Source organism: Dromiciops gliroides, chromosome 3 (genome assembly GCF_019393635.1).
Source record: "Dromiciops gliroides isolate mDroGli1 chromosome 3, mDroGli1.pri, whole genome shotgun sequence".
In the NCBI taxonomy this organism is placed as follows: domain Eukaryota; kingdom Metazoa; phylum Chordata; class Mammalia; order Microbiotheria; family Microbiotheriidae; genus Dromiciops; species Dromiciops gliroides.
The window spans coordinates 585,572,504-585,644,036 of NC_057863.1; the positions used below are offsets into that span (position 1 = coordinate 585,572,504).

At 44.2% G+C, this 71,533-nt stretch overlaps 2 protein-coding genes across 9 annotated transcripts; one reads left to right on the forward strand and one right to left on the reverse strand.

The window, feature by feature from the left end:
• The first annotated feature begins 9,523 nt into the window (after window positions 1-9,523).
• Window positions 9,524-16,911, forward strand: SMPD1 (sphingomyelin phosphodiesterase 1). Its single transcript, XM_043996547.1, has 6 exons — window positions 9,524-10,248; window positions 11,433-12,205; window positions 14,027-14,198; window positions 14,575-14,651; window positions 15,666-15,811; window positions 15,968-16,911. The coding sequence occupies exons 1-6, from the start codon at window positions 9,949-9,951 to the stop codon at window positions 16,375-16,377; spliced, it is 1,878 nt and encodes a 625-aa protein (XP_043852482.1). The 5' UTR covers window positions 9,524-9,948; the 3' UTR covers window positions 16,378-16,911.
• A 374-nt stretch (window positions 16,912-17,285) lies between these two features.
• Window positions 17,286-38,327, reverse strand: APBB1 (amyloid beta precursor protein binding family B member 1). Of its 8 annotated transcripts, none has more exons than XM_043996538.1 (15): window positions 38,128-38,326; window positions 31,293-32,043; window positions 26,211-26,386; window positions 25,662-25,718; window positions 25,464-25,549; window positions 25,168-25,228; window positions 24,777-24,926; window positions 24,291-24,418; window positions 24,155-24,160; window positions 23,764-23,878; window positions 23,459-23,543; window positions 22,897-22,980; window positions 20,139-20,254; window positions 18,135-18,311; window positions 17,286-17,970 (listed from the first exon to the last, which is right to left on the reverse strand). In XM_043996538.1, the coding sequence occupies exons 2-15, from the start codon at window positions 32,023-32,025 to the stop codon at window positions 17,803-17,805; spliced, it is 2,142 nt and encodes a 713-aa protein (XP_043852473.1). In that variant the 5' UTR covers window positions 32,026-32,043; window positions 38,128-38,326; the 3' UTR covers window positions 17,286-17,802. The 8 variants fall into 8 exon arrangements, with proteins under 8 accessions (XP_043852473.1, XP_043852478.1, XP_043852476.1 ...); XM_043996543.1 differs by lacking the exons at window positions 31,293-32,043; window positions 38,128-38,326 and adding exons at window positions 27,518-27,530; window positions 28,418-28,487; XM_043996541.1 differs by lacking the exons at window positions 31,293-32,043; window positions 38,128-38,326 and adding exons at window positions 27,518-27,530; window positions 27,863-28,005.
• Between the last annotated feature and the right edge of the window lie 33,206 nt (window positions 38,328-71,533).

Sequence of the window (71,533 nt, forward strand, 5' to 3'; positions counted from 1 at the left end):
GAACTCAGATGGCTTTGGAGGAAAGAGTGAGGTTGGTGACCTTGCACAGCCCTCCCTCGCTTAAATCCAATTCAGTGCAAGTCATGACATCACCCTTTTGTCATGGTTCTCTTCAAGAATGAAGGATAGGGGCAGCTAGGTGGCGCAGTCGATAGGGCACCGGCCCTGGATTCAGGAGGACCTGAGTTCAAATCCAGCCTCAGACACTTAACACTTACTAGCTGTGTGACCCTGGGCAAGTCACTTAACCCCAATTGCCTCACTAAAAAAATAAAAAATAAGAATGAAGGACAAATAACAACATTCATGTATCTGCAGTGGGATTCAAACAAACCCAGGTCTTCTTGAGTCAAGTTGAGGATTCAGTCTACCATTATGCCACAATGCCTCAATAAGAGGCCATTGTAATAATACTGGCAAGATGTGATGAGAAACAGAACAAGGATAGTAACTGTGTGAATAGAAATAAAAGGATGAATACAAGATATGCTGTAGAAGTACCCAAAAAGTTGTCTCCCCAAGCTCACTGTGGTTTGTCCAAATGGCAGGCAAGTTCTTTAGCATGAAGCCAAAAGATGGATTCCCAGAGTCAGTCAGCAGCTCTGTATGATGAGCAGAGAACCTAAGGTACATGATTACCTGTGATGATTAAAAATTTGAGAAACAGTTTCTTGGTAATTTAGTCATTTTATTAATAAGGCCAGTAGGTTATTAATAAAAAGGATGATCATTTGGTCATCTCTCTCAGACCAAAGACCCCTAATGGTAGTCACAGCCCTTTGAAGAGTTATTCATGAGGGATGCCTAATAACTTCTGATTGGTTAATCAAATGGGAGATGGGCTATCTTGGGGTGTGTGATTTAGGTCACTCAAATCTTGGCCAGAGAAACATCAATTTCCATATCACCTGTCTTGATAATAGGATGAATCAACATTTTCCCAGGACATGTCAGGGGAAATAAAATGAACAGTTAACTCCCAGAGAATTTATTTTACTGTCTGATTAGATCTTGGCCTGAGTAAATCTCTAAGAGAAATTTCCCACACTGGTTGGTTTCTGGATGAGGAAGTAGAAAAGTGGAAAAAACCCTGGTCCTAATATAATAATTACTTATTAAATATAAGAGAGAAATATTCATTTTTCACATACCGCAGCTAACTACCCTCTTGTTTTCAGTATCTGAATGGACATAGTTTCTCCCAAGAGCAAAGCGGAGAAAAAGCTAAAGAAGTAAAGCAAATTTCAACATTGTAATAACAGCTAGCATTTATATACAAGATTTATAATGCACTTAATAAATATTATCTTATTTTTATCTTCACAACAACCCTGGGAGGTAGATGCTGTTGTTATCCCTATTTACAGTTGAGGAAACTGAGGCAATTGGAGGTTAAATTACTTTCCCAGAGTTACACAGCTAGTAACTGTCTAATTTAGGATTCGAATTCACCAAATTCAGCACTCTATCCACTGTACCTCCGAGATGCCTAGCATTTGTTTGTTTTACAAATGCTGTGCACAGATCTTATCCTAGGTGTGTCCTCTTACTAGACTTCTTCCTTGAGTGTTCTCTCTATAAGGCCTCTGTAAGGGGAGAGATGCCTTCTAAAGATAATGTAATGGGGGCAGCTAGGTGGTGCAGTGGATAAAGCACCGACCCCAGATTCAGGAGAACCTGAGTTCAAATCCAGTCTCAGACACTTGACATTTACTAGCTGTGTGGCCTTGGGCAAGTCACTTAACCCTCATTGCCCCACAAAACAAACAAACAAAAGATAATGTAATCACCAGAAGCTACTATCCCTACCTCTGTTTCTGAATAGCACTTGTATAAATGACAATCCAGAACTGATAAAAGGATGTGCAGAGGTCACTGTGGAATAGATATCAGGTACATTTTGAAGGCATGAGATTGGATTACTGGAATTATGACATTTTTACCACCCAAACTAAACCACAGTGGCATGCTCTGTCAGTAGACCTGGAGGGGAAAAAAACCCATTTGGGGGCTTAAAGAGCTTATCTGCTCTAAAATTCAAAATGGAATTTAGAATGCTGGTGTCACGGGAAATAGGTGGTGGGGGTCCTTAGCTATTCCTCTGTAAAGAATTACACTCTCAAATTCCAATTAGAATAAAATGGTCTTTTATTTGGGTGCTGTGAGAAAATTAGAATCCTGTGTCACGTATTTCAGAGAGAAAGCAAAGCAACATCTGTTCTAGCCCCTCCTCAAACATTCCTAAAGGGTCTTAAAGTAGGAAAAAAAACTGGCTGAATCTTGTTGGTGCTGGTTGAGGTGAGCTAAGTGAACTTTAGTAAAGCCAACTTCTTTCTGCCCATGCTTAATAAGTATTAATGAGTTAATGAATATTAATTTCTCCATGTCTGGGTGGGATTTGATAGCTATTTTCCGAACATGTGATGTATGAAAATGTATGAAAGGGAGAGAGCATACTAAGGGGTTACATAGGTAGACCTCCAGGAAGACTATGAACCTTCCATCCAACTGGATAAAAGGGGAGGGACCTTAAGGGATATAAACTTGTCTGTGGCTTTGTTCAAACACACTCCTCTGAGCATAGGCACGGTGAGAAACCCCATTTAAAAATTGCTGGGCAGCAAAAAACTGCAGAAAAAAAAAAAGATTTCTGGGACTCAGTGTTGGAGAAGTTTCAAAGGTCTTTATTTACATTCTCTTGAGAATGGGCCAGCTCCCTAATGGAAATGGTGTGGAATGGGGCCCCTGAGCTCTTTTATCCTTTAACATGGCTGGCCCCTCCCTTCTTCCCCAGTTACAATCTGCCGGCCAAGACACTGGTGCCAAAAACTAGCCAATCAGAATGCAGTGTAATCAAGGGGGGGAGGGACATTGAGACAGCCTTCTAAACTGCCCCCCCATGTGACCAGTCTTGGGTCTCCCTCATCATGTGATTCTGTTCACTGGGGAGGGGGAAGGGAAGCAGCCCTTTATTAGACTAGGAGGACATTAGCATTTTCAACTTTTGGGGGGACCCCACATTTTCCCACAGGCAGGGGTGCCCATTCTCTCAAGAATGCAATAAAAAGCCTTCATTCATGCTCTGCTGAAAGTCTGATTATTTGTAAATACTTTACTTCCAACAACCACTAATGGGAAAATTTGGTAAACAATCTCACCATTATTTTATGTTGTTAAGAACCAATCAAATTAATTGGTTCAAAAAGAAAAAGAAAATTAGATTGTCAACAACCAAAAATAATTTGTATATAACCAGCTAACAGCCATAACTAGAACTCTAAGAAACCCTACCACCTTCCCCTCTCTAGCATCCAGACTGACCAGGTTGTGACACCTGCATTCCCATACTTTCCATTTGGGACTTAATTATAACCCAGACCCCAAAGTTCATTGGTATGGGACCATCTCTTCATTGGTGGAAATAAAAAGCCCCTTGTTTGTATAGAGTTAGCAAGAGCATGAAATTCCAACTTTGAGAGAGAAGATGGCCTTTCCAAATTCTCTTCAGATCACTTAAGGGAGAGAATGATTCTAGGAAGAAGTCAACCTGTAGGATTTCAATCATGTGCCCATTCACACCTTGCTACATTGGAGACTTCAGGAAATTTTCCCCTGTGGGTGATGTCATGGGGAAAATGTAGGGGTCCTAAGGTATACCTCTATAAAGAATTACACTCTCACACACAATCCAATTAGAATTAAAATCATGTTTTATTTGGCACTGCACAAAGTGACCTAGAAGTCAAAGATTCATCCCCAGGGAGAAGGTGGTTTAGAAACATCCTCCTCCCAGAACAGAAGGAAGGCAAAAGCTTTTATAGAGGATAGATGGGGTGACCACTTAAAAATGGAAAGTTGCTTTGTGTGTGTGTGGGGGGGGGGGTGCTTGGATGCTTGTCATATTCCTGAGAGTTAGGGGATGTGTGTGTGTGTGTGTGTGTGTGTGTGTGTGTGTGTGTGTTGAAATGATGGTCCTGACCTCTGGGGTTATCTCTGTCTCCTAGCTCTAGTCAAGTAGTAGCCATGCCTAAATGACTTTTCTGCTATAGAATTTTATCTCCCCTTACTTCTTAGGTGTGTCTGTCCTGATATCTAATTGGCCAATCTAAACTTTAATAGTTCCCCGATTCCACAATATGTCTGTTATCTGGTCATTTTTGGTTTTGCTTCTCACAGGAGAAATATTTTCTGATTTATCCTAAACCCATGTCAGGTGAGATCCAGGACTCTCTCTTTTGAGGATTCCTTCAATGTGTTTTGCTTGGTATATGTTCTCATATGTATACTTTTTTTGATTTCTGTTTTGCTAGCAACTTGGATAAATGGGTTTCTTTGCTACTAGCTATGTACACACTCACTTTGAAACTGGTATTTTAGTGGGAAGGAAGTCAAGCCTTGGATATGAAGCTTGGGGTTCCTTTTCCCTCACTAAGAAATAGTGGTAAAGAGTTTAGTGGTGGATAAAGCACGAGTCCTGAATTCAGAAAGACCTGAGTTCAAATCTGACCTCAGACACTTGACATTTACTAGCTATGTGACCCTAGGCGAGTCACTTAACCTTCATTGCCCCACAAAAAAAAAAGAAAGAAAAGGAAAAAAAAGTTTAGTTTGAACCTCAAAATTATATCCCCATGATTAACAATATTTAAAGGACCAGAAAATATCTCTCACTTGGTATCCCCTCTCTCAGAAGAGAGGAGAGTGACCAGCCTCTGCCCTCAACCTCTGGATTCCCTTCTCTTTTTCTTTTTCTTTTTTTTTTTGCGGGTCAATGGGGGTTAAGTGACTTGTTCAGGGTCACACAGCTAGTAAGTGTCAAGTGTCTGAGGCCAGATTTGAACTCAGGTCCTCCTGAATCCAGGGCTGGTACTTTATCCACTGCACCACCTAGCTGCCCCTGGATTCCCTTCTCACCAGGAATTGAGGTCTCCCTTGAAAAAGGGTTGGGGAGGGGACACTAACAAGATCCTATTCTTACCTGACATTTAGACAAACATACATACAACACAGCATCCCTTGCTACACAAGCATCCTGCATGTTCACTTGAGGGCAGTGCTGACTAATTAAGATTGTTGACATCCCAGGCAACCACCTTGGGGAGTGACACATGGCTTCTGGCTGGGCAGAGAATGAAACTTGTTGAGTACCAGCATGAGACATGCTTATTGGGAAATTCTAGGGAATCAGGTTGGTGGTTTGTTCCTAATGGGATTGATATGGTATGGCTTAATAGATACTATAAACTAATGTTTGCATGAATTTGATGAATAAAGTTTGCTAGCATTGAGAAGTCTAAGTCTAATTAATGTTTCCATTTCACTAGTTACCATAAATAATGGTAAGTTGAGGAGGGTGATGCCACAGGATCTCATCCTACATGGGCTTTGGCCCCTTGAACACAGCTGTGACTCCTATGGGATCAGCCTGAAATTCTTCTTGGGGCCAAGAGGGAGGGATACTTTAGTAAAAGTCTTCTTATCTTTTCGGTACTTGCCTTTCTTTTGTTTCTATTTGCCTCTTGCAACATTTAGACTAAGCTTTTGGAGATAGCCAGTATTATATATTACAAAGTATCTATCTTGCTTTAGGTTCCTTGAAACAACAAAACATGTTATTCTCAGTTGAGTTTAAACCTGATTGCCCAGCAAGGCTAAGGCTCTTAAATAAGTTCTCATTCTGATTCTAGATAGCTGACATGCTCCTAGTGTCAGAACCCCTCAGGGTCACTTTCTGGGGCTTTCCAGTATAGTGATCCAAAGCTCCTGTGGACTTCCTACCCTTCTCTCAAATCCCTAATTTTGTCTCTCCCAGACTCTGCTGTCACTATTTCCCATTACCCAATCTTGGTTGATAGAGGCAGGTCTGGACAAATGACAAAAATATAGTAGGGAGCATGTACACAAGTAACTATGACATGAAGTAACATCATGAGTACAAGAAAGAGGTCTACATGAAATCTAAGGAGAAATGTACATAGGCTTTAGGAGCCAACTCCTCTCCTGAAGGAATATAGGCTGGGAAAATTCGAGCTGAAATGGAACTTAAAGACCATCAAGCCCATTCCTGGAAACTGAGGTGCCAACCGGTTGAGTGTGTTGCTCAAAGTCACAAAATTGGTAGGAGCCGGCTTTGAATATAGGTCCTCTGATTCCAAATCTTGCCCACTCTTTACTGAAGTGCCCTACTTCCACATTCAGCATCTCTTTGGAAGTTGTCTTCCTCCATTTGAATGTAAACTTCTAGAGTGCCCAGCCTTGCTTACTTGTATTTATGTCCCTAGAGCTTAGCAAAGTGCAGGGAACACAACAAGTGTTTAGTAAATACTCTGTTATCTGTCTGTCTGTCTATATCTACCTAACTACTTAACTACCTTTTTTTTTTTTTAGTGAGGCAATTGGGGGTTAAGTGACTTGCCCAGGGTCACACAGCTAGTAAGTGTTAAGTGTCTGAGGCTGAATTTGAATTCAGGTACTCCTGACTCCAGGGCCGGTGCTCTATCCACTGCACCACCTAGCTGCCCCCCTTAACTACCTTTGAAGAGTGCTTCCTTCTGCAATCCAGATGCTCCCACCCTGCTCCAACTCCCTTGGCAAAGTTCAGGCTTGGGGCAATAGAATCAGACCCTGACTCTATCTTCACATTGTCCCCAGAAGCCCCAGGTGAGGATCCCAATTTCCCTTGTCCTCAAGAGGATTTTGCCTTCATTCTTTGTACACTGATTGCCGGTCCCTTCCCCTCCTTGTCCTACCTAGTTGCTTTCAGGAACAGCTTTTGTTGTTTTCCCCGCCCAGTGGGGTGCAGCTCTTCCTGATCACATTTGGGGTTTTCTTGACAAAGATACTGGAGTGTTTTACCATTTCCTTCTCCTGTACCCTTCTCTCCCCTCCCCCCACAGTTGCTTTCAGGAACAGCTTTTGTTCAGTTGTTTTTCAGTCTTGTGACCCTATTTAGGATTTTCTTGGCAAAGATACTGAAGTGCTTTTGTCATAGCTAATAAATATCTGAGGTCAGATTTGAAGTCAGGAAGATGAGTCTTCCTAACTTCAGGCCTGGCACTCTATCCACGGGCCCACCTAGTTGTCTCTACTTCCCCTACAGCAACAGCTACTTATATACAAAGCTTCATACAAAAAACACTGTTACATTTATGTGATTGCCTAAGACACCTTTGAAACACAAGTAACCAAGATGGGGAAAGGAGGGATTTTTTATTACCCAAAGAAAGATGAGAAATAAGGTTCAACTACAAAGAAGGGGCAGAGCTGACTAGTGACAGTTCAGAGGAAGGAGCAAACACTGAGGCTCAAACTTAGAATGATTTATAAGTATGCTGGTAAATTTTTAATAACCAGCCCTCCCCAAACACCACAATTTTAAAGTTTAATCTGCATTATTTATAATTTTTCCATTATTCTCGTAAATTTAGACAATTAAGAAAACAATAACTCAAGCCTTGATTTGTAGCACTTGCTGATTTCCAAAGTGTAAATGCTCATATTGAACAATTTAACAGAGCTAGCTCCAGCACACCTTTTTAAGGGTCCCAGAAAAAAAAATCAATGTTGGCAATATTTCCTTCTCTAAAATATTTTTTAAAAGCACTGATGTATATTTCAGTTCTTAAAGTAGCAGCCTCTCAATTGATCTACAGGGAGGCTAGATCCAACCAAATTATTCTGGAAAAATTCAATCAATCATCTTCCTTGAATAGTGAATGAATGGTGGTAGTCACCTAGTTCTGAGGCCTGAGGTACTCAGCCATTAAGGGATCATCAGTCATCAGACACACTATACTGTTCCCATGCCTTTTTTTTTTTTTAGTGAGGCAGTTGGGGTTAAGTGACTTGCCCAGGGTCATACAGCTAGTAAGTGTTAAATGTCTGAGGCTGGATTTGAACTCAGGTACTCCTGACTCCAGGGCCTGTGCTCTATCCACTGCGCCATCTAGCTGCCCCCCCCCCTTTTTTTTTATTTTTGCAGGGCAATGAGGGTTAAGTGACCTGCCTATGGTCACACAGCTAGTAAGTGTCAAGTGTCTGAGACAGGATTTGAACTCAGGTCCTCCTGAATCCAGGGCCAGAGCTTTAACCACTGTACCACCTAGCTGCCCCCCACGCTATACTGTTAAAGGGCACGGGACCAATCTTTCCTAAAGAGAAGTCTTTAAAGTTCAAACAAATAAAGGCCTTATCCTATCATCTCAGCATCCCAGGATAAGACCTTTCCTGCTTACACCTTCTGTGTATTTATCAAAAATATTTGTCACATGTGGTGTATTTTTTGGCTATATGAATAGGCTTTAATTTCCTATGTTTTGCCTGAAAATGTCCCTAAACCCCAACATGATCACCCACCACTCTAAGAGCAGATAATATCCAGAACTGCTGAAGTTTCAGAGAAGAGGTTAGTTGACATTACTATGTAGGTAGATCAGAGGAAGAGGGAGCCTGAGTCAGGGAGACCAGGTAGGAGGCAATAGTCCTAGCCTGACATATAAAACTGAACTAGAGTGAGGAGTTAGGGAAATGGGATGATTAGAAAAGCTGTGTGATATTTCAAAGAATGACATTGATTGGGGAGGGGGATGGGGGTGCAAAACTAAACTATACAGTATAGTTTGGGGATAGTATTGAAATAGGAACCAGAATTGTTAGGTTCTAGTTCTAGTTACAGGATCTTGGAAAGTGACTTCACCTTTCTGGATGTCAGTTTCCTCATCTTTAGTAGAACATTGGATTGTAGTCTCTGAACTCCATTTGGGGACAGCTAGGTGGTGCAGTGGATAAAAATACCCATCCTGAAGTTAGGAAGACCTGAGTTCAAATTTTGACTTCAGACTCATATTATCTGTGTGATCCTGGACAAGTCACTTAACCCTGTTTGCCTCATTTCCTCATCTGTAAATTGAGAAGGAATGGCAAACCTCTCTAGTTTCTTTGCCAAGAAAACCCCAAATGGGGTCATGAAGAGTCAGAAACAGCTGAACAAGAGCTCCATTTCAGTTCTTGATGCTGAGCCAAAAATGAGCTTGACAGCTCATAACTGGAAATATAGCTGCTGACAGTGAGGGAATTCTCCAGAGGGAGCCAATCTTAAGTTCATTTTTACACAGGCGCAGAGACTCTTACCCTGATCAGGAGGATCTCCCCTCCAGCCTCATAGATCTTGGTACTGTATCTGCTGGCATCTCTTCCTTCTAGAGCTTGGTTCAAGTTCAGTGACGGGGTTGGGGAGAAGATGGTTTCAGAAATGGCTTCATTCTCTAGCTCCTTTCCTACTATAGGCAGGATCAACTGCTGAACTCTTCCATCACACACTTTCCCTTCTCATACCAAATAGATTGGCAAGCACTGAACTCTCAAAGCAACCAGACAGCGAAAGCATCACAAACTAATTAAAGTGCAAGGGCTTAGACCCAATTCAGGATCATGAGAATTTGGATTACTGCTTAACTACAACTCCCACAATTCTCGGCAATACCGCCCTCAACTCAAGAGTACCACCCCCTTCTACTTTAGGTCATTCCCCATTTTAGTTCCCCCTTCTAGGCAATGTCCTAAGAAAGGGGAAGGAGGTTGAAGGTGAGTTGGGGTAGGTAGGCGAGAAAACTTAGATCCTCTTCCCTCCCCCAGCAGCCCTGGGGCAGAGATCCCAGGGACCCCACCCGATCCCTCCCGAAGAGCTGGCCCAGCCCAGTCAGCTGACTTTGGGGGAAAGAAGAGGAAGGGGTGGAGCTGCCTGGCCGGCTTGTCAGCTGAGAAGCCCAGAAGTCTGCAGACAGGGCAAAGAAGAGGACATTTAAGCCTAGGAAGAACCCTGGGCATCTGAGGGACCTAGACTCAGGAAAGAAGAGAAGCAAGCCAGCCCACTGAACTGGCGGGACCTGGGTCACAGGGAGCCCAGCTGGGCCAGGAGCTTGGTCACCAACCTGCCTACGATTTAAGGAAATGCAGCCACACTGGGGCTTTTGTGGATGGAACTTGGGGGATCCCCCCGGGGGGTTGGCCTGGGGTCGGAGACCTCTCACAATGAGAAAAGCCAGGCCTCTGGGGAGCATTTGGATGGGCTTGGCCCTGGGTAGCTTCCTGGCTCTCTACTGCTTGACTGAGGCCAGACCAGAGCCTGGCAGAGGGGACTCCCAATGGCTACGGGAAATCCTGCCTGGGCTTGGTGTTGAATTTGGGCTGCAGAACATCAGCTGCTCAGTCTGCAAGGCCCTGTTCACTGCCATCGACATTGGACTGAAGGTGAGCTCCAAAAAAGGTCCTCCAAGGGTAACGGAAAAGCACAAGGATTTAGGAAGACTTAGAGGCCGCAAGAGGGTTCCCTGAAGAATTGAAGTAGAGGGGCAGCTAGGTGGTGTAGTGGATAGAGCACCGGCCCTTGAGTCAGGAGGACCTGAGTGCAAATCCGGCCTCATACATTTAACACTTACTAGCTGTATGACCATGGGCAAGTCACTTAAGTCCAATTACCTCACCAAAAAGATGCCCCCCCCCCAAAAAAAAGAAAGAATTGAAGTAGAAACTTTGTATAGTGAGGGTTTGTGGTATAGTGATACAGAAAGAGGGAAGTAGGAGAGAAGGCATTAATTAAGCACTTCCTATGCTGACAGACACTGTGCTAAGTGTTTTACAAATAGTATCTCATTTAATCTTCATAACCATCCTGGGAGGCAGGTGCTATTATTAGCCCCATTTTACAGATGAGGAAACTGAAGCAGAGGTTAAGTGACTTGCTTAGAGTCTTGCTTAAGTGTTTGAGGCCAGTTTTGAACTCAGGTCTTCCTGATGCCAAGATCTCAATGGGATGAGACAGGCACACGGAGGAGCAAGAGCAGAGATACTTCAGTGAGAAGCATCTTTTAGGATGGGAAATCCCAAATGGGAAAAATTCACAAAGCAATGCTGATAGGGAGAGTCCTCCCAGGAAAGCAGCTCTTGTGTATGGGAAAACAGAAATGGCCATTCAGATCTCAATCACTGTGTGCCCTCACTCACTGGCAGATATTAATTCAAAACTTCTAATGGCCATTGGGATGGGGTGGAGGTTGTTTAATTAGTAGAGTTGAGTGAGATCGTTGTTTCCATCCCACACCATTCAGTTTCAGTGGCCCAGAGCCAAGTAACCAGAGGGCTTCTGCTTCTGGAGAAGGTACTGCACTGACTGTGATAGGTAGACTAAGAAAGTGAGGCATCTTTCATAGGATGCATGCCAGGCTTAAAGAATAAAGTGGGCTTCATTTGGGATAGAGTAAGGTTGGGCTTAGTCATTATCTCTTTATTTACCTTTAACATGTGTAGTCTCCTGGTCCTAGGGCAAGATAAAATGAGGCCAGGTACTTATGCCTGGGTGGGTATCATCATGTCAATCTGAGGATAGCTATCTTGTCTCTCCAGTCTATCACTGACCTGTATCCTTCTCATTGCAGATGGAACCCAATGTGGCCCGAGTGGGACTCATAGCCACTGTTGTGTGTAAACAGCTGAACTTGGCACCGCCCAACGTGTGCCAGTCTATTATCAAGCTTTATGAGAGTGATATAGTGGAGATATGGACACACTCAGTGCTGAACCCATCTGAAGCCTGTGGGTTGCTTCTAGGTTCTTCCTGTGGACACTGGGATATCTTCTCAGCCTGGAATATCTCCTTGCCTGCTGTGCCCAAGCCCCCACACCATCCTCCTGCTCCCCCAGCACCTGGTGCCCCCATCAGCCGTGTGCTCTTCCTCACAGACCTACACTGGGATCACGACTACATGGAGGGTGCGGATCCTAACTGTCCTGACCCCCTGTGTTGCCGAAAAGGCTCAGGTTTGCCATCTTCCTCCCAGCCTGGTGCAGGCTACTGGGGTGAATACAGCAAGTGTGACCTGCCGCTGAGGACCTTAGAGAGCCTGCTAGCAGGGATAGACGCTGCCGGCCCCTTCGACATGGTCTACTGGACAGGAGACATCCCTGCCCATGATGTCTGGAGTCAGACCCGCCCTGACCAACTACGGGCACTGACTACCATCACCAACCTTGTCAAGAAGTACCTGGGGCCTGTGCCTGTCTATCCAGCTGTAGGCAACCACGAGAGTACCCCAGTCAACAGCTTCCCTCCCCCCTATGTGCATGGGAACCACTCCTCCCGCTGGCTTTATGATGCTATGGCAACAGCCTGGGAATCTTGGCTCCCCCGAAATGCCCTCCATACTCTCAGGTAACTGGAGGCACACAAGGGTGAACAGGAGGTAGAACTGAGTGGAGAGAGATAAGAAGAGATAGGAACTTGGGAAAACATTCCTGATGTCACAGTGTACAGTAGTGGTCCCCAAAACCCTTCACTCAAGGGCAAAATTATTTTTACAATCATACTTATATGTTTTAAATTCTAATAGTCTATGTTGAAAGGTACAACCCACATTAACAAAAGCCCTTTGAGGGGAGGGTCCTCAGTAATTTTTTTGGGGGGGGCAATGATGGTTAAGTGACTTGCCCAGGGTCACACAGCTAGTACCTGTCAAGTGTCTGAGGTCAGATTTGAACTCAGGTTGTCCTGAATCCAGGGCCAGTGCTTTATCCACTACGCCACCTAGCTGCCCCCTCAATAATTTTTAAGAGTATTAAAAGGGTCAGGGACAGCTAGGTGGTACAGTGAATAAAGCACTGACCCTGGAATCAGGAGAACCTGACCTCAAATCTGGCTTTGGACAGTTACTAGCTGTGTGATTCTAGGTAAGTCACTTAGCCCTGACTGCCTCCAAAAAGGGTTTTGTTTGTTTGGTTGGTTTTTTTAGGTTTGTTTGTTTGTTTTTGCAGGGCAATGAGGGTTAAGTGACTTGCCCAGGGTCACACAGCTAGTAAGTGTCAAGTGTCTGAGGTCTGATTTGAACTCAGGTTGTCCTGAATCCAGGGCTGGTGCTTTATCCACTGCGTCACCTAGCTGCCCCCCGTTTTGTTTTTTTTTGTTTTTAAAGTATAAAAGGATCCTGAGACCTTTAAGTTTGAGGACTGCTGGTGTATGGGGGTGGGGTTTTGGGGGGGGGATGGTTGGCTCTCAGTCCTTTTTTCTCTTTTCTCTAGTCAAGTCACCTAGGTTGAATCTTTCTTCCTTTGAATTGTTTCATTTCCATTGCCAGCACCTAACTTAGCACTTGGCACATAGCAGGCACTTTCAAAAGTTTGTGGTTTGATTGATCCTCATCCTAGTTCAGGCCTTCATCACTTATTATTTTCCAGTTACATATATAGTTTTCCTTTTTTTTTTTTTTTTTTTGCGGGGCAATGAGGGTTAAATAACTTGCCCAGGGTCCCACGGCTAGTAAGTGTCGAGTGTCTGAGGCTGGATTTGAACTCAGGTCCTCCTGAATCCAGGGCCTGTGCTCTATCCCCTGCGCCACCTAGCTGCCCACCTTCATTACTTCTTGACTGAACTATTGTAATAGCCTCCTAGCTGACCTTCCTGCTTTCATCCAATCCCTCTCCACAGTTACTAAATGCTTACCAAAAACACCACTTTCAGAATATTACTCCCCTGCTCATAAATATTCCCTATGACCTATTGTAGTATAAAGTCTAAACTCCTCACTCTGGCCTTCAAGGCTCTCCTAATCTAATTGCAATCTGTTCTACAAGTCTTGTCTCCCACTCCTACCCTAAACAGATGGTCTGATTTCAGGCAGCTCACCTTGACTCACCCAGGTCCCCTGCCTCTAATGCCCTTCTTGTTCTCTGCAACGATTCAAATTTTGCCCATCCTTCAAGGCCTAGCTCAAGGCTTTCCTGGGTACTCCTACAGTATTAACCCCTTTGGACCTGAGGAGGTTTTTTGTTGTTGTTGTTGTCTGACACCTCATTATCTGATTGTCCCAGCTGAGTGAGTTTTATTTACTAGAAAGTTAACCCAGGAAGGGAAGGGCCCACCTTATCTATTTATGGCTTTAGTATCTCCCACACCCGCAGGCCTACTGCTGGTCACATGACAAACTTCAACAAATGGTGTTTGCATTGAACTAACACTGCCCTTCCCCCAATGTTTTAGGACTGGGGGGTTCTATGCCCTCTCACCTAGGCCAGGTCTCCGTCTAATTTCCCTCAACATGAACTTCTGTGCCCGGGAAAACTTCTGGCTGCTCATCAATTCCACAGATCCTGCAGGGCAGCTGCAATGGCTGGTGGGAGAACTGCAGGCTGCCGAGGACCGAGGAGAGAAGGTGAGACCCTTGGGGCCAGGAGGAGAGAGAAGGGGAGGTCTTCTGGGAGCAGGGATAGCAAAAGTGAGCACAGGTAGTGATGGAAGGCAGGCCACCTTCCCTGGCCCACCAAGACAAGGTGCAGTCTTTTTTGTTTCATGACCCGTTACACCTGGGAATAAGGCTGTGTTTTCAAGGCTTTTGGCCCTTCAGTAGGCCCACCTCTGTCCAGAAGTTCCTGGTCTCCGAATAAAGACAGAGCTTCATACCCGGCATGTCACACCATGTCTCCTTTACCCAGGGGATTTATCCCAAATCAGAGGGTGCTTTCTGCTTTCAGAGGGCCAGGTAGCCCCACTTCCCTGCAGCCAATGTGACGCCAGTCCTATCCCCACAGGTACATATCATTGGTCACATCCCCCCTGGACACTGTCTGAAGAGCTGGAGCTGGAATTACTATCGAATTGTGGGCAGGTAAGAAGAGAGAAGGCATTGTGGGGCAATAGGTATAAGACTCATCTACTTGGCCTGGTTCAAGAAGATCTACATTCACATCCTGCCTCTGACACACATTAGTGACCAAGGGCTAAGCTCTCTGAACCTCAGGAGCCCACACAATTCTCCAAGACCATATGTTACAGATGAACTGCTGAACAATATCTGTGGAAGGCATTTCCACACAGGGAGTTCCCAAGACCTATATAATTACAAGTATATGGGAGAGGTGGGATCTAAGGAGAGAAGCAGAGAATGATTTGGGATCTAAGCAAAGTGTTATGGCTATTTATAGCACTTAAGCCTAAAAGAAGGGCAGCTAGGTGGCACAGTGGATAGAGTGCTGGCTCTGGAGTCAGGAAGACTCATACTCCTGAGTTCAAATCCAGCCTCAGACTACTAGCTATGTGACCCTGGGCAAGTCATTTAACCCTGCTTGCCTCAGTTTACTCATCTGTAAAGTGAGCTGGAGAAGGAAATGGCCAACCACTCCAGTATCTTTGCCAAGAAAACCCCAAATGGGGGTCATAGAGAGTGGAGTTGTACACAACTGAAACAAAGGAATAACAACAACAAAGCTTAAAAAGCTTTTGCCATACCTTTTCCCATTTACTCCTCCAACAAGCCTCTTAGGTATAAGAGGTACCTAATGATACCTCTTCACTTCATAGATGAAGAAACTGATAATCTGAGAAGCTGAGTGACTTTCCCCACGTTCACCCAAAGACCTATAGAAATGAGTTATTTTAATAATAGAGATGAGAGGTGTGAATTCAGAGCAATGGGATTGGGGAAGAGCACTTATTCCCTACATGACCCACAGCAGGTTGATTCACCTTTCTTTGAATTGGCTTCCTCTTCTGTAAAAATAACATGAGTTAGGCTTTGATCCCTAAGCTGTCTTCTAGTTATAAAGCAGCAATCCAATGAACTATCAGATGCCCAGTCCTTCTCTCCTCAGAGTGACTCAATGAATGTCTTTCCCTTTACTAGGTATGAAAGCACCATAGCTGCTCAGTTCTTTGGTCACACCCATGTGGATGAGTTTGAGATTTTCTATGATGAGGAAACCCTGAGCCGACCCTTGGCTGTGGCCTTCCTGGCTCCCAGTGCCACCACCTATGTGAACCTTAACCCTGGTGAGTGTGACAGAAAGGTGCCTGCTAGGTTAACTGAGTAAGAGGTGGGCAGTGGGCTATATAAGCATCTGTACCTGCCTTAACCCCATGGGCTGTTCTTCCCTCTGGACTGTACCTTTGACCTTTGATCAGTGCCTTTCTTGTTTTCCCTTGCAGGTTATCGAGTCTACCTAATTGATGGCAACTACCCAGAAAGTTCCCATGTGGTCCTGGACCATGAAACCTATATTCTGAACTTGACACTGGCCAATGCTCCCGGGGCCACCCCCAAGTGGGAGCTCCTCTATCGGGCCCAAGAAACCTATGGGCTTCCTAATGCCCTGCCAGATGCCTGGCATGACCTAGTATACCGCATGAGGGGGAATGAAGAGCTTTTCCAGACCTTCTGGTACCTGTACCACAAGGGTCACCCTCCTGTAGAACCCTGTGAGGGTGCCTGCCGTCTTGCTACCCTCTGTGCCTTGCTCTCTGCCCGCTCAGACAGCCCTGCTCTCTGCCGCCATCTGGTACCAGATCTGCCCTTACCCCACACTGGACGTCTCTGGCAGAGGTTTGCATTTTGCTAGCAAATCAAAGTTCAGCCAGCCAGCAGGGATCAGGAAGGAGGGAGCCCAGTGCAGTGCTGAGGGGAGGAATGCCCAATCTCTAGCTCTTTGAAGTATTAAACAAAAGGAGGAGGGTTAGATATCTGCATGTGCCATAGACTCTGGTGAGCAAGGAGAGTTGATTTCTATTTCCCTGGAGGCATCTCAGCACCTGAGAGACCTGTCTGGTTCGACAGGAAGGAGGAAGCAGCTAGCTCTTAGGACACAGTGTGGGCAGGAAATTGAAGCTTCTATGGGAGCAACACCCACCAGGATTGCTATTGCTCCTGCTTCCCTCAGGATCACAGGTGCATTGGGTAGGAAACTGGACCTGGACCTTTAGTAGCCACCCCTTCCCTTGCCCTCAAGATGGTTCTAGATGTCTCGAAGGTATCAGAACCGAAGGGGCACAGACAAAGGGTTGGGACTTCCCTCTGCCTGCCGGACAGGAGTTCCTCATCCAAGGTTGCCTAATCCCCTGGGATAGTTACAATAAATGTATGTGACTCAGTGGTCTCCTTTCCTCGTTTTACCTGTCCTTCCCACCCCAAACACAGACCTGGTAAGCCCTACATCACCCTTTCTGATTAATGACTCGGTGCCCTCTAGACCAAACAGACTTAGGAAGGCCTTGTGCCAAAGTCCTCGGACCAGGGACCACGAAGGGCACCAAAGGGGTCACTCAGAAACGTCGATGGGAGGGTTAGTTCTTCCCGTCTGTGGGGAAATCATGGCAGGCCTAGGATTGCTTCAACAACTGAAGGTAGAGGGAAGATGGAAGGGAGTAGTGTGTGGCCAGGAGCAGCAGCAAGCCTAGGGGGACAACTTTCCCCTTCCTGACAGGGTGGCTCCAGGGCAGAGAGGCGACAGAACCCACAGTGAGGCAGGCATCTAGATGGGCGCACAGACAGGCTTTATTAGTGAACACAAATAGCCAGGGCCCACAGAACAGGAGGAGGGATGTTCCACTCCCACCCTCACTGCCCATGGGCCACAGGTCCAGTCAGCAAAGGAAAAGCCAGGCCAAAGGCCTATCTTTTCTACCTCGACTGACTGATGCACGTGGCAAAGAGACACACAGGAACCCGTGGGCTGGGATAGCATCAGTGTCCCAGGACAGGGGTCCAGTTGTGGAGTCTGGCCATGAGACCCATTGGTTCTACCTTCATGCTTCAGTCTCCTCCTTCCCTGTGGGCCTGCAGTCCCACCTTCTTCCCCATCCCCAAGGCAGGGAGCCCCTGCCACTGGTGGGGGAAGCAGTGCCAGATGGCCCTGGCCCAGAGTAGTATCAGGAAGGGCCTGACAGGCTGCCCTGGGCCCCTCCCCACCCCATATCTTAAGAGTTCCCCAGGGCCCCAGGGCAGTTTAGGGGATGGTCTGGACCCAATCCAGACCCTGCGAGGCTGTTCAGGGTGTATGGGTTCCTAGCCTTTTAGGTTTCAGTGTGCCCAGAAGAGACTGGACCCCCTTTCGGACAGTGCAGCCCACGCGACGAGCAACCGAATCGGCAGGGGGTGCTGGGAGACAAGAGCTGGAGGCCTGGGGACGGGCATCCAGGCACTTCTGGTACCGAAGCTGGAGGGAAAGGAGGTGGGTGATGGGATGCGGTGTTCAGCTCCAGCCTGCCTGCTTGGTTCAGGGACCCCCATTCCCTACCCTTGCTCCCCAGAAAGCCCCATCTTCCCTCCCACTGTGTTTCAGCAGGTGGCCCTTTCCCTTCTCCCCAGGCCCGGGCTTACCATGCAGGCAGCCTGTACAGCCTCGGAGAGGCTGGCTGCATTGGGCTCACACCAGAACATGTGGCAGCAGAAAGTGGAAGGGCCGGCAGCCATAATGAAGGCGAAAGTGTGGACATCTCTACCCACCGCCAGGAAAGACAGGAACCGCACCCTGCATTCTCCCAGAACTGCCTCTGTCTGGGAGGGTAATTAGGAAGGGCAGTTATTACAGATCTGTGCCACCTCCGGAGAGGACAAGACACCCCTATCATAGAGCTCAATGGCCCAGTCACCGCTTCTCTCTGAAGTTGGGGTTCTTAATCTGAGAGCTGTGAATGTAAGGGGTGTTTTAAAAATGATTTTGATAGTTCTATTCAGTATCATTGGTTTCCTTGGCAATTTAATGCATTTTATGCATTTGAAAATATTCTGAGGCCATGACACAAAAAGTTAAGAACTTCTAGAAGGCATAAGAGGGCCCCCATTGTATTATTGTATTTTTTTAGCACCAAAAACAGGTTTTAGTGGACTATGGGGTCAGTACGGCAACAAATCGTGCCAATCAAAGAAGCGAATATAATCCCAGTTGACATCAATAGAAGTATAGTGTCCCACGTAAGGGAAGTGATGGTCTCCCTATGCCCTGCCTTAGTGAGACAGCATCTGAGGCAGTGCCCCATTCTGGACACTATATTTGAGGAAGGAGCCCGACAAACCCAAGCATGTCCAAGGAAGATGACTTGATTAGTGAAAGGATTCCCTCTTGTTATATTAGGCTCAACTGACAGATCTGAGGGTGTTTCGTTTGGAGAAGAGTGGGCGGTGGGAGGGGAGTAAACAGATCACTAACTTAAGACATTCATCCAGTCCTCTTATTTTACAGATGAGGAACCTGAGACCCACATGGGTTAAACAAAGAGTAAGTGATAGACTTAGGATCTGAACTCAAGTCTTCTGACTCCAAAGCCAAGACTCCTTCCACTACACCATACTGCCTCATGATACTGATCTTTCAAGTTCTGAAGGGTTGTCATGTAGTGGAAGAAAAAGGACACTGCTCTTCTTGGCCTCAGACAGGAAAACTCGGAGCAAGAAGAGGGTTTCAGCTAATATGACAAGCAGTCCAAGAGAAGGGGCTGCACTGGGTGTGCTAATAAGCTCCCTCTCAGGAAGGCAGTGAGGTGGCACATTAGTTAGAGCACTGGGTCTACAGTCAGGAAGATTTGAGTTCAAATCCAACTTCCAACACTTCTTAGATGTATGGCCCATGGCAAGTCACTTGGTCTGTTTACCTCAGTTTCCTCAACTGTAAAATGGAGATAATAACTACCTATCTCAGAAAACAGGGATTTTTGTGAAGATTAAAAAAGATAATCTTTAGGGGCAGCTAGGTGGCACAGTGGATAGAGCACCGGCCCTGGAGTCAGGAGGACCTGAGTTCAGATCCGGCCTCAGACACTTAACACTTACTAGCTGTGTGACCCTGGGCAAGTCACTTAACCCCAATTGCCTCACACAAAAAAAAGAAAGAAAGAAAAAAGATAATCTTTGCAAACTGCTTTCCTGGCTCAGTGTCTTAATACATAGTAGGTGCTCAGTAAGTATTTATTTCCCTCTCCACCCTTATCCTCACAGATCCTCAAGCAGAGACTAGATAACCATTGTTAAAGATGGTATGAAAAGATTCATTATGCTAATAGGGATTGAACCAGATGGTCTTTGAGCTCCCTTTCATAGGTATGATATTGTGATTCAAATTTGGGGAGAGTGAGGTGGCCCCAGTGATCTCACAGGGAAATAGGAGAAGGCCATTACTGAGCTACATTCACTCCATGCCTACTGCGTGCAGCATGTTCTTCATATTGAGAGATGCTAGGAGCATCTATTGTCAAAATCTGACTAATGCCCACAGTCATCATCCAGTCAATCTCCCCTCCCCTCCCTCCATGGCAATCAGCCTACGGCAGATGAGAGCAGTCAGGCATCATCAGCCATCTCCCTCCTTCCTCCCAGCCATGGCCTTACCTGCTGGTGGAGGATGGTGAGGGTAGCAGGAGCCACGCTGACATGACTTGGGGTCCACTGCTCCCGGCTGCTAGTGGCCAGAACTGACTCCAAGGCCCCATTAATCACATCCACACCTGAAGACCCAATGAAAGATAGAGCGCACACACACACACACACACACACACACACACACACACACACACACACTGTGAGGTGTCATACCACCAGGACAATATCCACCATTATCAATAATAACAATTGATATTTGTGTAATATATATCAGTTATATTCTATGTAGTCAGAGGCAGTGGGGAGCTGGTCTCAGAACCAGGAAGCCCTGGGTTCAGGTCCTGCTTCTGATATATCCTGTCTGTGTGACCCTGGATAAATCACTTGCCCTTTCAGTGCTCTAGGCCCTAGCTTCTTAAACTGTGGGACCCCCCTATGGAGTTATGTAATTGAATGTGGGGGTCACAGAAAAAGCTGGCAACAGTAAAAGGTTATTTTTACTGTTGCCAAATTTTTATATACCTATATAGCCAGGGTCCTGTAAAAATTTCTCAGGCAAAAAGGGGTCACGAGTGGAAAAAGTTTAAGAAGCCCTGCTCTAGGAAACACTTAAGACTAAATTGCAGAGAAGGGACCAACTTACTTGGGTAGAGAGAGTTCCCTATAACAGTAAGAGGCCCAGTTCCTATCCCAATTTATATAGTGCTTTAAATTGTGCACAGCATTTTACATCCATTATCTTCACAGCTAGCCTTTGAGAGATAGGCACTACAGGTGTAATGTATGAGGACACTGAGGTCTAAGAAGTGAAGGACTCTACCCAGGGTCACTCACCGGTCAATACCAGTGAGTGTCAGAAGCAAGATCTGAAGTCAGGTCTACCTGATCCCAAATCCAGCATTCTTGATTGACCTCCACACTAGGCTGCATCAGTACATACACACTAATGCTGGGACAGACACATACGACTTGCCTTCTCAAGACACTCCTTACCAGAGCACAGGGTCTTTTCTCCATCCTCACTGCCTCACCACCCACCCCACTGTTGCCCTTTGATATCTGATGCCTCTTTCAGTCATCACCTTGAAGCTGTCCTCCCTTGGCTTCCAAGATCATCATTCTGTCATCTTTCCTCTATGACCTCCCCTATCTCCTTCCCAGGCTCCTCCTCTCCCTCATGTCCCCTCACTGTGATTGCCCCTCAAGTCTGGAAATCTGCTTCTTGGCCAGTATTCTCTGTCCTGGCTTCCTCTCATCTCTCAGCGCATGGCTTCCATCTACTTGCCTTCCAGATAAGAACACAAGGCCTGAGAGTTTTTGCTCCAGCTCTGCTGGGGCCTTGCTAAGTGACCTAAGAGAAGGCACTGACAACTAGAGAAACTTGTAATAGGAAGGGAATTCAGAAGCAACAGTTTATATTCTTTCTTGTTCACAGGAGGAAAAGCTGAGTTCCAATCCTGACTCAAACCATTTGCTAGCTGTGTGACTCAGCTTTTCCTGATCCCAAGTCCAGAACATAACCACTGTATCACAAAGCAGTGGGGAGGGAAAAGCATTTATATAGCACTAGCTATGGGCCAGGTCCTGTGCTAAGAGCTTTACACATATCTCATTTGATCCTGACAACAACATGGAAGGTAGATGCAATTATTACCTTCATTTTACAGTTGAGTAAACTGAGGCAGACAGAGGTTGAGGGGTCATACAGCTAGAAAGTTTATGAGGTTGAATTTGAACTCAGGTCTTCTTGAATCCAAGCCCAGCAATATATATCCGTCATGCCACCTACCTCTTAGAGATCCCTTGTCCAATATACCATCACTTTACAAAATATAATACAGATGCAAAGAGCAAGGACAGTGAGTGTAGAAGGAACCACACTGGCATGACTGGGGTCTGCAGCTCCCTGCTGTGGTATAGTGGAGAGGGGCACTACCCTGGGATTTGGGGGATCTGGATCCCAACATTGGCTCTGCAAACAACTCATTATGTGATGTTGGCCAATTCAACCTTAACATTTACTGGTTCCTTACTAGGTGCAGGCTCCTGAGCATGGGGGCCACAAAGATGAAAACCAGCATCCTTGCCCTTAAGGAGCTGACAACCTAGGAGATCCTAAAGTGAAATCACTTCCTGTCTGGGCCTGAGTGACTGTGGGCAAGTCACTTAACCTCTCTGTGCCTCAGTTTCCTTCTCTATTAAAGGAGTTTAGACTAAATGGTGTCTAATGTCTCTTCTTGCTCCCACGACCTCACCACTCTCCCAGGTTCAAAACCCCATTGCTTCTAGTTCTGCCCTCTGGGATCCCAGGGATGCAGCCCCTCAGACTGGATGACCGCTATTCTGCCCCCTGATTTCTAAATCTCTTCCTCAGACCAAACTTCTTCCCCAGGCCTGATGTCAAGGTTCAGCCCGAAGACAAAGAAAGCTTTCTGATTTGATCTCTGCTCCTCCCCCCGCCCCCCCCCCCCAAGTAAGGAGGGCAGAGAGAGAGAATAATGGCAGAATTGTAGAGATCATGCTGCCAGGGCAGCATTCCACTGGATCATGGCTGAATGTGGGTGGTGGGAGGTCCTGGGGCAGGGGGCTTGCATTCTGTGCACCCAGAGAATGGCAGTCAGGAAGATGAGAGGGTGTCAAAAAATATCTCCCCCTGCTTAAGGAACAGGTGCAGGTCGGTGGATGGGAGTGGGGTAGTGAGGGCCAGCAAGGGCTTCTCTGCAGGGAAAGAGAGGGCAGCTGGGCTAGGGGCAGACAACATACATACCCACTGGCTTAGCAACGGGCACGTTCCCCAGGTAATAGACTTGGAACTTCTGTACCAGCTCATTCTTCGGGGCCGGGAACTCCACTGGGGAAAGGGAAGGGAAGCATGGGTCTGGCATGTGAATTTTGGCTCCCAGCCCACTCCACCAGATAGGAGATAGTTTCCAGCCCAGAGACAAAATGTCAGCTGACAATCCTAGGGCCTAGACCTCCTGATCCTCTGCCTTCCTCAGATCATCCTCCAGCTTCACTCCCTCTAAATCCAAATCCCTTCAATGATATGACTGGTTGATTTTGATTCTCAATCTTCCCAAGTGATTTGTGCACAGCTGGAGCCAGCTGTGTATAGCATGTGTCTGTCTGACCTGTTTTCTACAGAAAATACATGGGTGCTCTGTGTCTTCCCCATCACAACTGGAGCTCCCAAGAGGGGGCGTGGGGGGTGGCTCCTCCTTCCTCTGGGTATCTCATGTGACCCAACAAGGATTCTGCACACCAAGAAGCCCAACACAGGGGGCCATCTGCCTGCTTGGATGAGTTTGGGGTTAGGAGGAGGCCCTGACCTTGGAAGGGAACATCCACCAGTTTGGAGTGATCCAAGGACAGGCCATTCACTAAGCAGCGGGCACTTCGGCGTTCAGCCATGATCTGCGGAAGTGAAACCTTGTTACCTGGTCTCCTTGGCACTAGGAACCTGTCCCACAATGCCCATGATCCCTCATCCCACAGGTGGCCTCCCAGAGAGTCCCATGGCAGGAGCCAAGTTCTGCAGGGAACCCATATCCCATGCAGGGCCCCACCCCACCCCACCCCACCCCACCACTCCCTGCCCTCTCTGGGGAGCAGGGACCAGGGCAGGGGGGCATGCCTTAGAGCAGATCTCATGCAGACTGGTGGCTATGTTCTTGGCAGGTGCTTCACAGCGAAACACGTGGCACTTGAGCATCTGGGTCAGCTTGTCCCGGGCCACGTAGGCAAAGTCTCTGTGGAGAAGGTGGGTCACAGTGTCTCCCCACTTTGCCAGATTCCAAATTTCCAGTGGGGCAAGAGCTGGTGGAGCAGGATTATGCAACCCAGTGTCTTGGGGGCTGAGGGCATAAACTCCTAGCCTAGGGGTAATGGGCATGCTGTAGACAAGGGATAGAAGGAGAGGAACAGCAGGCAGGATGGGGGGGGGGACAAGAAAATGCTAAGACCTTGGTGGATACTGCTGGGGCCTAGGAGCAGGCTAGGGCATAGGGCATAGGGGGTCACATTACCTCTCTCTGGGTCCGGCAGCAGAAGTGAGACAAAGAGCATGGTTAGGGAAGAGTGGCCCTGCCCTGGTAGCTGGGTGAGCCCCTTGCCCCAGGCAGACCCCATTCTACCCCCCACAAGGAGCCCCTGAGCCCACACCTTCCACTGTCCCGCCCGACGCCCCACACTCGGATGCTGATGATGGGCTGTGAATGCAACACTGTCTGTCCATGGGGCTCCACCAGCTTCAGCGTCTCATCCTCCAGCTGCAGCAGCATGTCCTTTCCCTGGGGTGGGGGTGGGGAGAAGCACAGAGCACCTGTCAGAGCAGGCCCCACAGGAGCAGGAGAAGCAGCCTCAGGCACCTGTCAGAGCAGGCCTTGGGGGAAAGAGGACATAACACCTGCCACAGTTGTCTTGGATGGGGGGGGGGGGTTGGTACACAAGACAACTGTCACAGCAGGCCTGGTGGAGGTGAGACAGCAGCTGGGGAAGGTTTGTTGCCCATAGTTCTGCTTCTCTGGCTCTGGCAGACTCCAGATCAGTCCCCAGCCTGCAGGCCCAGGTCCAGGCCCAGTGTGCAGGCTCATTCATACACAGCTTCCCCCATTAGTGGATTCAGGAGCAGACTTCTCCCCTGCTCACCTCTCCCCATCCTCCTTGGGCTGGGTCATGCAGGTTGTGTTTGTGGTAGGAGAGCTGGCGGATGCAGTTGTTGACGGCCACACTGCTGCGTCCAGGGGCTAGCTCCTCCTCAGTCATCTCCACCCAGCCCAGAGAGCGCACGGCAAAGCACTGCAATTGGGGGGGTGGGGGGAGGAGCATGGGTAAGGTGCATGTATGTGGGAGCCCTGGCAGTGGAGCATGGGGCAGAATGCAGCCCTCAGACACAGATCTTCATCTACCACGGACTATGTAGAGGACCAAGAGGGCCCTGGCTGGGGCCAATGTAGGGGTCCCAGCCTCCAGCCACCCGCATCCCAAGGACTTCTCCCCATTCTCTCTGGTCATGTGGGATCACCCCCAGCCAACAAACCTTGGCCCCCAGGTTGGTGTTCACAAGGGGTAACTTCTCCTGCTCTTGGGGCGAGTCAGTGCTAGGGAGGAGGGCAGAGAATCAGCTGTCTGTGACAGAAGCCAGCCCGCCCATCCCTCTCCCTGGACACAGCCCCACTCTGCTAGTCCCAAGTAGGACTCAGCTGGGCCCAGGGTTTCGCCCCAGCAGCACCAGAAGGGCCCAGCCCTACCTGGGTCCCAAGCCCCATACTTCATCTTCAGTGAGTTATCCCCCTCCTCTCAAGTCCCCAATGCCTTCCCCTTTCCTCCCCTCACCCAATGTTCAGAGCTTGGAAGGGCAGGGCCCCATCTTCAGAGTCCTTCCTTTCCGGCTCCGTGGGGGGCTCCTCACTGGCCACATCCTAAGAAGAAGTGATAGGGAAGGGGCCAATGTGACTCCTTTTACTCCCAGGATTCCCTGCCCGTTGTCTGAGGGCCTCTTGCTCTATCCACAAGCAGGGTCTTCTCACTTACCTTCCAGAACTCGCCATCTTCAAAGGTCTCCCCATGGCCAAAACCAGTCCAGGTGAGCTGAGGGAAGAAGGTATGGAGGGCTGGGGTATAGTGAATGCCTCTAACCTGACACCCTACTCCCAGCATATGTATTCTAAGGCCCAGCCCCTAGCCACCCAACTAGGCCCAAAGAGAGTTATAAAAGTTGCTCAGATTAGGGACTCCTCTAACCCAGAGATAGAGGGAGTAGATAGTACTGGATCTGGAGTTCGGAAGACCTGGATTCAAATCCAGCCTCTGATACTTAGTAGCAGTTAGGTGACCATGGACAAGTCACATAACCTTGCTAGTTCTTCATCCGTAAAACTGGGATGACAACTACTGCACCTGTCTTACAGGTTGTGGAGGTGCAAATGAGGTAATGTGTGGAAAGAACTCTGCAAACCTTAAAGCATGTATATAAATGCCAGTTATTACAGAGAGGGAGGGTGGGCAAGCAGAATTAGGGGCTGTTCTTCTCTTTCCCTCGGGACACTGGCAGATGGCTCTAAATAGGGGGCCATGCTTCACCTGAGGCTCTTCAGTGGGGCTGCTCCCTTGTGAGGGGGGGGCCCTGCCAGGGGGCTCCCACTGGGTGGTTCCAGTTGGGATGTGCCAATAATAGGTTCCTGAGGTGTCCTGGACCCTCATCCATCCGGAAGGCAGGTCTGAATCCGTCTCGAATGAATTCCGGTTCCAGAAGGAGTCTGCCAGGAGATGTGCTGATTACGAGGTTACCCTTCCGCAGCCAGGATAACTGCCACCCTCCCACCTCTTGCCAGGGTGGTCCTATCCATTCTCATCCTAGACTTCACAGCTGCTCTCTCTGTGTTCAGGGGGCACACCAGTCTGGGCTGTAATAGCTTAAGGGTTGGGCCCATGGCTACAAATGATGGGCTAGGGAGTGGAGTCAGGCTGGGCAGCCTAGCTTGACCCCAGGAGACTGGCATCCAGGGAGACTGGAAGTGAACAGGCTTCCCAAGAGCATTAGGCAGCAGTACATAGAGAGTCTGGGATTATACTGCTCACTCTCCACAGTGCCCAGGTCATATTCCCAGACCTGGGGCCATTCTGTAGACACATGTGTATAAGTGTGTGCATGGGCACCAGGGTTCCAATAATGAACACATACACAGACCACACATGTACATTCACATATATTCATGCTTACCACACAGACAGACACACATATCCTACATATTAATAATGAATCATGTTAAAAGAAAAAAAAAAGAATGGGCCCAGGTACAGGGCAGGAAGTAGCCAGGGAGCCGTGCACCCCATAGAATCCAGGAGTGCCTCTCCTGAATCTCTTTCTACATATACAATACATACACATGCCCCACATGTGTACACAAATATCTACTGGTACATACATCACATACCCAATAATACTCTCCACATAAATATACCAAAGACATCACACATGCTGTGCACACTCATTTCAATGGGCATTGTGCAAATACCTCCCCCCTACACACATGAACACATACCCGTCAAACCTTATAGAGTGTATATATCCCATACCCCCCACATATTACAAATGCCTCTCATCCCCACTGTGCACACACCATCCACAGGGTCTAAAGACACCACACACCAAGCAATCCTCCCATAATAGCCATCAGTGCACAGGTATGCCATACGTGTACACTGCTCCCAAACACAGATCCCATACATGCACATCCACATACTGCAGATGCCCTTTGATTCCCTCTGACCCAGATGTCATGAGGTAAGTGATGCTTTTGGCCCCCAGCCCCACCCCCAGCTCCCTAGACTATCGGTCTGTGGGCTATCTGCCTACGAGTTCTCCCAGGCCCAAGCCTAGCCCTCACCTGGACTGCTGTCCTGTAGGATGATGGCCAGGAAGAAGTCTTGAGAGAACATGCTGCTTGGCTGGGGCCCCTCCCACCCTCAGGCCCTGGCTGCAGCCTGAGGCCCCCACTGTCCTCCTCCTTTGCTCTGCTGGGCTTCAGCACAGTGCTACGTGCTGGTCCTGGGCTCCGGAGAACAGCTGCTCCCCTCCCCCTCCCCCTCTCCCTCCTTCTCCCACTCCAGCTCCCTTTTCCTCTCCCCACCAGGGCAGAGCCATCTGCCAGGCTTCTTCCTCCCCTCTAAGCCAAGAGGAGGAGGAACCCAGCACACCTCCCCCCTCCCCACCCCTCCCCACCCCGACTCACCCCTAGGGGCTGGAGGCTGCTATGGCAGAGGTTAACTCTCGGTGCTGGAGGGGCAGCCTAGCTGGCAGCAATGGGGACCCTGCCTTCACTATGATGCGGTTCTGGCCCTTCCCGGCTCACACCTCCACCCAGAATCCCCCCTCCCCATCCCTAGCCTGAGCTATTTCCATCATTTCCCTGCGTCAAGCATTCACAGCTCCCCACACACACCCAAATCCTGGCCAAGGAGACAGGATACCCTAAACCATCTCCCCACCCCCCACCCCATTCAGAGCCCTGCAGAAACTACAGCTCCCAGCATGCAATGAGACATGGCCTTTGAGGTCTCAGGGGACCCCCTGGCTCCCATTAACTATGGAGATTTCCACTTGGGCCAGGAGACACCCTCCCTCCTCCCAATACTTCATAGCTTACCCTAGGGGTTGGAAGAGGGAAAGGGAGGGGGCTAGAGTATAAGCATTGCCTGTCATGAAGGTTCAAGCCACGAGGAACAGGGGGTCATGCACCCCTCATCTGGAGAGGCCGCCCCAAAGGCACCTTACCTCTCACACTTACCTGCCAGAGCCCAGATGGGCTGCCGCGTTTCCCCAGCAACAGGAGCCCCAGGACCAACTGGGCACACCCAGACCAGTGACGTAAGCTCTAGTTGCTGGGGAAACCGGGAATCCTGGCAGGTACAGAGGCAAGAGAGTCACTGCTGAGGGGCATGCAGGGTCCCAGAGCTGAGCCAGGGCTCCTAGGCAACCGCAGTGTTGTGTGCCCAAGGAGGGAAGGAGGTGAGCAAGGCTTGGAGAATCACCAAACCTTGTTCTCCCCTACAATACCAAGGAGGGAGACATGAGATCTAGGGCTTACGGGTGGGGAGCTAGGGTTCCTTTACTCTTAGAGTGGGCACACAGACATCTTTGTGCTCTTCCATATCTCCTGGAACAGCCTTCTGACTGGGGAGAAGAGGGATATACCTGTCCAATGGGCATACAGAGCCAGGTTGGAGACGGGATGGAGACAAGGAGGAAGGGGAGAGCCAAGACCCTGAGCTCAAGTCCCACTGCTGGGGAAGGGACAACTGTCTACTACCCCTAAGGGAGATCAGTGAAAGCTGAAGGCAGCTCAGGAAGCCTTCTCCCATTCTTAAGCAGCCAAGAAAGATCATTGGTCAGACTCATCCTCCCTTTATTCCCAATGTTCATTGACAGACCCCAAAAGGAACCTACTAGCCCCCCCCCCTTTTCTGGAGCCTGTATTGCCTGCCAGTGGCCAGTGCTCTCTTTCAGGAAGATGAGTCCCAGAGATATGAAGGAAGATGTCCTTTTATACATCTTTTTGAGAGAAGGGCAGCAGGGCTACAATCTCCAGGATTTGGGACCACATCCATATCCCCCCTCTCCCCACCTTCCCAAACAAAGACTTTCTGATTTCTAGGCTTCAGCTGAGTCTCCTCAGCCATCTCCATCTTCGGAGCTGCCCAACCCTACCTTCTCAGTCCCATTTCTTCACCCTTGAATTATGTCCCGAGACAGGCACACTTTTGGCAGAGACAAGAGGAGCATTTGTATGAAAAGATAATCTCCTCCCTCACAATGTCTCATCTCCTGGGCCGTGCTTTGTTTTGTTTTGGCTGAAGCAAGACGCTGGGCCCATGTCTTTGGGGAACACGGGTAAACGTGTCCCTCGGGCTTTTTTTTTTCACGTATATCTCTCCAGTTTCACTTCACAAAACTACCCAGCCAAGACCCTACAGTAAGGGATGTCTTCTCACTGTCTTTCTCAGTAACTCAACAATATAGGATGCCTATCTTCTATCTCTGCACCATTAGCCATGCTGTTCCTCCTGTCTGGATTCCTTTTCTTCCATTTTTCTTTATGTAAGGCAACTAGGTGGCACAGTGGTTCAGTGATAGTGCACTGGGCCTAGAGTTAGTAAGATCTGAGTTCAAATCCAGCCACAGACTGTAGCTGTGTGACCCTGGGTATCACTTAACCTCTGTTTGCCTCAATTTCCTCATCTGTAAAATGAGGATAATAATAGCACCTACCTCTCAGGTTTGCTGTGAGGATTAATGGAGATAATAATTACAAGTGTTTAGCACAGTGCCTGGCACATAGTAAGCACTATATAAATGTTAGCTATCACTACCACTACTATTATTATTATCTGTCTTCTTATATGTCTTCTTGGATCCAGCTCATGAGCCACTTTGCTTGAGGCCTTTTTTTTTCTTCCTTCCTTCTTTCCTTCCTTCCTTCCTTCCTTCCTTCCTTCCTTCCTTCCTTCCTTCCTTCCTTCCTTCCTTCCTTCCTTCCTTCCTTCCTTCCTTCCTTCCTTTCCTTCTTTCTTTTTTTTTTCAGGGCAATGAGAGTTAAGTGACTTTCCCAGGGTCACACAGCTAATCAGTGTCAAGCATCTGAGGCCAGATTTGAACTCAGGTCCTCCTGAATCCAGGGCCGGTGCTTTATCCACTGCACCACCTACCTAGCTGCCCCTCAAGAGGCCTTTCTTGACCAACATGGGCCACAGCGATCTCTGCTATTTCTGGACATTTATGGCCACAGCTATACAATTTAGCACCTTGTTGTACAAAACTAAACCATAGGCTACCCTCAGGTAGTTGTCTAAGTAGCTTATGATGACTGATTGGCCCTCCCACTAGAACATAAGCTTCTTGCGGGCAGGAGTTGCTTGAACCTTTCTTTCTATCCCCAGAACTTATCATTGTACCTGGCTCATAAGCTAGTGAGCTGAAGGCTTGTGGACTGGCTGGCTGACTATTGGCCTGGGTAATTCATATTGAAATATGTTTCTTTGTATTCTCCCAACATTCAAATATAGCTGCCACTTTTCTCTCCATTTCCAGAGTCTTGGCAAATCTACTTCTAGGTACCCCCACTGGCTTGGCATCTTATCAACCTAAAGAAGTGTCTTTTGCAAATCTGGAGATGTCAGTGGGCTTTCCTTATGAACCACTTATATGAATATTAAAAGATGGTTCCTGGGTATCCTGATGCTTATAATTCTCTATTCAAAAAAGTACCTATTTATCACTACCATTATTTCCTGACTCCAAGCCACTTTGCACTATGCCTCTCCCTGATACTGACTTCCAAAGAGTAGGGATGTTGTGACCTTGGGCAAGTCACTTAACCCTCATTGCCCAAACAAAAAAATTTTTTAAATAAAAAATTTTAAATAAAAAAACCCCAAAGAGTAGGGATGCACCCCCTCCATCCCAAGCTTTCCTCAGTGCCTTTTCCTCCTTGAATTCATTTTAGTTTTGGCCACCTTGGGGAGTGAATGAACCCAGCCCAGGGGGGAGCCTGGATAAGGCCAAAGGAGGTAGTACTCGTAGTTGACCACCTCTCCTGCCATCTCTGCTTAGCCACTCTTCCTTAGATCCTCTTTGCCCTGCCCCCTCTCATGCCAAGGAAATACCTGTTTCCTCTGGGGAGCCATAGGAGGGACTGCCTTGTGATAGGGTGGCCCAGCTTGAGTCTTCATCACTTGCTGCACTGTTCCTCATGCCAAACAGGAGACTAGCACTCTTGCTGTGATCCCGAGGACCATCTGGTTGGGTCCGGTGAGCAGGGTTACCCTCACTGCATTCCAGAGGCTCACAAGGCCCAGGCGGGGAGGACAAGTCCTCTTCTTCTTCCTCCTCCTCCTCTTCTTCTTCTTCTTCCTCCTCTTCCCCAGCTGCCTTCTCTTCTCCTTCCTCTTCCTCTTGGCTACAGGGCAGGGCCTGGTGCTCAGGTGGGCCGAGATCAATGAGGAGGCCAGAACCTAAGTGCCCACAGTTGGCAGCATTTCGGGCAGAGATCTCTAATTCTGAATAGAGATGCAGTAAGCCTTTGGCGCTGGCGGCCACAGTAGGTGCTGGCTCTCCACCCAGGGTCATGTTCCGATTCTGGTCCTGGTGGGCCGTGGCTGCCCGTCGTAGCTGGTTCTGACCCTCTTTCACCCACTTGGCATTGGCTGGGCCTGATTCAGCCCCACCACCCTCTCCCATGGCACTTCGAAGGCCCTTGGGTGCTGCCGCCACACTTTGTAGCTTGGCGTTCAGGAGCTGGTTATGGGCAGCCTGTAGGGGCAGCGCCAGACTCAGCACTGGGCCCACACGGCTGTTGTCATTCACCACATCAGGCTGCGGGCTCAACGATGCAGACATGGCCCACGATAGGTCCTCCTGGCAAAGAGATGGGGAGGAAGATCATCATTAACTGAGGTACACTGGAACAGAGTAGAAATAACATGGGCTTAAAGTCAGGACATGTTTGAGGTTGAATCCTGGCTCTGATACTGCCATTAATAATAATAACAAAAACAACTAGCACTTACACTGCACTGTAATATTTATTTCCATAACACCTTCCTAACAACAAACCTATTTAGGAAGTAATAGTAAATAGTACAAGTATTATGTCCTAAAATGAGCCTATAAAATTATTATTATTTTTTTTAATTGAGGCAATTGGGGTTAAGTGACTTGCCCAGGGTCACACAGCTAGTAAGTGTTGTGTCTGAGGCCAGATTTGAACTCAGGTACTCCTGACTCCAGGGCCAGTGCTCTATCCACTGTGCCACCTAGCTGCCCCAAGCCTATAAAATTATAATATTATGCCCCCAAATAGGCCTATAAAATTAAAGGAGAAAACTGAAGCTCCAAGAGATTAAATAACTTTCTCAATGTCACAGAACTAATTTGGGGGCTGAGACTTGAACCCAGTCTTGATCACAGAACATAGATGAAGAGCTGGAAAGGACCTTAGAGATCACTAAGTCCAACCCTCCTCCTCCTTTTATGGATGAAACTGAGTTCAAGAGATCAATAATCTGTTCAGGATTGCGAAGGAACTAGGTCACAGAATGTGGATTTGAATCCAAGTCCTCTCGTTCCAGAGCCAGCCCTACTTCCAATATACCACACTTCCTCTTTCCTAACAGCAGGCCCGGCTTACTCGCAGCCACACCATTTTGCATCTCATCAGCTGGCTGAATGGTTCTGAGAAGCTCAGAACTTCTATGTTTTGAGCTTCTACTTTTTTCCATTAAGTGGGCACAAGACTCAGTGGCCACTTTACTGGCTTCCATGAGGAAAAACTCTGTCACCCTCAAAGCATTCTAGAAATGGGCATGAAGATGATAGTGAGAATGATGACGAGGAAGCTCCTCCCCCACCCTTCCACATCGGACTTTGGGTTTCTCTGGGCCTCACCAAAGTGCTGCAGTAGATTAAAGGTGGCGACCTGTCCATAGGAGCCCATCGAGTATAAAAGGAAGAGGGTACCTATGAGGGCTGAGGGGAAGGTTATAATAGTCTTCATCCCCCTCTCTTCATCTCTTTGAAGGTCTAGTCTCCTCTCTCCAGGGGCCTTCATTCACCTCTACCTTCCTTTTGGTATGGAGTCACTGGACCAACCCACCTTGAGATGGGTTCCCAACCTCCACACCTGCTGCTGCTCTCTTTGGAAGGCCACAGCTCAGAGACCAGCACGGTGATTTCCTTCTTAAGATCCAGATTCTTCTCTGAAGAAGCGTCACCCCTCCCCCACATCCCCTACCCACAGCTTCGGGCAGCTGAGCACCCACACAATGACCTCTCTGTGTCACAGCCTGGGTTGCTAACAAACCCTTCACAATCAGACCTCAGCCCTTGACCAGCCTGAACTCAATGTACAAGGGATGGTGCTAGGGGTGGAGCAGAGGTGAATAGGCATGAAAACTTGGATGTACATTTTAGGGAATGTGGTAGGTAGGTATCCCCCAACTCCAGCACTGAGCAGGGCATTTCTACATTCAGTCTTGCCTGACTATGGCACCCCATACCATCTCAGTCCCCCAGGTTGTTGTTATTGTTGCTGTTGTTCAATTGTTTCAGTCATGTCCAACTCTTCAGGACCCTTTGGGATTTTCTCGGCAAAGATACTGGAGTGGTTTGCTATTTCCTTCTGCAGCTCATTTTACAGATGAGGAACTGAGGGCAAACAGGGTTAAGTGACTTGCCGAAGGTCACACAGCTAGTTAAGTGTCTGAGGCTAGATTTTAACTCAGGAAGATAAGTCTTCCTGACTCCAGGCCCTATCTACTGAGCCACCTAGCTGCCCTTAGCCCCCTAGTCTTCACCTCAATTCCTAGTCCTCTACTTCCTTTCACCTTCTCCTCCTCCCTCTCCTCTACACTAAATGTTTCTTCTCCTCCAGCCTCTTCCTCTCTTCCTTGTGGACCTAAGAGCTTTCTCCCCTCATCTATTTATTTATTTATTTATTTATTTATTTTGCGGGGCAATGGGGGTTAAGTGACTTGCCCAGGGTCACACAGCTAGTAAGTGTCAAGTGTCTGAGGCCGGATTTGAACTCAGGTATTCCTGAATCCAGGGCCGGTGCTTTATCCACTGTGCTATCTAGCCGCCCCCATCCCCCTCATCTATTTCTAGCCCTTACCCATCTATTAGTCTGTATTTGTCTGTCTAACTCCCTAGAATCAACATCAGATACTTACTAATCACTTAACCTGGGCAGAACCCTGAATCTAGGGCTGGGGATGTACAAGGTTTCTGATTTCAAGAAGCAAGACAGTGGATAGTTACATCTTCTGACATACATATGAAATGAGAAATAGCAACACAGGGCACTATGTATCTGGAGAAAAATTATTTAAGAGGGTTGGGAGGGACTGTTACAAGTCACCTGAGCCATCCCTTCAAGAGAATAAGTATGGGGGCAGCTAAGTGGTGCAGTGGATAAAGCACCAGCCTTAGACACTCTACATTTACTAGCTGTGTGGACCTGGACAAGTCACTTAACCCTCACTGCCCCTCAAAAAACAAAAACAAATAAAGAGAATAAGTGCTATAGGAATTTAGAGGAGAAATCAGTGTGAGCTGGGGTAGTCAGGACTGCTTCCAAAGAAATTTGTGGGACTGATATGGGCCTGTGTGTAATCTGGCTCCACCCATGGCCTTCGCATCCAATCAGGTACACAGTCTTCTGAATGCTTCTTTCTTAGGAAGGCTATCATTTGGTAATGGAAAGAGCTCTGGGTTTGGAGTAAGAAGACCTAGGTCTGAATCCTAGCTATGCCCCTTTTGATCTATATGACCTTGGAGAAATTACTTAACCTCTCTGGGTCTCATTTTTCTCACCTGCAAAATGAGGGAGTCAAGTTAGAAGATTACTAAAGTCCCTTGAGGTCTGAAAGTCCACGGTCCTAACATCTCTGCCCCCTCTTCTCCATCCCTACAAGCCTAGTCTAAATCCTCATCAACTCTTACCTCATATATCATTTTGCAAGCACCTTTTATAAAAGTCTCCACTTTCTGTCCCTCCCTCTCTCCAATCTTTTCTACTGAAAGGCCAATATTCTGATTTTCCGAAAATGGGTACCTACTTTCATCATGTTACACTTTAGCTCAAAAACTTTTGGTAAATACCATAGACAAGATGAAGTCCAAACTCCTTAACCTAGCATTCAAAGCCCCTCCTTCATCTTCCCCTAGTCTACCCTTTTGGGTTTTTTTCTCCCAATATTTACTAAGATAACACCTCCCCATTCCATACCACTCCAACCAGAGGAGTTTCTTCACTACCCTAGCCACTTCCCTACCTTTGGCTAGGGATGCATTTCTCCCTAGTCTAGAATGCCATTCTTACACCCTTCTTTTCTACTTACCTTAATCCTATTTAACCATCACCAGCCAACGAAGTCATCTCTATCTAACCCCAACCTACCCTAAACCCCTCTCTCTTCTCTAAATACTGTCTATTGCATTTATTTGACACTTAAGATCAGAAGCTCAAGGATCTAGGATAGTGATGGAAGGGATCTTAGAGACCACATAGTACAACTACTCCATTTTACAGATGAGAAATGTGAGGCCTAGAGAGGGAAGTAATTTGTTCAGGGTCAAGGAACTGTCAGAGTCAGGATCTGAACCTAGGATTCCCAAGTCCAAATCCAGTGCCTTCCATTATACTTGCTCTTCTTTTTTTGCAGGGCAATGAGGGTTAAGTGACTTGCCCAGGGTCACACAACTAGTAAGTGTCAAGTGTCTGAGGTCAGATTTGAATTCAGGTCCTCCTGAATGCACAGCTGGTGCTTTATCCACTTTGTCATCTAGTTGCCCCTTATACTAGATCTTCTTATGTGGTTTCTCCAACAGGAAGTATGGGAACCTTGGGGGCCAGGACCATATCTCAACTTAATTTAATTCTCCAAATCCAGAACATTGATCTAGGGCCTGAGGAGATATAAATATCAGATAAGATGACTTTCCCCCTAATTTTCCATTTCAATAATAACTTAAAGGTATTTTCTTACTAACATCCCTGTCATCAGGGCACCTACAGCCTCTGATCTTCTTTCTATTCCTATACAAAGCTTAGCACTTAGTAAGAACGCAATAAATCCAGTTATTAATTAATTGCTATTAAAGCTTGAAACCGTACTAAGAATTTGGGAACACCCAATATTGGTTGAATGAAGGTATCTTCATTTATTTCTATCCCTGATGAGAAGTCCATGATGGGGTAAGGAAATGAAAAGACAAAGAAAGAGATGGATCTGAAAGGAACAAGAGTAAGAGTGACTTGGGTTACCTGGACCTGAAAGAACTATGAAGACATCTAGACACAAAAAAAACTTATCCTTCCCCACCACCACCACCATTCTCATAGGCAGATAAAGGGAAGGGAAGAAGGGAATTGACAAAATGGCCCAGAGGAAGACAATGAGTGTGGGAAGAGGGGTCACTGAGTCGAGAAATAAAAAGGCTAAATCAAGTCTCTCCTCAACTTTAACAAGGTTCTATTAATAATAAAAAGGTCAGAAAACTAAGAAGCCAAATTAGTTAAGGATAGAGAACTACTTTTAAAGACAAGAAACAAGGTAGGGTCAAGGTAGAGATAAGCAGGTGTGTCTGAATGAACTCTTCATCATTCATTCATTTATTCATTCATTCAATCTATTAAGTGCCTTCTACGTGCAAGGTACTGGGGAATACAAAGAGTAGGACTGCTTGGAAATTTCTTCTAGGACTGAAATGAGATTATAATCCTAATGATTTTAGGATCATGAAGGAGGGCATAGTGAAACTCCAAGTTTCCTGATGACATCAAACTCTCCTGATTATTGGAAAGCCAGGTATGCACAAACAGACTATATTTATGGGTCTTACAGATCTGATCAAGAGGGTAAAAGGGTGGCAACTGAGTTTTAAAATAGGAAACATATTTAGGATTAAATGAGCTCTATTCAAAATATAGAAATTATCTGAAGGCCTCAGATACATGTCACAACCCAAGATGGATCCCTGAGGATGCAGGCCCAGTGTCCTGCTACACCCCCAAAAGGTCAACAAAATTTAGACAATACATTCATGGGTCTGACCCAGGATAGCAAATTTCATGTCCGTACCTATGTGTACACACACACACACACACACACACACACACACACACACACACACCCCTTCTCCTCCTGACCTCTCCTTATGAGCGCCACTTGCCTCTGACCTCCTCCTACCTCACCTTACTCTGTCTCCTCTCCCCTTACCTCTCCTTCTGAACTGTCCTCAATCCCCATCCTTTCTTCCCCTGACGTTTCTTCCCTTCACTCCAGCGGTCTCCTTCCTTTCCACCTTCCTCATTATCTATCTCCCCCTCCCCTCACCAACCATCCCCTCTCCCTTCTCATACCTCCTTCTTCTATCACCTTCCTCTGGCTTTCACCACCTTCAAGCTAAGATTCAGGAAAAAGGAGGTGGGAGGAGTGTTGAGTAGTGGGGCCTGGGGAGACAGTATATTAAAGGGACAAAAAGGGTGGGCCGAGGATGGGAGGCTAGTTCGAGCCTTGGAGGAAGGGCAGATCCCCAAGGAGGGGAGTGGGGGAAGGGAACGCAAACAGAAATTAGACTGGAAAGCGGAGGGCTGTGCATCTAGCAGGGCAGGCCAAGGTGGATGGATGTCGAAGGCTGTGGGTGGGGTAGAGCGGAGTAGGGAAAACAGGAGAGATGGAGAAGAAATGGGAAGGGGTGGCTATCAGTCCTGGGAGGAGATGGAGGGCAATCGTAATACTTTTAGCTGGAAGCAACCGTAGAGATCATCTAAGTCTCTGTGATTTGGGGGGAAGGGGAGGTTGCAGTATAAAAGGGGTTGGGGGCACAGGAATGGGGAGGGCCTATGATAGGGTGAGGGAAGGGGAGGGCGGTGCAGAAGCGGGGGGATGGGGAGGGCGGTGGAGGGGGATGGGGAGGGCAGAGCCCCCAGCCCTGTACCTGCAGTGCGAGGGGCCCCGGGGCTGCGGGCGCTCGGAATATTCGGGTTCAGGTTCGGACTCGGGCTTCGGGGAGGCTCTAGGCAGAGGCGGTGGCGGCGGCGGCAGCAGCGGGGCTGGAGATCTGACTCTGGGTCGGGCTCAGCGGCCGCTTCTCCATCACAACATCCCCCAGCGCAGGAGCGCGCGTGCCCGAAGCGGGACCGCGCCTAGACCCGCGGGGGCGCGCCTGGAGGGGGGAGGGGGTGTTCCGCGACGCCATTTTGGGCCGTGCGCGAGTGTATGGATCGTCCCCTGCAGGGGCTCGGGCTGGAGGATTGGGACAAGGACGATGAAACCAGCCAGGGGTCCTACCTCCTGGATCCCTTGGATCTTCCATTCCCCCACATCCAGGAATCTGTCCCCTAACATTTGGGCTCCAGTCCCCTAAACCTGTAATTCTGTCCCCCCCACTCCTTGACAATCCTTACCCCCAGCATCCAGATCTCTATAACCCAACATCTGTGCACTATTCCCCAACAGTTGTGAACTTGTGTCCCCACATCCAGACACCTCCCCAACATCCAGTTCTCCACATCCCAATACTTAAGGTTCTATACCCCTAAAATCTGAATTCCCATCTCCTCATATCTAGGCTTTCAGTCCATGCCTTTCATTCCCCACACAGGACCCTATCATACATCCCAAGACACTTGCTGTATCTCCCCATTATATTCTACATTCTGTAACCCCTATCACCAGGGACCTCACCCCTTATCCCCCACACTTGAGTTCCTAATCACCCTTTTTATCCCAACCACTAAGCCCTTCTCTCAGCTCTCTCCACAGTCTTCACTTCCTATTATCCTGGAATCCATAGCTCTTACTATCTGAGCCCTCCTTCCCCCAAACCCTGATCTTTCAACACCATATTCTTCCAAATCCTATACCCTAACACCAGAATCTTATCCCTCCAACACTCAGGCTTTGAGATCCTAATGCCTTAGAACCCAGTGTGTCACACTTGAGACCTCAGACATAGCAAAACTTGTTTGTGGGGTTTTTTTTTTGGGGGGGGGTTGTTTTGTTTTTATAGGGCAATGGGGGTTAAGTGACTTGCCCAGGGTCACGCAGCTAGTAAGTGTCAAGTGTCTGAGGCCAGATTTGAACTCATGTACTCCTGAATCCAGGGCTGGTGCTTTATTCACTTAGCCACCTAGCTGCCCCTTTGCTGAACCACTTCAACTCCTCTGCTTGGAAGATTCTGGGAGATCTTTTGACTTTGACTCCAGGGCCTTCACTTTTCACTGGCTTCTAAATCTTCCTGATGTCTAAACAGTTACCTAAATACAATCCACAGGAATTTTGGATCTTTCTGGTCTCTGGACTGTCTTTCTGAGCTCAGAGATTGGGAGTATTAAAGTCTCTAATAAATACTCCCTTTCTCCACTATTATCACCAAATCCCAGTGACCAATTTGATCACTGCATCCTTTTTTCCTCTTTTTTTCCAGTTTCTATGACCAAGACCACAAGAGTACTTTTGAAAAAAGGTTTCTTCATGGGAAAAAAATTTTTAAATAATACTACATGGAAAGATAATTATAAGTCTATAACAAAGAAATCTCACCAGTTTCAGACTAGATCCTAAACTTCCCAAGCTCTCATACCAAATCCTATGTCTTCCTTGCCCTAAAACATACCCAAACCTTTTTTTTTTTTTTGGTACTCTACAATGGATCAAGCCAACTCTCCCTTTTTACATTTATTGTCTCCTTTTCAAACAAACAGGAAGCCTCCTGATAAAACTTGAACATATTAAAGTAATGGTTCATGGATGGCATTAACATGTCAATACAATCATCATGAAAAAGTTATACCAGACCTACTTGATTGTCAGTCAGTTCAGATAGGACTACTTAGACAAGGGAAGTGTCATAGACTTAGTACATACAAATATACACATACATACACCCATATTTTGGCAATGACTTTTCTAATTTCTCTCATGATGAACAAAGTATGTTGTTGTTCAGTTGCTTTTCAGTCATGTCCAACTCTTCAGACCTTATGTAGGGTTCTCTTACCAAAGATAGAAAGATTTGCCATTTTCTTCTCCAAAAAAGGGATATAAATATATTTTTATTTTATAAAAAACGATTGTTTTTATGATTGTTGTTTCATTTTAAAAATGATTTAATTAAACTTGAGAGGTAGGGTGGCATAGTAGATAGAAAGTCAGTGACAGAGTTAGAAAAACCTGTGCTGAGCCTGTCTGTCTCTGACATAATGCTGGCTATGTGAGTAGGCAAATCTCTCAGTTCTAGTCAACTCAGAAAGATTACAAAGTTGCAGAGCTTGGAGAAAGCTCCTTTCCTCTATGTTGTTTGGTATATATATGTGGAGAGGCCCATATGTAACATGGTTGGGGGGAGTTCGAAGGGAGGCAGAGTAACCTCTCTGGCCTTTTCTCACCCCACTCTTCACTAAGGAAGACTTTAATGTCTGCCAGAGAACCGGGAAATTGGGCACAAAAGGTTAGCCACTCTCTGCTCTACTCAGAGAAAGGGGATACCAGATGAGAATTATGTCTATTTGTTCCCTTAAATATTATAGGTCTAGTGGATGTGTTTTTTCAGTTCAATCTAACTTCTGATTGATGTTTTCACTATTGGGGGCAAGTGGGACCTCAAGCTTTATATCCAAGTCTTGACTCCCTTCCCCCCCCCCCCCCCGCCCCAAATATCAGTTGTACAATGAAGAAATATAGCAAATGGTAAAGAAACCCATTTATCCCAATCATAGCAAAATAGAAATCAGAGGAGATATTCTAAAAGAGGATATGTAACAGACAATAGTGAATGATCTCTCTCATTGGATGTGAGGTAACAACTCAACCAAGAGACAGAGATCTCACTTAAACGGAAATTCCTTAGTCTCTAATGTAGCAATTTGGGAATGGGGACATGATGGAGACTGCCAGCTCCTGTCATGTCTTCCTGGTGTCTTTTCATTCAGGAACCTGAAGAAAGTTTGGTATCACCCATCTTCCCTCTGGAAACTAGAAGCTAGCAGTGCCTGAAGGAACTGCAGGGCCTGAAGGGACTTGAAACTTGAAGAAAACTCAAAAACCACGAGAGATTCTCCTATTTCCCACTCTTGTCAACTCCATCCCACCCCTGATTCAGGGCAAGTTGAGACTTGGAAAGGATAACTGTACTTAAACATTTGCCTCCTGTTATTAACCCTTTAGGTTGTTTCCAGACTTTTGCAATAGCAGGTAATGCTTTTAGGAGAATCTTTGAACATTATAACCTTTTTTATTTGTTTTTGATAACATTCAGATCATATTCCCACTGATAGAATCTTCCCCAACCCAAAAAAATCTTCCAAATTTTCATTTCCACAATCAGTGAGTATACCTGCTTTCCAACAACATCATCAACATTACTTTGTTGCTTTTAATTATTTTTTCCAACTTACTGTATGTGAGATAATACTCCAAAGTTGTTTTAATTTGCATCTCTTTGATTGTTAGAGAGATTAAGCATTTCCAAATGGTTATTTATATTTTGTGTTTCTTCTTTTGAAAACTGTTCATTTCCTTTGGCCATTTATCCATTGTAGACTGGGAGTTACCTTTGTAAATTTCCTCATATATTTTATGTTTTTGTTTTTTTGTTTTTGTTTTTGGTGGGGCAATTGGGGTTAAATGACTTGCCCAGGGTCACACAGCTAGTAATTATTAAGTGTCTGAGGCTGGATTTGAACTTGGGTCCTCCTGAATCCAAGGCCAGTGCTCTATCCACTGCGCCACCTAGCTGCCCCACCTCATATATATATATATATATATATATATATATATATATATATATATATATATATATATATATATATATTTTAGAGGCAATTGGGGTTAAGTGACTTGCCTAGGACCACACAGCTAGTAAGTGTTAAGTGTCTGAGGCCGGATTTGAACTCAGGTACTCCTGACTCCAGGGCCGGTGCTCTATCCACTGCACCACCTAGCTGCCTCTCACCTCACATATTTTAGATGTCAAATTTTTAACTTGTCACATTTGCCATTTTGTTCCTACCCTATTTTTCTTTTTTTGATCATATTGTTTTCATTATGCATTTTTTTTCAGGGCAATGAGGGTTAAGTGACTTGCCCATACTTATTACATTGAAATTAAAATTACATATAATGGGGGACAGCTAGATGGCGCAGTGGATAGAGCACCGGCCCTGGAGTCAGGAGTACCTGAGTTCAAATCCAGCCTCAGACACTTAATACTTACTAGCTGTGTGACCCTGGGCAAGTCACTTAACCCCAATTGCCTCACTAAAAAAAAAAAAAATTACATATAATGGGGGCAGCTAGGTGGCACAGTGGATAAAGCACCAGCCCTGGATTCAGGAGGACCTGAATTCAAATCAGGCCTCAGACACTTGACGCTTATTAGCTGTGTGACCCCGGACAAGTCACTTAACCCTCATTGCCCCATAAAAATACAAAAAACAAACCAAAAAAACCAATCAATGTAATAAGGACATCTATCTTGTTCATAATCATTCCATTTGTTTCAGAAAATAAAGGTCAGAACTGATATAAAACTATCATTCCATTTTTACATCTAATTATAAATTTTTTTTTTTAACGTTCGACTCTACTATTTAGCTGGAAGTCACTGAAATAGATTTTGTGAGATTTGATCTACACCTATTTCATGTCATAGTACTAAACAATTTCCCAAGTATAGTTGTCATAAGATAAATGTCAAAGTGTTGGGATCAATAAGACTTGGCAGCTAACAGGTGTGAGAATTGGAGTGATGCCCCCTGCTGGAGAGATACTGTAGGAAAGCTCCACCATGAGGAGAAGGCGTCTGAGGACAAGCCATGTGGCTTGGAAAGTCAGTTCTTTGGTGTCAGGAAGTGATGTTTGCTGGTGGGTACTGTCAGTCAAAGCTACCAGCCAATTAGCTTGGAGCTGTGTGTGTGTGTGTGGATGGGCTGTTTCCGTTTATGAGGGAGGCTTCTGGGACGAAGAAGGGGCGAGGCTCTCTCTTTCATGAGGACCTCATGTGGAGTGGAGCAGAGACACTGACTCCCTTAGATAGATAGATGAAGGCTTCTTGGCCTCTTTCTTTCTCCTCACCAAATTCTTATGCTCCTTAATAAATGCTTAAAAATCTTAAACTCTTGCTAAAGCTTCTAATTTATTGGTGACCACTCATTAGATTTTTAGACAGTCTGGCTAGAATTTTAGCCCTATTACAGACAGCAAATTTACACAGGTTAGGGGATGCAAGCAAAAATAAAAAGTCAGAGATTACTCCCAAGTTCCAAATTGGATGAATTGAAGGATGGTGGTGCCCTGGACAAAAATAGAAGGAGGAGGACTCTAGGGGAAAGATGAGTTCCATTTTAGATATGTTGAGTTTGAGATGCCTAGGGATCATCCAGGGGAAGATGCCCAGTAGGCAGTTGGAATCGAAGGACTGGAGCTCAGGAGAGAAATAAGGGCAGCATATAGTTTTCTTCTTCTTCTTCTTCTTCTTTTTTGCGGGGCAACGGGGGTTAAGTGACTTGCCCAGGGTCACACAGCTAGTAAGTGTCAAGTGTCTGAGGCCGGATTTGAACTCAGGTCCTCCTGAATCCAGGGCCGGTGCTTTAGCCACTGCGCCACCTAGCCGGCCCCCAGCATATAGTTTTATAGTCACTTGCATCAAGATGAAAGTTGGATCCAAAGGAGCTGCTGTTGATGTTGATAGCAAGAGTGGTGATGGTGGTGATGATAATGATGAGAGAAAAAAACATGTGTAGGTCAATGGGAAATGATGGTCCTTGTGAAAGATAATTTAGGCTCAAACCTTCCAGAAATAGTTTATTTTCATTCAGCATTAATCTAATATTCAAGCATTTCTAACTTGGAGAGAGATGTCTAAACTGGCATTTCCTCATACTCTCAAACATGCCTCAAGAAGATAACATTAAAAGTCTTGAGCAAGAAAAAGATCACAATATGTAAAAATATAGTTTGGGTTGATATTCAAGAATTGTGAAGCAACCAAGTTGATATTCCATTCCCTCTTGGATCACTCCCCTCTCTCTGACTTAAACAAAAGGACTTTTTCTCTTCCAAGATATCTTTCTCAATGAAGAAGGGCAAGTCTAGGGCCAATCACTTCAGGTGGGCAGGGAAGCAATAACTAAAACCAGACAAGATTTAAGTATGATTATCAATCTTAATTCATTTGCCTTTTTGTTTGACTTGTCACCCACCTTTCCAGGGTTTGTTTGGGTTTTTTTCCACAGGAATCTGGAAAGAACTTTTTTTTTTTGTCAAGGCAATGGGGGGTCAAGTGACTCACCCAGGGTCATACAGCTAGTAAATGTCAAGTGTCTGAGGCTGAATTTGAAATCAGGTCCTCCTGCATCCAGGGCCAGTGCTTTATCCACTGTGCCACCTAGCTGCCCCTGGAAAGGACTTTAGAGGAAAATATTTCTTAATATTTTTATTTTTACTAAACAGGAGGCTTTTAAAATGCTTCTATAGCCAAATGACAGCCTATATATAGTATGGTATAGTACAGAGAGAGCTGGACTTGGAGTCCTGAAGACCGCGGTTTTGATCCTGCCTCTGACATATACTAGCTTTTATCCCAGGCAAGCCATTAAGCCCTTCAATAGGCTATATAGGCAGCTCTCTAAGATTTTTAAGAGAAGGTGCCAATCTAAACTGGGAGGGGCAGTTTCTTTATCTGGAAGTTCCCTATGCCAATGAAATAAGTCCCTATGCCTATCCTTTCCTGTATGCCACTTCCTACAGATATGTAATCAACAGGAACATACCAGAGCCTAGTAATCTATTATATCTCTCCATTGTCCATTAGGTCACCCATTATTTAGATTCTTCAGAAACTGTGGAATTCTAAAATTCATAGTCACTTAGCATTAACTAGGGAGTTGTTGGTTTGTTTTTTTAAAATAGGCCTATAACTATATTGGTATAGAGAACTGTCCCTGAGAACTTTCTGTACAATGTAATCAGCACTTTCTCTGAAAGTTTTAGTCTTCAAGTGTTGCCTAGGGACTCTGAGAAGTGAAGTGACTTGTCACATACTCTGCATGTGTCAGAGCTAGGACCGAACCCCAGATCTTCTCTCTATCCACTTACCACATTTTCTCTGCCTAATGAAGATGAGTGCTAAAAAAAATGGGGTCTTAGAATCATAGGATCATTAAATTAGAACTGAAAAGTATCTCAAGAGATCATCTAGTTCAGGGTTTCTTAAACTTTTCCCCCTCTCAATCCCTTTTCAACAGAGAAATTTTTATATGACCCCAGGTATAGAGGAATATAAAATAGGTATACATAATCTTTTACTGTTGCCAAATTTTTCACAACCCCCCCCCACATTCAGTTGTGACCCCATATGGAGTTGTGACCCACATTTTCAGAAGCTAGGATCTAGTCCAATGCTCCCATTTTCTAAATGGAAAAACTAAGATGTAAAATAGTTAAGGGATTTACTGAAGGTCACACAGGTTGTAAACATCAGAGGTTCTGACTACAGAATCAGCGAGTTTTTGGTTGTGTTAAAGATCAGCTTGGGATCATTGAAAGTATTATTCTATTTCCCAAATATAATCCAGCCTGCTCTCTTCCTCATATTCAATTCTGGACTGACTTCGTTCATCTACAATGTATGTAGAAGATATAGGTATTCATGGACTAACTCAATGGACTTTTCATTTAATTATGAATCATAATCTGGAGAACGTGCATTCTTCAATATCCACTTCCCCCTTATCTCTGCTTCACAGAGTCTCTTTCTTTCTTTAAGATGCAGATCAGGCACTATCTTCTAAATGAAGTCTTTCCTCTTCCCCCCAACTGCTAGTGTCCTTTCTCCCAAACTACCGTGTATTTACCTACTTTGTGTGTGTATGCATGCATGTGTATGAGTATAAATACTTTTCTATTCATTTGGTTCATTCAGTCATTCATTCGTTCATTTATTCAGTTTTCATTTTTCCTACATATATTATTAGGACATTCTCAAGTGCCGCCTCCTTTGAGAAACTTTCCCCACACACTCTCCCCCAACCCTGCCCTAATGTAAATATTCCTCCTCAAATTATATCTCTCTGACCATACATGGCTTCCACTCCTGCCCCTGGTTTCCAATCACATTGTTTTGCATTTTTAGTTTTATTATTCCTGTCCCAGGATCAAGTCATACCTCCCTTGGATGCTAGTCACTTATTCCTAGTCAAGCCTCTGGTGACTCTGTTCCTGGTCTCCAATCACTGACTGAGTCCCGGCCCAATTTCAAGTCAATCTACTCTATCTTTCTCTACCTAGACTTTTATATTTTCCATTAAAAACTGGGTTTGCTAAAAGCCACTCAGCTAGCACACAGACTTCTGGGAGATATGGTTCCCCAAAACAAAGCAAGGCAACTATCCCCTGAGCTCAACCCTTTACATGCTTATCCCAGCTCCTCCCCCCACAAAAAAAATCACAACAGATACATGGGTGCATCTGAGTATATAGTATAACCATTTTTCAACTGGTAAATAACACAGTCACAGATAATTATCCCAAGTATACAGGACATATGTGGGTACACATATGCAATATCCATATTAGAATTGCACAGAATAGACTAACCACATAATTTACTTGTAGAAACATAATGCATAGCATCACATGTAGCATAGAGTATCAAATATCAAGGCTATATACAAATCGCATGCAACATATACTTCATCATCAGGCATCTTATGAATACATTCAACCAAAGATGAAAGTTTCTGGGGAAAGTGTGGGCAGCACAATACCTGGCACACAGTAAATGTTTAATAAATGCTGGTTGAGTGACTGCTGAGGGAGGGGATGCTGAGGACGGTGTTGCTTCTGCCAGTAATCCTCCCATATCCACTCATAGTCTCTCTTGGTCTCTCACCAGGAAAGCTTAAAATAATCATTAGCTCCTGGTCAGCAGTAAATAAATGTAATTGTAGTTTCTGAATAGTCCCATTTACAGTTATTCTGGGGTTTGGAGATGATTGACAATATCAGGCAGTTTATATAAAACTGCTACAGCTCCTTCATCACATACTAGATCTTACCTGAGATTCCTCCCCAAGTGCCCACAGCAGGTATAAAGTTACATCAAGTCTCCATTCAAAGTCAAGTCAGAGTTGCTATTGTACATCAATTTTCTAATAAACCATTTAGCCATGATGCTTAGTTAGCGCAGTGTCCCGATGTGCAAAGCACAATATTGTTTCCATTTCCATTTTTATATTCATTGTGCATATTGTCTTCCTAGATCTGCTTATTTCACTCTGGATCAACTGATATCTTCCCATGTTTTTCTGAATTCTTCAAATCATTATTTCTTTTAGCATGAATTGTGAACTTGGGTCTTCCTGATTCCATGACATAAATAAAGACATATATGCATATGCATATGTCTTTAGTCCATTGCTATCACAATATATACATATACACATACATGTACATGTACATATACATTGCTCTGAATATTTTGGTGTATGTGGTCCCTTTCTTTTGATACTTGACCTACTTAGGGTATAGCCTAGAAGAGGATCTCTGGGTCAAAAACATTCTAGTCTCCTTTTAAGTATAATTTCCCCTCCTTAGGGTAGCTACATGGTGCAATGAAAAGAGCAGTGGGCACGGAATCAGGAAGACCCAAGTTTACAATTCAGCCTCAGACACTTAACTAGCTGTGTGACTCTGGGCAAGTTACTTAACCTCTATTTGCCTTAATTTCCTCATTTGTAAAATGGATATAATAATAGCACCCGCTTCCCAGGGTTGTTGTGAGGTTAAAATGAGATAATAATTGTAAAGTTCTTGGCATAATGCCTGGCATATAGTAAGTGCTATAGAAATGATAGCTATTTATCGTCATCATCATTTTTTATTATTATAATTCTCAACGGCTTTTCAGAGTTCCACCAACAGTGTATCAGTGTGCATGTCTTTCCATAGTCCTTCTAACATTGATATTTACATTTTTTGTCACCTTGGCCAATTTGTTCAGTGTAAATCCAGCAACTTTGGATGAGGCCTTAGTTATTTTGATTTGCATTTCAATTTTTACTGGTGATTCAGAGCAATCTTTCATATGGTTGTTCAAATTCTTTGACTACATATCCATTGGGGAATGACTCTTGGTCTTACATATTAGTTCTATATATATTTTGGATATCAGACTTTTATTAGACATTTGATGCAAACACTTTCCCTCAGTTAACAGCCTCCATCCTTATCCTAGTTGTATTGATTTTGCTCATGAAAACTCTCTTTATCTTTATGTAATCAAAATTATCTATTTTATCTTTTTGTTTAGTTATGACCTCTTCCCCAGCCATAGCTATAAAAGGTATCTGATCTCATTCTCTTCTAATTTTTTTTGTGATGCAACCTTCAGTATTCATGTCACATATCTATTTTGAGTTTATTATAGTATATGGTGTAATGCATTGGTCTAAACGCAATTTCTTCCAACAATAACAATTCAATAATATCCCTCTAGCAAATCTCAATTTTAATACAGCAATATAATATTATTTTAAATCAATGGTTTGGCTTAGAAAAGTCATATCAGAAAAAACATTGCTGTCCATTAATAGCATGGGGAGGAAGGAGGAGGGAAATTACAAAAAGAAAAATCTTTACTTTATTCTTATAATGCTATAGCATCCCAAAACTATATGAGATCATTCCCCATACATTCAAATCTCCAAGACCTTTTTTTATGTGGCCCCTTCTATATTTCCCTCCACCCACTCCCCAGTTCTATGATATACTTTCTATAATAATAAGAAGCCCTGATAAGGTCATAGTATATTTATATCTAAAGCTAAGAAGCTCCTGCTGATGTGGTTTTTTTTTAACCAAAGCAAATCTTATGACTGCAAATTCAAAGCAAAGATATTTAATGAAATAGCAATAGCATGGAATTAAATCAGATATTAAGCTCCCCAGTAGTCATTCCCAAATGGCTACGGTCCATTCCTCCATAAGTATCTCTTAAGGGAGCCATAATCTTACTCACAATTAACCCTCCACTCTCCTTAGCACAGTTGGAGGGTAAAACTGACTGAAAGTCAGTATTGGCGAGCACAGCCAGGTAACCCATATGAACACTTCTGATTAGGGTACTTGGCTCTCTCTTAGACCTGTAGTAGCTTCTATTCTATTCTATTCTATTCTATTCTATTCTATTCTATTCTATTCTATTCTATTCTATTCTATTCTATTCTATTCTATTCTATTCTATTCTATTCCATTCTATTCTATTCTATTCCATTCCATTCCATTCCATTCCATTCCATTCCATTCCATTCCATTCCATTCCATTCTATTCTATTCTATTCTATTCTATTCTATTCTATTCTATTCTATTCTATTCTATTCTATTCTATTCTATTCTATTCTATTCTATTCTATTCTATTCTATTCTATTCTGTGTCAGGTCTCACTCATCCACATCTCTCATTGCTTATTCTCATCTCAGTTTCCAGTTGCTCTAACCTTATCTCACTCTTCCCATTGAGATTTCTATTAACTTTTAAAAACTAGGCCTACTAGAGATACTCAGGTAGCAGACAGGTTTCCTGGAAATTTAGTTTCCCAAACAAAATATGATCCTTATCTCCTGCCCCCCCCACTTTGTATCATTATAATCAATACTTATCTTTATCCATTTCCTATTTTTCATTATCAGTAACTTGTTTGAATAGGAACTGTTCTAATGAACAACTGGCACTGTTTTGAGTAATATTGCTAATATTTGTACAGCACGAGGTCTGCAAAGTGCTTTGTAAATATTATTTCATTTTATCCTCACAACAATCCTGAGAAATGCTAATATTATCCCCATTTTACAGAGGAGGAGATTGAAGTTAACAGAGGTTTAAGTGACTCGCTCAGGGTCACAGAGTTAGTAAGTAGCTGAGGCCAAATTTGAACTCAGTTCTTCTGACTCCAAGCCCAAGACTCTATCTAGTTATGCTATCTAGCTGCCTTTTATCCATGAAATGCTTTTAAAAAAATCTTTATTTCATCATTTTCTGGATGTGTTATGGTGGTGATTCCTTTCATCTCTGTGATGGAATAAATGTTAAGGTTCCTTCCAACTCTCAAATTCTGTGATTCTGTGATTTTTTTTCTTCTAATTTGAAGTTGATTTAGACTTTTACTCTAGTTAATCGTCTGACTGTGGGGAGATATCTGATTCAGTCCTGTCATTTAAGGCAGTCAATTTCAGTCGAGCAATAATGTAGAGTCTTACATTTGGTTACCCAAAAGTCAACATCATGAGTACAAGATGGGGAAGGCATGGTTAGAAAGCAGTTCTGAAAAGGATCTGGAGGTTTTAGTGGACGCAAGATCAGCATGAGTCAATAGTGTGATGACAAAAAAAAATATGTAATCTTGTGTGGCATTAAGAGAGATATAGCTTCCAGGAACAGAGAGGTGATGGTCCCAATGTACTCTGCCTTCATTAGACCTCATCTGTATTCAGTTCTGGGTGTCATGGGTTAAAAACAACTTTAATAATTTGGTGCATGTCCAGAACAGGTCAACCAGAATGGTGAATGGCCTTGAGTTCATGTCATATGAAGATTGGTTGAAGAAACTGGGCATATTCACCCCAGAGAAGAGAGGCTTCAGATGGGATATGATGGCTCTCTTCTAATATTCATGTGGAGTAGGGATTGAACTTGCTCTGTTTGGCCCAGACGTTAGAACCAGAAACAGTGGATTAAAGTTGCAAAGAAAGCAATTTAGGTCTGATGTCAAGAAAAACTCCCTACCAATTAGAGCTGCCCCAAGGTGGAAAGGGTTACCCAGAGAGGGAGTGGGCTTCCCCTCCTTGGAGGGGTATGTTATAATGGAGTATTTCTTCTGTGTATGGATTAGACTAGATGACTGCTGGATTACCTCCCTCATCAGGCCCTCATCACCTCTAGACTGGATTATTGTGATAGTTTAACTGGTTTCCCACTTGCTCTTCTCTCAAACATACCCTCTGTAACACTGGTAAAATAATCTTTCTAATGGACAGGTATGAGGTCATTCCTTTACTCAAAAGCTTTCCACCCCTATAGCCTATAATATACAGTGCAAACACCTTAACCTGATGTTCAAGCTTCTCCACAATGTAGCTCCAACCTGCTTTTCCAGGTATTATCTCATACCACTTCAATTCACATAGCCTGTGGTACAGCCCAAGTGGGCTACTCTTTCTCTCTCTCTCTCTTGCCCTCCTCTCTCCCATCTCAGTGCTTTTGTCTGAATGGGACAATTTCCCCATCTCCATCTATTAAAGTCAATTCCTTTCTATGAGGGTCAATTCAAGCTACCTCCTCCATAAAGCATTCTTTGATCCTCTCTCCCACTCCAGAAGGGACAATAACTTCTCCCTCTTAGGTTCCTCATAATACTTTGCCTGAATAACTCTTTTACATATATCACTTTATCCCTGGTATTACAAAGTTATTTGTCCACTTGTCCTTCCCCCCACTACATCTGTAAGCTCCTTCAGAGTAGGGCCTGTAGGATGGAAAGAGCCTTGGCTCTGGAGATAGAGGACCTGGGTTCAAATCCTGTCTCTGCTGATAACTATCTGTGTGACTTAGGGTAAATGACTTAAGTTCTCTGGGTCTCAGCTTCCTTAACTATAAAATGAAGGCATTGGATAATATGCCTCTGAGGTACCTTCCAACTCTTGATCTATGATCTATGAAAGGGAGAGGATAAAAAAAGGGGATTGGAATAAACATTTATTAGTTGCCTACTATGTGCCAGGCACTGTCTAGATACTTGAAAGGGTCTTTGTCATGGCTACCTTTGTATCCCCAGCATTAAACATGTAGTAGGTGTTTATGACAATGCTTGTTAAATTGAATGGAATGAAATAGAAGGGAGTAGGGTTAAGATGGAATTTAGCTAGATGACAGAGTGCTGGGAACTCAGGCTCCCCAAGGACTGGTGAAACTTTTTAATGGTCTGGAGGAGGAATATACAACAAATTGTGTGGATGCCTCTTAAGTGTGCCAGGCAAGAAGAAAAAATTTACATATGAAGTAATGCAAAACATATTTCCATATTAGCTATGTTGCAAAAGAAAATACACACACAAACAAGAAAAATAATGTGAAAAAAAGTATGCTTGAATCTGTACCCAGAGTTCATTGGTTCTCTTTCTGGAGGTAGATAGCATTTTTCATCATGTGTGCTTTGGAATTGTCTTGGATCATTGTCTTGATCAGAGTAGCTAAGTTTTTCACACTTGATATTACAATATTCTGTCACTGTGTACAATGCCCTCCTGGTTCTGCTCACTTCACTTTGCATCAATTTATATGTCTTCCCAGGTTTTTCTGAAACCATTCCCCTGGACATTTCTTATAGCACAATAGTATTCTATCATAATAATATACCACAATTTTTTTCAGCCATTCTCCAATTAATTTGCATCCCCTCAATTTCCAATTCTTTGCCACCACAAAAAGAGCTGCCATAAATATTTTTGTACAAGGGTCACCCAGCTAGTAAGTGTCAAGCATCTGAGGCCGGATTTGAATTCAGATCCTTCTGACTCCCCATAAGACAAGAGTCATTGAAGGGGCAGCTAGGTGATGCAGCGGATAGAGCACCAACCGTGGGCAAGTCACTTAACCCCAATTGCCTCAGTAAAAAAAAAAAATTCAATTGAAATGAACAGTAAGACTGTTTCATTTCTGGTTCTCTAGCCAGAGCTAAACAGGTTGGGTAAGGGAATGAGACTTGTGTCTGGTCCTCCTTCTACTGTCCTGTGTCCATGGATACCAGGGAGCAAGGGTGCCAATGTGACTGGTTTTTTATTCCAATGTGATTGTTACTATGGAATCTATAGAGGGAACAAGCCTGTATTCAGGTGTGGGAAGGAGAGCCCACAAAATGGAGATAGGAAAGTGTCTTCTGGGGATGACTTTTTGAGGGAGAAATTCCTCTCAAAGGCAAGTTTGAGAGTGATGAAAGTTAAGAGCACTGGGCATTAGATAAAAGGGATTTTGGAAAGCTGAACGTCTTCTGAACCTCCCTTTTTCTGTTTAGGGGACCATTATTCTTTCAGTCATCAAGGTTCACAATCTTAGAGTCATACTCAACTCCCCTGCCTCCTCCACATTTTTACAATCAGTTTCTTTTCTTTTCTTTTGGTGGGGCCATGGGGGTTAAGTGACTTGCCCAGGGTCACACAGCTAGTAAGTGTCAAGGGTCTGAAGCTGGATTTGAACTCAGGTACTCCTGAATCCAGGGCCGATGCTTTATCCACTGCGCCACCTAGCCGCTCCCTACAATCAGTTTCTAAGCCTTGTGAGCTCTTGAGGCACATCAGTTTTGGTATCCACCTGCCTTCTCTCTGTTCACGTAGTCACCACTCCCAGTCTCTCACCTAGACTATTACAACACTGGTCTTCCTGCCAGAAATCTCTCCCCGTCCAGTCCATCCTCCAAACAGCTGCCAACGTGATTTTCCTAAAACACAAGACTGAGCAAGTCGCTATTCTACTCAATAACCTCCAGTGTGCTCAGCACAGGGCCTGGTACACTGTAAATAATTTATGTGTGCATACATATACATACATATATGTGTATCTCTGTGTGTGTATGTTCCCTCCCCTTTCTTCCCTAATTACCTTTAGAGTCATATAAAAATTCCTTTATCACTTAAAGCCTTTCATAACCTGGCTCCAACTTACCTTTCAAGTTTTATCATCTATTACTTCCCTCCATGAAATCTATGATTCAGCCAAACTGGCCTCTTGGTTGTTCCTCACACATGACATCCATTTCCCATCTCCTTGCCTTTGCATAGATTAGCCTATTCCCTCCTCAACTCCACTTCTTAGAATTTCTATTTTCCTTCAAATCTCTGACCAAGTACCAACTCCTATGTTAGGGCTTTTCTTGTTTCTCCTAGGCTTCCTCTCAACCCCCTCCCAAAATAACCTTTAGCTAATTTTGTATAGATTTTATTTATACTTAAGTAGGTTCATGTCAACTCCCCCATCTCCCAGTAGAAGGTAAACTATTGATTTCATTTTTGTCTTTTTGTCCTCAGTCTCTAGCACTATTTCCTGGGCACATAGTAGATGCTTAATAAATGCTGGTTGGTTGGTTGATTGACCAGTCAAGTCAAGACAACGAGTATTTCTTAACCTCTTACTATATTCCAGGCACTGTTCTAAGAAGCTAGACTAAAAATATACACAAAACCAAAAGCAGTCCCTGCCCTCAAAGAGTTTACATTCTAATAAGAAAGTGAGCAAAAAAAGTCATCTACAAAGGACATATGAAGAAAGATTCTGGGGGCAGCTAGGTGGTGCAATGGATAAAGCACTGGCCCTGGATTCAGGAGAACCTGAGTTCAAATCCGGCCTCAGACACTTGACACTTACTAGCTGTGTGACCCTGGGCAAGTCACTTAACCCCCATTGCCCCGCAAAAAAAAAAAAAAAAAAGAAAGATGCTATCTGCATCCAGAGAAGGAACTGATAAATAAAGCATATATAGAATAATTTTACATATATGTACCTATTTGTGTCTAATGGTAGTCATCTCTACAGTGTGGGGAAGGAGAAAAAAGGGGGGGAAAGAAATTAATTATATATAAATTTATACATATTATATATGTAAATAGAATAGCAAGTTATACATAGTAGATTTTTAGTTTCATGTGCAATACTTTTTTTGTTGTTGTTTTTTGTTTGTTTTTTGGTGAGGTAATTGGGGTTAAGTGACTTGCCTAGGGTCACACAGCTAGTAATTGTTAAGTATCTGAGGCCGGATTTGAACTCAGGTCCTCCTGAATCTAGAGCCGGTGCTCTATCTACTGCACCACCTAGCTGCCCATCATGTGCAATACTTCTAAAAATTATACTGTATTATAGATATCCTTCTTTTGTCCCATAAATTAAAAATAAAATAATTTTTCAAAAAAATAAAATTTCAAAAAGGAAACTGAAAAGGGAGTTGGGAGAGAAATGACCCAGCACAGGAGCATGGTGGGAAATGAAGAAATGGCTTTCCTGAGCACTGTCCTTAAGTGGAGTTTCTGGGCCGAGCCCTCCATCCTCCAATCAGAGGGAGTGGCCCCAGGGGCAAAGGGTGCTTCCAAAGTGTGAGTTCCAAGACTGTACTGGTTTTCTAGGATAAAGAAGTATCTGGGGACACTGTATAGAGGAGTTCAGCCTGGTGGGAAATGATTGAAAAGAAATGGGGATCATCCTATAATATGGTTTTTCCACACCTGGAATCCCATCTTCAATCCTGGTAACCCTTTCAAGAAGGATGTAATCAAACCAAAGAGGAACAAAGAACTCGATCCCCATGGCTATAAATGCTAAAGTTGATAGGATTTAGAATTGGAATGGACCTTAGCTATTATCCAGTCCAATCTCCTCATTTGAAACTGAAACCCAGAAAGTCAAGTGAATTACCCAAGGTAAGATAGATAGTAAAGGGAAAAATCACAAAACTTAGACTCCTTTTCTCCAAATTCAGTTCTTTTTCCACTTAATCAAAATGCCTCTCAAGGAAAGGGGAGTAGAAGGAGTCCAGCCATGAGTTTTAGGTCCTGGTGAATAATAATGAAAGCTAGTTTTTATAAAGGGCTTTAAGGTTTTCAAAGTACTTTACCCATATTATCTCATTGATCTTCGCAGCAACCTTGTGAAGGAAGTGCTATTGTCCTGATTTTACAAATGAGGAAACTGAGGCTAACTAAATTCAGTGACTTTTCAAGGGTCAAACAGTTAATGTTTCAGTCAAGATTGAACTCAAGTTTTCCTAACCATATGGGGCAGCTAGATGGCTCAGTGCATAGAGTGCTGAGCCTGGAGTCAGGAAAGCCTGAGTTCAAATGTAGCCTCAGATACTTACAAGCTGTGTGACCCTGGGCAAGCCACTTAACCTCCAGTATCTTTGCCAAGAAAACCCAATGGACAGTATGGGCACAAAAGACTTTTGTCCTTAGCCTTATGCTTTTCATCTTTCCATGCCTTTTAGGTTCTCTTGATTCCTATGGTCCAAATGTATGTCCCCTACCTCCTAGACCTCCCTGGACCCCAGGGATACCCTGAATCCACTCAGTATGGATTCAGAGACTGTCTAGATTAGACTAAATTACACAGATTGCCCCTTAAAACTGTTCAGATGTTGATTTTATCATTAATTCACCTTTCTCCCATTTTTGCCTCCACCACAATGACTGGAACCTAATTCTGGCCTCTGATCCTCTTTTCCTTGTTCTCCCCTGGAAACTAAAGAGATCATGTGACAACATGAAAAGCAGGCCAGACTTAGAATCTGAAGTGTTGTCACTTACAAGTTGTATCACTGGGGAACACAATGGATCTTGTGGTAAAATATGAAAGTTTTTAACAGTCGGTTAGGATAAGTGAAAGACGCCAGTTTTTCAGGGACCACCCTTTTGGGGAGGAGATGAGCGGTCTGCCTGCTGCGCATGTCGGACTGCCTGCCGGGTGCAGTCCGCCTGCTGCGCATGTCAGACTGCCTGCCGGGTGCAGTGCGCCTGCTGCGCATGTCAGACTGCCTGCCGGGTTTTTTTTGACTTCCGGGGTGGAGAGAACGGGAGTAGCCTTTTTTTTGCCGGCTTGGCGGGACTCCGGGCGGCGCGGCACAGACGGTCTGACTCACTCCAAAGGTGGCCTAAATCGGTTTGGTGAGTTTTTATAAGGAATATAGACAGCCTAGATTTAAGACGATTTGTACTGTATTTCTGTTTTCCTATCCTTCTAATCAACAACACCTTATATACAATAAAGGCTCTATCTAGAAAACCAGAAGCTTCTTCCATTTACTAGTCTGGGAGATGAATTAAGGGAAGGGTTAAGTAGGGGAGATTTATGATCTAATATCCAATTTTAAATCTCACAGTTTGGCGACCCCGAAGGGACCTTAAGGACCCTCCCACCCTCCCTAGTTTGGCCATAAGCCGGCTAATTCGGTGGATTTTCCAAATACCCCCCCCCCCCCCCCCCCCCCGCGGACTTTCCCTTTGTCTAATCTCCCTTAAAGACTTTAAGCCTCTAAAAGTCTTGCTTTAAACAGAAAAGCCAGCCCAGTTTAAAGGGCAAGATGCTCGAATATTCTACCATCCCTTTGATTTTTCTCATCGGAATGTATTGGGACAGCATAACATCCCGACTTAGAGGAATAGTTTATTCAATGGTCCTTCATAACATTATTGGTTTTTTCCTCATTCAGGCAGCAAAAAGTTTTTTGTATAATAGTATACGTGAGAATCTTTGGGAAAATACGTTTAATATAAGTAGAAATTTTATGCCTGCAATTGAAATACCTTTTAATACCACATCCATAGTTCATACGACTAAGGATTTTATTTTTTTTTGTTGTTTTTTTTTTGTTTTTGTTATTATCATTGTTTTTGTTATTATCATTGTTATGATGTGGGGGAAACTCTCACATATGGAGAGAGACCTCAAAATGGCTGTTTCTACTAGAGATGATCCAAGTTCAGAATCAGATCAGCAGAAACTACTCCCTCTGCAGGAAGCTATAGAACATAGTAAGAAGGGAGTGCCAATTCAAGTCAGAAAATATAGCCCCTTTAGACCAAGTGACTTGAGCGCATGGAAATCAATCATCCCTAGTTTTGAGAAAAATCCAAACACTGTAATTTCACAGTTAAGGACTATATTTAATGCATATCAACCCAGTTGGGCTGATGTTACTTGCCTTTTGGAAACTTTACTGTCCCCAACTGAGATTACAGATATTATCTCAGCAGGAAATGCCCTTGTTGCGAAAGGTAAGGCCGATGTGGAATGGCCTCTAAAGGATCCAGAGTGGAATTATAATGATGATAGGGATTTCCAAAGATTAAAAGATGCTAGAGAAACACTTCTGAAGGGAATGGAATCTTGCTCTAGAAAACCGGAAAACTGGCAGAAATTTTTAAGCCTACCTCAGGAGGCTAATGAAAGACCAAACAGATTTTATGATAGACTTTGTGAGGCCGCTAGACAGTACACCAGATTGGATCCAGTAGATTTAAGAGATTCCTGTATCATTCTCAACACATTTGTTTATAATTCACTGCCAGAAATACGCAGATACTTTCTGAAACAATGTCCAGACTGGAGAAATCTCTCAGTAGATAGAATTAAGGAACTTGCAAATTATGTCTTTGACTCACGTGAGGAAGATCCAGATCACCCTAAACAGAGCATTCTGGCACCAGCGATTCCTAGTCAGCCATGTGGACACCGGAACAAGGACACTAAGGTGTGTTGTTACTGTCGTAAGGAGGGGCATGAATTGAGAGAATGTAGGACTTGGAGAAGAAATTCTAATTCTAATTACAGGCGAAATCAAAATAGAAATAGATCTTTTTGGAGGAATACAGAAAGGCAGTACCAGAATAATGGTAACCAAGACCCCCCTCAGAAGAGGACACAGGAATGATGGTGTCTTGGGGAGGAATGGAACATAGATAATGAAAGCCATATATTCCCAGATCCAGATTTTTTGAATGCACTTGTGCCAGTCCATTCACCTCCCCAGAGTAATGAACCACATGTCACCTTAAAAGTGGGGGAGACTTATTATGATTGTCTGCTAGACACAGGAGCCTCTAAATCAGTATTAGTAAGCAAACCAGATGCTGGGTGTAGACCTGTAGGATATTTGAATGTAGTGGGAGTCTCAGGAAAGAGCCAGAGAGTGGCAAAATTGAATCCTCGCATGGTATCTATGGGGCCCTTAACAGTAGAACATTCATTTTTACTCATGCCTGATGCCCCTGTAAATTTATTAGGTCGTGATCTCCTTTGCAAGCTTAGAGCAACCATATCTTGTGCTCCAGATGGGGCTGTCTCCTTACAATTGCCAGAGGATACTGTTCATTTATTACCAATTTTACTTACAGAAGCTCAAGGAACAGCAGGGGAGGTATCCAAAATCCCCTCTGACATTCCTGAGTCTTTATGGGCCTCATCCCCTAATGAGGTGGGGCTCCTTAAGTCTGCCATGCCTGTTACCTTTAAAGTTAAGGGGGGACCACCCCCCTCCATTCCACAGTATCCATTGTCTAGGGAAGCAATAGAAGGGATCACCCCTATAATTGAGGCTTTGAAAAGCCAGGGTATTATTATTCCATGTCATCACTCTCCATGCAATACTCCCATTTTGCCAGTTAAAAAACCCAAGCCTGGGCCAGATGGTAAACCTGTTTATCGCTTTGTGCAAGATCTTAGAGCGATTAATAATTATGTTATTCCTAGACATTCTATAGTCGCAAATCCGGCTATGATAATTTCCTCAATTCCCTATGAATCTACATGTTTCACAGTGGTAGACCTTTGCTCTGCCTTTTTCTCCATACCAGTACATGAGGACTTCCAATATTTATTTGCTTTTACCTGGAAAAATAGACAGTGGACCTGGACTAGACTCCCACAGGGATTTGTAGACAGTCCCACATTATTTTCCCAAATTTTACAGCAGGATCTGGCCTCTATTACCTTTAAGGGCTCCACACTAGTACAATATGTAGATGACTTACTTTTGGCCTCTCCTAATGCTGAAATTTGTCAGGAAGATAGCCGTCACTTACTGCTGGAGCTGCACAAGAGAGGACACAAGGTTTCCAAGACAAAGGTACAATGGTGTTTGCCCCAGGTAGAATATTTAGGATTTATTTTGGCTGCTGGAACTCGCTCTGTCTCTTCTAAGAGAGTCCAGGCCATTCAACAACTCTCTGCCCCCACTACTAAGAGGCAGTTGAGAGCCATTCTGGGAGCAGCTGGGTACTGTAGACAATGGATACCCTCTTTTGGTGAAATTACTAAACCCCTCATAGCTCTTACAAAAAGTTCTGTTCCAGACAGTTTACAGTTGGATCCCCAGCATCTCTCAGCCATAAAAGAATTAAAACGGGCCTTGTTATCAGCACCTGCCCTAGGACTGCCAGATTATAGTAAGCCTTTCACTCTCTTTGTGCATGAACAAAGGGGGGTGGCTTCTGGAGTCCTGACTCAGTCACTGGGGCCTAACCAACGTCCTATAGCCTACTATTCAATTCAGCTGGACCCTGTAGCGGCTGGAGCGCCACCTTGCCTTAGAGCAGTGGCGGCCACAGCGCTTTTGGTAGAAAAAGCCTCTGATTTGGTCCTAGGTAACCCTCTAACTGTGCAATGCCCTCACGAAGTGGAGGCTCTCTTACTACGTCACAGGACACAAGCCTTTTCAGATCAAAGGCTGGCTAAGTATGAAATAACCCTGTTAGGTAATGAGAATATCACTTTAAAACGCTGCACAGTTCTTAATCCAGCAACACTACTCCCTAACTTACCATTCTCGGGGGAACCGTTGCATGACTGTGCTTCTTTAGTTGATATGGCTGAAAAACCCCGTGATGATCTTTTTGATACACCTTTAGAAAATCCTGATCTTGTCCTCTATACAGATGGTTCCTCATTTATGAGAGAGGGAACCCGTTTTACTGGAGCTGCTGTAGTTTCTGATTATGACACCCTCTGGGCAGCTTCTCTGCCTTCCCATTTTAGTGCACAGGCTGCTGAACTTGTGGCTCTTACACAGGCCTGTAATATAGCTAAAGATAAGAGTGCCACCATTTTTACTGACTCGAAATATGGCTTTGGCATATGCCACTTTATTGGTATGATTTGGCGTCAACGAGGCTTTCTAACATCCTCGGGCAAGGCTATTGCCAATGGGGACCTTATCAAGGACCTCTTAGATGCCCTAAAACTGCCTTCTTCCCTAGCCGTTGTACATTGCCCTGCCCACACAGGGAATAGTGATCCTGTTTCAAAGGGAAATGCACGAGCCGATTCTGCAGCCAAGCTTGCTGCATTAGAAGCTCCTGAACATGTATTTAACCTTTCACCTTCTGAGGATATTCCTTCCAACCTAACCTATGACGATTCTGAAGTAGAAAAGTGGAAAAAGAAATTTAAGGCGAAACAGATCAATGGCATCTGGGTGTCTCCGGAAGGTAAGCCATTTCTTCCCCAGAAATTCTACCACCAGGTATGCCTCTCTGTTCACAGAAAAGGCCATTTTGGTACACAAGGCATTGTAGACTCTATTAAGAGAACCTGGATAGCACCAGGTGTGACTAATACAGCATCTCGAATCTGCTCGGGCTGCTCCACATGTCAGTCTTATAATCAGTATGCTTTTAAGGCCAAAGCTTATGGAGGGCGTCCTCTAGCATATACACCTTTTGAGCACTTACAAATTGATTATATTACTATGCCAAAAGCAGGACATTATAAATTTTGCCTTGTTATAGTTGATCAGCTCACTCGGTGGGTGGAGGCCTTTCCCAGCCCCCGAGCCACAGCTGCCTTTGTTGCCAAAATTCTTCTTAAAGAGATAGTACCTCGTTTTGGCCCACCAGCCCGCATCGATTCTGACAAAGGCACACATTTCACTGATTCGATTTTATCCCAAATCTACTCTTTCTTGGGAGTGACTCCAAAATTCCACACGCCCTACCATCCACAAAGTTCAGGCCAAGTCGAACGTATGAATAAAGAGCTTAAGAGTATGATTGGCAAATTATGTACTGAAACCCATTTGAAATGGCCTGATGTTCTACCATTGGCATTATTCTATCTACGAAGTAGACCAAGAGGAGAACTTCATATATCTCCTTATGAAATGCTTTTTGGTCACCCTCCTATCCAAGCTAAAACTTTTTCCCCAGTTTATACATCACTGGTGGGAGGTGATACTTCTGTTGCTTCCTATATACAGGAATTACAGACCAGGCTACGTGAACTCCATGAGGCAGGAGCTGTGGTCCAGGCAGGACCATTAGACTTTTCATTGCATAACTTCAACCCAGGAGATAAAATATATGTAAAGAATTTTCAGAGAACCAGTGGAACTCAACCTGCCTGGGAAGGACCTTTTCAGGTATTATTGACAACTCCTACCGCCATTAAAATTGGTGAAAAAGACTCATGGATTCATTGCTCTCATATAAAGCCTGCACCATTCATAGGTGAAGAGATTTCAGATAGACCTGAGGTAGACGCTAAAGAGGTAAAAACCCTAACGATAGCAACTGTTAAAGAGCAAAGAAAGTTCAGAGGAAACAGGAAGTTCCCATTTAAGAATCCCACTGATCAGTTAAATGCTTTGGGACTCAGTCTTCGTAAAGTATCAGGAGACGGAAATTGCCTTTTTAGGGCTTTAGCAGACCAGCTAGAAGGTCACTGTAGAAATCATCTCAGACACAGACAAGAAGCTGCTTCTTATATGATTAACCATAGACAAGAGTTTGAGTCTTTTATAGTAAATGACTCCCCTTTTGAAGAATATGTTGATGAATTAAAGAAATTTGGAAAGTGGGGAGGAAATGATACAATTGTAGCATTTGCTAAGCAGCATCAGCTGAATGTTGTGGTTCATCAATTAAATCAGCCTTTATTGAAAATCAGTGGCACAGACAAAACTGATGCTACAGAACTCCACATTTTCTACCATAAAGAACATTATGACAGCATTAGAAAGATCAATGACAATTCAGAAACCCCTGCCACTTTGGCATGCAGAGAATTGGGGAACCAGTTAAAACAATGTGGCATACCCCAAACTCTAGCAGCTTAAATACCTTATAATTTAACAAGCATTTCCTTCTACAGGCAAAAGCACTGAAGTACATGGCCTAGTTTTCTGGCCTACCTCAACTATTTTTTTTTTTTATTAATTTTTGGGTTTTTTTGTTTTTGTTTTGACTTTTGAAAGGCACTGAAAAGACCTGGAATTGACTGCACCTTTAAGTTCTTTAAGAGCACAAAAGGGTGCTTAGCGAATCTTTTGCTTTTTATTTTTTATTTTTGGTTTTGCTTTGGTTTTTTTTTACTTTTGTTTCTTTTGCTTTTCTTTAAAACTAAATTTTGTAAACTAAGTGATTATTCAAAGACATTTTAAGTATATGCTGTGGGTGAGGCTATCGGGCCTCAGAAGCTACCAGAATTCTTCTTTTTTTTTATTTACTCTTTCTTTTTGAGAGAACCATGAGTTCTAATGAGTTTTGTTTTATTTATTTATTTTTCTCCTTTCTCTTGTATGTTGTTCTGTTTAACTAAAAAGTACCAGAAATTGCTTGATACCTCACTGAAAACATTGAATATTGAATCTTGCTAATTGAAGTCTTATTTCTTTTTGATGAATTAATCACCACTTTAAGTATCTGCTACTGTTATACCAGAGAATTCATGTATAAGATGATGTGGTCTACTTGCTAAAAGAAGATTATGTAATAATGTCTAAAAGAAGATTATGTAACAATGTCTAATATAATCAGCTATTTACATTCGTTTATTATTTATATGTCATTATACTCTGGGTATGGTTTGGAATTATTGTATATATCACTAATATATTCTCAGTTATGCAGCATAGCACACATTTTTACCATCATATTGTCTTTGGTGAAATTAATGAGATTTCAGAAATATGGAAACTTATCATTTCAGAGACTAACTTGCTGTGAACTCTGACGCAGGCCCTGGAGAGAATATATGTGCAACAAAAGGAGAGACAGGTATACGTAAGTCCATGGTTTGCTTATGATGGTGACTATGTAGAGCACAATTACTAGGCACAGTCCAGTATTCATCCTCTCTCCCTCCTAATTTAACCTAATTTAACTGAACTTATTTATCTTTTTATCTCACTCAGTTGAATTCACCTGTGGCCTAGCACAATCACTGGCTGTCTCAGAACCATGAGATATGGTATGATAACCTTTCCATAACATTTTCAGGTGTCATGAACACATACTAAATTTGGCTTTGATCCAGACACATGGTGGTAAAAAGTGTTACACATTGCATAACTACCTCAACCCTCTATTACAAGTCTAACCATATAAAGGAGGGAATGTAATGGAATTTATTAATTTGATCATTGACAATGCTATGCTAAGGTTTTAAAAATACAGCAATTCAAACAGTTAAAGAAGATAATCCAGCTTTCCAGACCAGAGTCCAGAATCCAGTTTTCCAGACCAGAATCCAGTTTCCTCCTGATGACATCTTACCACTTCAAGAAGACAAGAGAACTCAGAGACTTTATATGAACTGTTTTGCTTTATTAGCTTTTACTATCTCCTTTCTGTTATATACTATCTGTGGCATGTACTCTCTGCAGAGGCTCTCCCTTTGCAAGACTAATGTCAAAGCGTCGGTTCATGAGGAAAAAAAAAAAATCGCCCCTCTGGACAAAACTTTCCTCTCTTCCTTTTCTGTATTGTTGTTCGCATATTATTAGTCAGCAAAAGTTATTATATTCTTTTTACTGTTCCATCAAGGAAACATTCCGTTTCTTGGGGAAGCAAAGGGGGGAAATGTGGTAAAATATGAAAGTTTTTAACAGTCGGTTAGGATAAGTGAAAGACGCCAGTTTTTCAGGGACCACCCTTTTGGGGAGGAGATGAGCGGTCTGCCTGCTGCGCATGTCGGACTGCCTGCCGGGTGCAGTCCGCCTGCTGCGCATGTCAGACTGCCTGCCGGGTGCAGTGCGCCTGCTGCGCATGTCAGACTGCCTGCCGGGTTTTTTTTGACTTCCGGGGTGGAGAGAACGGGAGTAGCCTTTTTTTTGCCGGCTTGGCGGGACTCCGGGCGGCGCGGCACAGACGGTCTGACTCACTCCAAAGGTGGCCTAAATCGGTTTGGTGAGTTTTTATAAGGAATATAGACAGCCTAGATTTAAGACGATTTGTACTGTATTTCTGTTTTCCTATCCTTCTAATCAACAACACCTTATATACAATAAAGGCTCTATCTAGAAAACCAGAAGCTTCTTCCATTTACTAGTCTGGGAGATGAATTAAGGGAAGGGTTAAGTAGGGGAGATTTATGATCTAATATCCAATTTTAAATCTCACAATCTGGATTTAAATCCCACCTCTGATATTGACTAGTGATGTGGCCATCACTAGTAAGTCCCTTTACTACTTTACAGAACTAGAAAAAATAGTAATGAAATTTATATGGAGACCAAAAGGGTCAAGAATCTTAAGGGAAATAATGAAAAAAAAAAGTGAGAAGGAAGAGGATCTGACAGTTCCAGACCTCAAACTGCAGTATAAATCATTACTACAAAGCAACAATCATTGAAACAATTTGGTTCTGGTTAAAAAATAGAAAGATCAAAGTGTGAAACAGTTTAGGTACACAACACAGAGATACAAAATGAGCATGGTTGCCTCCTGTTTGATATATGCAAAGACTCTGCTTACTGAGTAAGGGAATCCTATTTGATAATAAAAACTTCCAGAGGGCAGCTAGGTGGCACAGTGGATAAAGCATGAGCCCTGGATTCAGGAGGACCTGAGTTCAAATTTGGCCTCAGACATTTGACACTTACTGGTTGTGTGACCCTGGGCAAGTCACTTAATCCTCATTTCCTTGCACCAAGAAAACAAAAACAAAAACAAAACAACAACAAAAAAAACCTTACAGAAAAATTGGACAGCAATGTGAAAGAAATTAGATTTAGATCAAAACTTTATACCTTAAATTTCAAATGGATATGTAACCTTGGTCTGAAAGGTCACAAATAAATAATTTAAAGAAATAAGGGGGAGGGGGAATGCCTATGAAATCTATGGATAGAAGAAAATTCATGCCTGAACAAGGGATAGAAAGGATCATAGAAGATAAAATGGTGAATTCTGATTACATAAAATCAAAAAGGTTTTGCACCAATCCAATGAAGCTAAGATTAATAAGGGGAGAAGACAAAGATGGAGAGGAATTTATTGGACATCTATTATGTGCCAGGCACTATGCTTTATACATATCTCATCGGATCCTCACATCAAACCTAGGAGGAAGGTGGTAGTATGATTCCCATTTTGCAGTTGAGGAAACTGAGGCATTCGTTATTTGGGGCCACAGGTTATATGGTGCCATTGGTTATTTGATCACGACTGCAAGAATGGCACAGGATAACAAAATCTTGCATTTGAGATGTCTACACAAGGTCCATCAAAAACCCCTAATGGCATGCTTTCTTTCTCTGGTGTATCTAGAAATGTAAGTGGAAATCTGAATTTATATTAGTTTAAGAAAGCTGCAGCTTTGGGTCCAGCCCTGTGTTTGTTGTTTTGTGCTTCTATGTGCTTTCAAATATGTGGTTCAGCTGAGAGCCTGGCAGGATGGAAGTTAAAAACTGAACTGACTAGCCACCAGGGACTTAACCCTACAGGGAGGAGTAACAAGGAAGCATTGCCACTAAGTACTTCTGGGTCTTTTTTGTCATATTATCTGTATTTTTCTTTTCTTTTCTTTTTTTGCGGGGCAATGGGGGTTAAGTGATTTGCCCAGGGATATTATCTGTATTTAAAGCCAAACTAGCTTTGTTCCCCAAATGTTTCCTGTTTGTTTGTCTACTGTCTCACAGCTGTCAGCATGTCTATGTGTTTTCTGTGTCTGTGTTTGTGTGTCTCTCAGAGTCTATACTAATGCAATTGTGTGCACAGAGCTTAGAAGGAAAAACTTTGCTGGCAAATCTATTTCTCGGTGTCTTGTTAACTACTCTGGGAAGCCTGCTAAGTTTTCCAAAAGATCCTTCCTTTGCCTTTACTTTCCTGAACTGTGGCCAGGTTGTTGGGATGTAAGGGTTGGCTTAACAGTCTGTTTTAATCTCATGGATAAGAGACAAGCAAGCTTGTAAGAAGTATTAGAAAATCTAATTGGATAGTTGGAAGTTTTACAGATTAAAGTGAGGTAGGAATCAATTTAGGAATAACTTTTGAATTGGTATGTGTTTTAAACTTAGAAATTTTGCTGTAAATTATGTGACTTCTACCCATTTTTTTTTTAGTGAGGCAATTGGGGTTAAGTGACTTGCCCAGGGTCATACAGCTAGTAAGTGTTAAGTGTCTGAGGCCAGATTTGAACTCAGGTACTCCTGACTCCAGGGCCAGTGCTCTATCCACTGAGCCATCTAGCTGCCCCACTCCTACCCATTTTTATAATAGATTATATATTTGAATCTTTTAAAAAAATTTTGGGGGGGGGGCAGGACAATGAAGGTTAAGTGATTTGCCCAGGGTCACACAGCTAGTAAGTGTCAAGTGTCTGAGGCCGGATTTGAACTCAGGTCCTCCTGAATCCAAGGCCAGTGCTTTATCCACTGCACCACTTAGCTGCCCCTCTATATTTGAATTTAAGGGTTGTCTTGCTTCTTACCAATAGAAGAGAAGCTTATTTAAGAAGCAACTTGACAACGTTTTGTGTTACTTCTGTGAATTTTATACTAGAACATAATTGTTATTTGAATAGACTGAGTTTTTATAGGCTGTTAAGGTTTTTATAATTGCTAAGAACCTCTTAACGGGTTTTTGGTACCTCCATCTTTTAAGGAATACCTGAATTGTAACAAATCAAGAGAAAGAATTATAGTGTTTTAGGTAAATTAGTGGAAAGGTTCACCTGAGTTAAAATTAACTATACAGCTGGGAAAGTCAGGTTTTTAACAAGTCATTGGGTTTGTTTCATAACAAATTGTATTAAAATTATAATGGAAATATTCAGTGTAGTGAATATAGTCTGGGATATGGTTGAAACTGATGTGGGGGAAATGGGGTAGGGGGTTCAGGATAGGGGTAGGGGTTTGGGGTCCTTAGGAATTCCTCTTTAAAGAATTACACCCTCTTGCACACAAAACCAATAGAATAAGATAGTAGTTTATTGAGGGGCTAGGGAAGGGAAGCCAAGAGGAATCCTTGAACTTCTTATGGGGAGAAAAGCATGGCACAGACCGTGGCTCTGAGATACCAATCTCCTCGAGCAGGAGACAGGCAGATACTTTTATAGAGGTCCGTTGGTAGTCCGATGAGGTGATCATCTGACTGTGGAAAGTTCCCTTATTGAGGGAGGAACATCCCCCACTGGTGGTGGCTGGGGGAGTGGGTGAGGGGTGGCTGCGAATCTCTCAAGCCATCTCTCTCTCATCCTGACACAAAGGCAGCAACCACACCCAAATTTATCTCCCCAGGGGTGAAGGAGACTAGAATGAAGGGTGGGGGTCTGTTCTTTGGATTAGTTTCTCAAGGAGAAGGTTCTTTGATGTACCCCAGAGAACCTCTAGGGTGCTCTGGGCCCATAACAAAACAGAATTTGAGCAAGCAAAGGAAAGTTGTATAGGCTGAGTAAAGGGTTTTAGAGATTTGGAAAGAGAAAAATAAGAAACGTAGGGTTTTCAAAACTACTGGGTGATGTGTGTATGAGTGAGTGAGTGTGTGTGTGTGTGTGTGTGTGTGTGTGTGTGTGTGTGTGTGTGTGTGTGTGTGTGTGTCCTGGAGAAGTTGAGTTTATTTACAGAGGGGGCTGATTTTATACACATTTACCAACTTTGAAAAGGAATTTGCTCCTGGGAATAGACAATACAGTAAGAATAACAACTAGGCTAGATTCAGCATCTGGTATAGGGACATAGTTTGCAAAAGTTTAAATGAATGTAAGATGGGGGAAAGGAACACAAGATTCTCAAGCCAAGTCCAGTGTCTTGGGAAGGTGGTCTAGCCCTGCTGTCATCTGCTTCTTTTTCTGGCTTACCGGGAGATCCATTTGGTGCGCCTGTCTTCAGGTGAGAGATGTAGGCAGTTTGGGGGGGTGGGGTTGTGACCCGGATCGGCAGGCTAGCTCATCATGAATCTTGGAAAATAAAAAGAGATTTGATAGGAGAGAGGGGTACAGAATCACTATGGACACTGTCCAGCTGGGGTAAGAGAAGACCTGGCCTTTTGTATGTTTACAAAACAAAGAAGGGGGGAGGATTATAAAGCAAGAGGAAATGCAAAAATTGGGAAGGGCAAGATTACTGGGAAGGGATCTTTGAAAAATGGGATATCATTAGGATATGCTGCATCCATCCATATCCTGCATATCATCTTTCACACCTTGATATTGCTTATCATTGTACCAGGTTTGAGTTCTGCAATACCCATTCCTGAGGTGGGAGGGGCAGAGCCCTTGGGAAAGTTGAAGGATTTGGGGGATTGGGATCTTTAGGTTTCTTGGGGTCACACTATATTCCCAAAACACAGCTGTCAGCTTTGCTTTAGTTTTGTTTTTTGTTTGTTTTTTTTAAGTGAGGCAATTGGGGTTAAGTGACTTGCCTAAGGTCATACAGCTAGTAAGTGTTAAGTGTCTGAGGTCTGATTTGAACTCAGGTCCTCCTGACTCGAGGGCCAGTGCTCTATCCACTGCGCCACCTAGCTGCCCCTGCTTTAGTTTTGTGGCAAAGATCCCTCTGGTCAGCAGGACTTGGTCAGCCTCTTTCCACCTGGGCTTCAGGGAATCCTTACCTGGGTGTGTTTTAGGGTTTGGGTTTTCAAACCACAAGAGAAATGTATAATGAAAATGTAAATGAAAAGAATATTTAAGAAGGTTGTTGAGAAGGTTTGGAGAAGTTTTAGCTTTGTTTAAATGGAAAGGTTATGTAAACCTTCATGTGTTTTTTTTTATTGGAAACTATAGCAATAAAAAATTACAGCTTGATTTGAAAATCAATAGAGAAAAGTTATAGAGGGCTAGGAGTTAATTGATAAACAATGGATTCTTTCTGAGATTGTAGAACCCAGATTTGAACTAAATCACAATGTGCTCTTAACTGTAATAATTGGGGTATATTAAAACCTAATATCTCTTTGGCAGTAGATTGCTTGGAAATAGTGGACCTTATAATGTGAAATGCTTGGAATAAATAGCCCTTGTATAAAATATAAAACTAGGCAGTGTTAAGGGCTAAAATTCTAGCTAGTCTGTCTAAAATATCTAATGAGTGGTCGCCAATAAATTATAAGCTTTAGCAAGAGTTAGACTTTTAAGCATTTATTAAGGAGAATAAGAATTTTGGTAAAGAGAGAGAAAGGCCTAGATTCCTATCTATTAAAGGGAGAGCACATTTCTAGCTCCCTTCTCCGCCAGCGTCCTCAGGAAAGAGCCCCAGAGTCAGCGCCAGTCTCTTCCTTCCTCCTCCCACTAGTCCGCGTCACTTCCTGATGCCAAAGAAAAGACTCCTGGTCTTGCCCTCAAAGACCTTCGCTTCATGGGCAGAACTCTTCTACAGTAAGTATCCAGCAGGTGGCGTTATTCCAATCGTTACAGCAGCTAGGTGGTGGAGTGGATAGATCACTGGCCCTGGAGTCAGGAAGACCTGAGTTCAAATCTGACCTCAGACACTTACTAGCTGTGTGACCCTGGGCAAGTCATTTAACCCCAATTGCTTCACCCCAAAATAAATAAATAAAATAAAATATAAAACTAAATAATTAAAATTATATACTGAGATTCTGTGTAAATGCCATTAGAAAATAGATTCAAGTATAATTGAATTTATTCTGATCTCATTTTCAATCAAATGTGTCTCTTCTAATAAGATGCTTATGATAAGTCAGAATTTATTACACTATTTGGCATTAAGAGAAATTGGGGGGGGCAGCTAGGTGGTGCAGTGGGTTGGCCCTGGATTCAGGAGGACCTGAGTTCAAATTCGGCCTCAGCCACTTGACACTTACTAGCCGTGTGACCCTGGGCAAGTTACTTAACCCCCATTGCCCCACCAAAGAGAGAGAGAGAGAGAGAGAGAGAGAGAGAGAGAGAGAGAAATTGGGGAAATGCATGGATCTGCAAATTTGTTACCTGGGTGATCTTAAATCAAGTTACCTCAGTTTGCCAATCTGTAATGTGGATATGATGGAGGAGGTAAAAAAGAGGTTAACAGACAAACCTAAGACCCGAGCTCTAATTTAGATCTGAGCTCCAAGAGGGGCTAATAGATAACTTTCAGACCCCAGTTCTGAAAGGGATTAACACTTGGCCCCTCATCAATATAAGCCAGGGCCTAGGTTTTTGTTAACTGTTACCTGGAAGTCAGGTTTCCTTAATTACCACCCACAACGTAAGCATAAGGAGACAGGTCACAGAGACCCTAACTGGTAAATATTTACCAGGCCTAAGAAAAAAGAGATCAAAAACACAGAGACACTCTGACCTTGGCAAGTTGAAATATGCCTTTAGGAACATGCACATGAAAGGCCAAATTTGTCCCCAGGTTCACCTTGTTATGTGTAAACCCCAAAAACACACCTCCACAGAAAAAGGTACCAGCCTCAGGGGTCGGCTTAGGACCCCAGGAAGTCCAAATTAGGATATGAACACTGCCCCCCTCCACCTCCCTAAAGTGGAGATTATTATAATGAGACTGATAATCAATTTATCCATACTATGAATATAAGTGTCTTCTCTTCCCCTATTCTAGAGATACCGTTCTTCTTTTCTCTTTTCTAT

Coding starts and splice junctions, on each gene's coding strand:
- SMPD1 (XM_043996547.1), top strand. CDS start 9,949: ATGCAGCCACACTGGGGCTTTTGTGGATGGAACTTGGGGGATCCCCCC. Junction 12,206..14,026: donor AATGCCCTCCATACTCTCAG/GTAACTGGAGGC, acceptor CCAATGTTTTAG/GACTGGGGGGTTCTATGCCC. Junction 15,812..15,967: donor CTATGTGAACCTTAACCCTG/GTGAGTGTGACA, acceptor TTTCCCTTGCAG/GTTATCGAGTCTACCTAATT.
- APBB1 (XM_043996538.1), bottom strand. CDS start 32,025: ATGTCTGCATCGTTGAGCCCGCAGCCTGATGTGGTGAATGACAACAGC. Junction 26,387..31,292: donor TGGCTCCCCAGAGGAAACAG/GTATTTCCTTGG, acceptor ATCTCCTGGCAG/ACTCCTTCTGGAACCGGAAT. Junction 18,312..20,138: donor TCACCATCCTCCACCAGCAG/GTAAGGCCATGG, acceptor TTACCCTCCCAG/ACAGAGGCAGTTCTGGGAGA.